Genomic DNA, 72089 nt, shown 5'->3' on the forward strand with positions numbered 1-72089 from the left:
CTGAGGTCTTCATAGGCAGGAATTATCATCATTATAAAGTACAGCACTTGGTGTAATATTTATGGCTGTCCATGACAAGACAAACATTTAAAAAATAAATGCATCCACACTTACTATGCAGCATTGTATCTCAGGCCTATGTACCTCAATGCAACTACGCAGAAATACCAAACACAACCCATGGATATGGCACTACTTCATGAAGAAATCAGCCATTTTTTTATATTCTAGTGACAGGTCAAGGACCTTAGGACAGAGGCGAATCTAGGTTTACCATCACCAGGGACAAAAATTCAGTTTGGCGCCCCTCATTTACACAGCTGAAGTGGTTTGAGTAGTCATCATGTTACTGGTCATGCAGTTTTCACACTTACAGTCACTTACAAGTAATTTGTCTCTATGCTCAGGATTGTCCCATGTCCTGGCGATGAACAGTGGGTAGGTGGGACTCGGGGTCGGTCCTGTCTCTGGATGGATTTGGAGCCACAGGGGGGACCCTTCTGAGGCTGGACCACTTTTCCCGGATCTCCTTCCGGATCTATCTGGCCCCAACCTGGCTCAGCTGCGGATGCGGCGGGTACCCCACTGCTGAGGCTGCCATCCCATGCTCCTGCTCGCGCACATGCACTTCCACCCCGATTTCTAAGAAAGACATGTGTGGATCAGTACGCAGGTGCTCCCGCAAAGCTTGCTTAAACAGCATATCCCTGAGGCCTGCTACAAGTTGGTCTCTCAAGATCACTTCAGGCGGTCCCACGCCCACATTTTCCCGCTTGGCGACTGCCACATGCACCTCTTGTAACGTGTTCATATACTGTGTCATGGATTCCCCCTCCCTCTGAACGAGGCTAAACAATGACATCTGCAATTCTCCAACATCAGTGGGATCCCTATGTATCACCTCCAGAATTTGCAACACCTTGGTGAAAGTGTTCCGTTCGTGCGTGCGGAGGCCTAAACATGAGGGAATCTCTAGCCTCCTCATCCAGGGCCATCACAGCAATCTCGCCTTGTATAGCAGGGGTCATAGGGTGCATTCTTAACATGCATTTTAACCTTTCAGTCCAGTGCCACAGCACTGAATTGCTCCCTGTAAATTTTAGGAAATTGCTGAGCATGGCCTCCAGTGGTAAGCTGGCCCTTGGAGCGCCCATGACCGCTTGGTCTGCTGCCTCTGTGCCCATGGACTGCATCCTGCTGACTACGCCAAATATAAGCAGGTTGCAGGATGCAGTGACACAATGGAGGCAGAGCAAGGGTTATCAGATTAACAGTTTAATTTGGAACAATAAAGAGAATCCTCATAGGGAGATAATAGTTAAATTGCAAGAGAAAATTATAATGTAACAGCAGTCCAGTTATCAACTTATCATGTCCTTAGGTTTCTCAGCCGCAGATGATCCTTTGGGGGTTGTAGTACCGGCAACGGCCGGCATCATGTCCTCAGATGGGGTCCCAAAACTAACATTCCAAATTCTGACGGCAACGGGCGGTCTCCGGTTTTGCCCATTGAGCCCCTAATCCATAAGCCTATGCAGCTAAAGTAAAGAGAGCTGCAGAGATCAGACGTGGGCTGACGCGCACTGTCCAGCAGACGGGACCACAACTTAATGTCCTGTAGCCGACTCATGCTTCCCTGCGCGAGCGCGGTCTTACTCTTAGCCGGGCACACAGCACTGTCCACCCTCACTGCCCCGCTGGTGTGTCCAGGAGATCACGGCCACAATAAGTTGCGGCGCTGCTGCTCTGGATATGGAGTGCGCTGCTCACCTTCCTGCACTCTCTCTGACGGCTTTGCATGCTTTCAGCTCTGCTTCCGGTGTAAACACGCCCCCTCTTCCCGGGTCATGGGACCTCCTTCCCCTGGGCAACATGGGATGCAGCCTCGACAATTCCGGACCCGGCCCAATACAGGTACCCGCAACGCGGCCTTCCTCCTTACACAAGTACCTACACACTGCATATTTCATCCACAGTACAACCCCCTGCACATTGTATGATGACCCCCACAGCTCCCCACAAACACAAAACACAGTATGATGACTGCCAGTCAGCCACACAGAGCATAATATCCCCACAGTACAAACCCCCCCACAGTATATGATGACCCCCATAATCCCCCTTACACAGAATAATGTCCCCAAACCACCCACACACAGCATAACATCCCCACAGTGCAAACTCCTGAGCACAAACCCCCTGTCCCCCTTACACAGTATGATGCCCCCCCAGGTACCTACACATAGCATAATACCCCCACAGTACAAATCCCCGAGTACAATCCTCCAGTTTGTCTTCCACAGTATGATGCCCTCCAGGTACCTACACACAGCATAATGCCCCCACAGTACAACCCCCCCAAACACTGTCTGATGACCCCCACAGTCCCCCACACACAGTATGTTGCAATCCACATACAGGAATTCTGGCCCTGCTAGTATATTTTTTGCCTTGTGCTTTCAGTGATATAGTAACATAGTAACATAGTAACATAGTAATTAAGGTTGAAGGGAGACTTTAAGTCCATCTAGTTCAACCCATATCCTATCCTAACTTGCCCTAACATGTTGATCCAGAGGAAGGCAAAAAAAACCCATGTGGCAACAGTAAGCTTCACATTGGGGAAAAAAATTCCTTCCCGACTCCACATACGGCAATCAGACTAGCTCCCTGGATCAACGCAATATTAAGGAGACTAGTGTATATACCCTGTAATATTATACTTTTCAAGAAAGGCATCCTGTCCCTTCTTAAATTTTAGTAGTGAATCACTCATTACAACATCATATGGCAGAGAGTTCCATAGTCTCACTGCTCTTACAGTAAAGAATCCGCGTCTGTGAGTATGCTTAAACCTTCTTTCTCCAGACGTAGAGGATGCCCCCTTGTCCCCGTCACAGGTCTAAGAGTAAAAAGATCATTAGAAAGGTCTTTGTATTGTCCCCACATATATTTATACATTGTAATAAGATCACCCCTAAGCCTTCGATTCTCCAAACTAAATAACCCCAAGTGTAATAACCTGTCTTGGTATTGCAGACCCCCTAGTTCCCTAATAACCTTGGTCGCTCTTCTCTGCACCCGCTCCAGTTCAGCTATGTCTTTCTTATACACCGGAGACCAGAACTGTACACAGTATTCTAAGTGTGGTCGCACTAGTGACTTATATAGAGGTAAAATTATGTTCTCCTCATGAGCATCTATGCCTCTTTTAATGCATCCCATTATTTTATTTGCCTTTGCAGCAGCTGCTTGACTTTGGCCACTAAATGTGAGTTTGTCGTCCACCCATACACCCAGGTCTTTTTCAGTGACTGTTTTGCCCAGTGTTTTACAATTAAGCACATAATTATACAACTTGTTCGTTCTACCCAAGTGCATGACCTTACATTTATCCCCATTAAAGCTCATTTGCCATTTATCAGCCCAAGCTTCTAGTTTACATAAATCCTCCTGTAATATAAAATTGTCCTCCTCTGTATTAATTACCCTGCAGAGTTTAGTGTCATCTGCAAATATTGAAATTCTACTCTCTATGCCCCCTACAAGGTCATTAATAAATATGTTAAAAAGAAGCGGGCCCAAAACTGACCCCTGTGGTACCCCACTGCTAACCGTGACCCAGTCCGAGTGTGCTCCATTAATAACCACCCTTTGTTTCCTATCCCTGAGCCAGCTCTTAACCCACCTACACATATTTTCCCCTATCCCCATTGTTCTCATTTTATGTATCAACCTTTTGTGTGGCGCCGTATCAAAAGCTTTTGAAAAGTCCATGTACACCACATCCACTGCATTCACTTGGTCCAGTCCGGAACTTACCTCTTCATAAAAGCTTATCAGATTAGTCTGACAGGAACGGTCTCTTGTAAACCCATGTTGATATTGGGTCATAAGGTTATTCTTCTCCAGATACTCCAGTATAGTATCTCTTAGAAAACCCTCCAGGATTTTACCCACAGTTGAGGTTAAACTTACAGGCCTATAATTTCCAAGTTCAGTTTTTGTCCCCTTTTTGAATATTGGCACCACATTTGCTATACGCCAGTCCTGTGGTACAGACCCTGTTATTATGGAATCTTTAAAGATTAAAAATAGTGGTCTATCAATGACTGTGCTTAATTCCTGCAGTACTCAGGGGTGTATCCCATCCAGGCCCGGGGAATATGGCCCCCTTCTGGGCTGTGCACCCTTATGCACCCACATGTCAAAGGAAGGATTAAACTAGAGCTAAGACGGATCCTATCTGCCTGGTTAGGAAAAGAGAGAAAGAGAGAGTAGAGTCACTAGAGGCAGAGTCCATCCATATTAAGGTACACCGTGTTGCTGATGGATGACTTACACACATCAAAAATCATTAACTACATATTTTATTTTGTGTGTAGCGAAGGGATTCATGTTATTAGGTAGGCATTAGGTAGCGTTCATTAGGTAGGCAATGGGGTTTGGTCTAGACGTGCAATTTTATTGCTTTCAGCACAAAGGTATAACAGCAAATAAACTTTTTATTTAGCAGGACACATACAGTATATGTTAGTGTAGGATTACCTGAACAGATTACAGTCTTTTCTCTCAAAGAAAACTTTATACACAGAAGAGGCACTATCCAACTAGCCTTGGTATCTGCTTCAGCCTGAGTTCCAGCTGCTTCCAACACTAAACATAAATGCCGAACTCTGTGCACAATTCACATTGACCACAATGCAGCTTCCACTCGATTCTCTGCAGCTCCAACACACAAACTGCTCAGCTTTCCTAGCTGACCAGTGCAGTCTCCATTCAGAGAGAGACTTGGGCATGTCTCTATCCCAGTTACAGCTCACATTTTGGCTAGTCACTCCACTTTGCTTATCATCCAGCAGACTGGCATGAGGTGAACCCATTTCCTGGTTCTTAGGCAAAGCTAGCCAGGTGCATCAAAATAAGACCTGCACTGCTAGGATTTTACCAGTCCTACAAGGTGTTGCTATAGCAGTAAGTGTAGAATTAGTTATCTTGCAGTGTGCTGATGCATTATGATAGTATATATGATTATATTCCTGTTTGATAATTTAGGTCAATTGTCATATTATGTTTCCACTTCCACCATCAGTTTATTTGTGATGATTTAAAATTGCAGCATAACAATGCTCACTCCATAATTAGTGTTCTTATTGGTTTCCTAAAAATGAAAATGTTTGATCGCACTGATCTGACAGGTGCCGGGCATAAATGTCGCTATTCTCTTGAATCTGACATTTTGCACTCCGGATATATGGCCACTTTTTACTTTTTGCACCTTGCATGAAAATCTGGGAGTGTGATCCTCAATAATACAAGAATATTCTCAACTCAACTCTTCTCGCTGGGTATCTTCTTGAGGATTGCACTCCGGTGGCTAACAAGACTAGATTTATATTCAGGGCACAAAAATTAAAAAGGGGGCTATATCTTAGTAATGGAAAGATGGCGGAACGAGCAAACAACCTCATATTCTGGGGAAGAGCAGCATTTAGACCTGGTAAAAAATAATACCCACTAATGAAAAGCTCAGGTCACCTTTAATATAGAATGACATCTGGTTCCATATCGCGCCCTGTATTATGGATGTGTATTATGTACAGGAACATGCTCGCGGGCATAATACATTATATGGTTACTGTGTATGGTAAAAGCAATAGGTTTGTTTGCAACATGCAGCGTTACTTGTACAGTATGTAATAATCTTACTGCTATGCTGAGGGTTAGTAGTACAGGAGTTTTGCAAGTTAATACAGGCGATGTTCCTATAACTTGTGTGTTTAATGAACTGTGTCTACGAGACAGAGCCCAAAGCAACATAACCGAGCACACGCACACACTTCCAGGAACCATTGCTCTGCGCTGTGTAACCCTTACATTCAGGGAAAAGCAGACATTAATGATAGACTGTGAAGAACAATAGCTTACACGTAGAGTTGGGCAGGAATTCATGTTCACCAACCTTGGCCCATTGTCCCAAAAAATGTGATTTGTGGTAAATACATTTGCTACAAATTTCTATACTACAAATCTTCTAACAACTTGGAAAATGTGTCCGTTAAGGCCCCGTTACACGCATCAATGTCCCAGCGATCCCACCAACGATCCGACGTGGATGGGATCGCTGGGACATAGTTAGCTGATCGCTGGTGAGCTGTCACATAGACAGACCCACCAGCGATCAGGACCAGCGAGCAAGCTGGTATCCAAGGTAAACAGCGGGTATCTAAGAGCTGCGTGGCTCTTAGATACCCTCTGTTTACCTTGGAAACCAGTGTGCACGCTGGTTTCCAAGGTAAACAGCGGGTAACTAAGAGCCGCTCGGCTCTTAGATAACCACTGTTTTCAATGGAAACCAGCTCCCAGCGACGCTGATCATTGGTCTCTCGCTGTCACACGCAGTGATGCGCGCTGGCCAGCGGGAGACCAACGATCAAAAAATGGCCCAGGACGTTCGTGCGCGATCAGCAATACCCGGAAGTGGGGTCGGTTGATGTTACATGTCACACACAGCGATATCCTGGACCTGGTGCAGCTGCATCAGCGGTATATCCTCCCCTGCAGTACTGCACCATTTTACATTTTGTATCAGTCTTATCTAACAACTTACTAGTTCACTTTGCTCAGCCAGTGGCCTATAACTCTTATCCTCCCTTTGTATACGCTCTCACTCCCGTCTGCGAAACCTCTCAGGTACTGCATTCATTTTAGGAAACTGGCTGCCCACCAGACTTGTTTCTAACATTTCCAATTGTAAGTGCGCTGTAAAAATACAGTTCTTCAATGGGGTCTATCTCAAACTAACTCTTCTTCTGCCATGACCGTAATCCGTAATGGATACACAAGACCTAACCTGGCCGTGGCTATCTTCTTACTCATATCGGTCCTCGCCAATTTACTATACAACTTATGAATGACAATTCCTATCCAACTACAGGTCATTGAGCTAAAGCAAATGTATTACTTTTTCCACTAGAACATACAATATAGCAATTTAAGCAATATAATAAACGGTTATAGGTAAAGCAAACACCCGTTCTATCCGTCCCACTTTAGTTGAAAAAAAAATATTTGAACTATAAAATGTTTTTCACACAGACAAGCAATTGTCAGTAGCAGCGACTTGTGTGTACATGACGACTGTAAATCAGAGAATAACACGTTATCATATAACAGACCTTAGTCATATCATATTGATGACTCATTTGTTTTGATAAATTCACATTTTACGTTTGCTCGTTCCCCAAATAGAAGCACTGCAGAAGATGTAGGTGTTATATAAAAAAGATTAATATTATTATTATTATTATTTTAATGCCATTAATACAATGATGATGTTTTCACACATCACATCGGTATTCATGAATATTGTTATCCACTGTGATGTCAGATGTTTTACCCAGACTGTTGCACTGATAGACGAAGAAGACAGCAGTGGAGACATCCGAATGCCCATCAGGACTGGACTGACACTAAAATTGAGCCTTCTCATTTGAAAGCACACAGGTCCATGGTCTAAGATGGGGGTCACTATTACAAATAGGACCTTTTTTACCAATGGAGGAAGTCAAAATTTACTGCACGACCGATAATACCACTTGTGAGGAAGCAGCTGGCAAAATCCTGGATGGTATATATGTATCACTGAGGTGCCTAGCCTCAGTGATGTGAAGGTTTCAGGTTTTTAATAGGCCACATTTTTTGTCTGGGTTTTAGGAACGACTGGAAGAGCTGGGCGGGACTGGTTGTTCCCATCTTACAATCCAGGAGGTATAGCTGTTGGGAAAGGGCGACTGAGCTATTCCACAATAATCTCTGTGGGAATAAGTGAAAAAACCTGTATGTGCTGGTCAGTCTTGGTCTGAGACTGACTAAGAAAACTGCACATTTATCCGAACTAGTGAGGTCGCACTACTGTATGGACTATTTTGTTTGTTTCTACCTTTATGGCTGAGAAAGGCTGTTAATTTTTTTATGCTGGAAGTTTATGAACTTTATTTTAACTTCCTGTTTGCATCAAGCTACCTTGTGCCTCTGTGTACCTCATTAACTGCTGCTAGAGTGAGTGTTCCCTTACATACTATACAAGGGTAAATAATACTGATATGCTATGACTACATAAATCACGACATAATGACAGAATAATGCTATAATACTGATCACTACCAAATGTGATTGTACCAATTATGCCATCACAACTGCAATATTAGAGACAAATAATAAGAACAAAACCATACCTTAACAGCATGTACAGCTGTGATAATACCACTATATTGGTCATTAACACATTTACTGCAAAACTACTAATGGTAAATAGCAATGTTACAGCCATGCAGACCATGTATGTGTATACTGTATAGATAATCCAGCGACTCACCCATGACGCTCTTGGAGATTGTCATTGTTCATTTTCCTTTTTCATTTCCATTCTGCCCAAAGAACCACAGCTATTTCTTAAATCTGTGACTCATCTCTGCAGAATGTATCACACAGAGAACTTTTATCAGGACCCTTGTTACATTCCTGCACCTCTTCACAGCCCCCTCTGTGCCTTTTCCAGTAATATCTCTCTTCCTTTGTGCTCCACACAGTAATACTACTACCTTTGTGGCCATACCACAAGAATGTGTATTATGACTTAGCTTTGCAGGACACCAAAGAGTATGTCAAGATAAAACCTAAGATCTTGCATGCTTGGGGGTGACAATGACTCTCAGGGCACAGCGGGTTCACCTTTGGGCATATCACCGGAACAAACCACCGCTCTTCTCAAATGTTTGACCTTTTGCACTTGGTCCAGAAGTGGCTGCAGCCAGAGTCCTCTACACCTGCACAGATGGTAGAACAGGTGGTGATGGACCGGTTTGTGCACTCCCTGCTGAGGCCCGTACCGACTAGGGTTGCCCAGGGTGATCCCCAGAATGCCGAGGAACTGGTCGGACTGGTTGAGAGATACCAGGGGATGGTTGTCCCAACAGGGTGTGGAGGCCCAAAAGTGGGGGTGGGGTGCCCAAGGTCCAAAGGGGCGGGGGAGGTGGTGCCCAAGGTCTCTACAGGTGATATTGTTTGCAGGAGGTGCCACGGCCCAGGCCATATAGCAGCCCGTTGTCCCCTGACCCCTGAGCAGATGGACTACAGCATAGAACACAGATGATCATATTACGCATATCCGGCCTGCAGTGTGACCTATCCACCCACCAAGGGGCCTCAAGTATGTCCCGTGAAGGTGAAAGGGAAGGAGGTAATGGCACTGCTAGACTCTGGGAGTCTAGCAACCCTTGTGAGGGCAACCCTTCTGCTTCAGCTGATCCCTGGGGAAAAGATCGGTGTGCGGTGCATTCATGGAGATGCTAAGTTCTACCTTATGGCCAGAGTGGACATTGAAATGGCTTACAGTACTGAGTTCCATGAGGTTGGCATCTTTCGGGACTTGTTGCACTCTATAATTATAGGCCGAGACTTTTGTTTATTTTAGGATCTGTGGGGGAAGGGTTCTGAGTTCGCTGGCGCAAATAGGGAACCAGTGAACCCTAATAAGGTATCATGACACTGAGAGACAGACAGGTTTCCCTTTTGTGTCCGTGTGGGGTATGAGGAGGAAGTGTCTCCTGTGTCTGACATTCCGGAGTTAGGGGTGACCAGTGAGAATTTTTGGACAGCCCAACATAGAGGCCCAACTTTGAACAAAGCCTTCAACAATGTCACTATCATCAATGGGGCTGCACAGGAGCCAGGTGCTGACACAAGGTTTCCCTATTTTATGATGAGTGGGGAGTTGTTGTACTGGGTCATGAAAATAAGGGAGGAGTTGGTGGAGCAGTTAATAGTGCCGGGTCCCTATAGACAGAAGGTGTTGGACACAGCCCGTTCACACATCTTGAGCGGATGTCTGGGAGTGGAAAAAATGCAAGAGCGGATTGTAAAGAGGTTCTTTTGGCCTGGGAGTCACCAGGAAATATTAAACTATTGCAGGTTCTGCCCCACATGTCAGTTAACCGCCCCACCTCTCACTTTTGGAGTCACCTCATGCCATTGCCTATTATTGAAGTGCCCTTCAAGAGAATTGCTATGGACTTGGTCGGTCCTCTGGTTAAATCAGCTAGTGGACATCAGTATATATTGGTCATCCTGGACTATGCCACAGGCTATCCTGAGGCAATTCCCCTGAGAAACTCCTCCACGAAGAGTATAGCCCGCGAATTGATCAATGTGTTTTCTTGGACAGGTTTACCGAAGGAGATCCTGACTGACCAGGGAACATCTTTTATGAGTAAGGTGATAAGGGAGTTATGCAAGGTCCTGCAAATCTCCCAGTTGAGGACTTCCATGTACCATCCTCAAATAGATGGCCTTGTCGAGAGATTTAATAAAACACTGACGAGCATGCAGCAGAAAGTCATAGAGAAAGACGGTAGAGACTGGGACTGCCTCATACCATATCTGCTGTTCTGCATCTGTGAAGTTCCACAGGCTCGCCCTTCAAACTTTTGTATGGCAGACATCTGCAAGGTCTCCTGGATATAGCCAAGGAGACCTGGGAAGCCGAAGTCACGCCCCACAAAAGAGTCAGTGAGCACATGGCGCAGATGCAGCAGAGGATTGTGAAGGTGATGCCCATCATGAAAGGGCACTTCCTCCACACACAAGAAGCTCAGGCCAGGTTCCACAACCGGTCAGCCAGAGTGAGGCAATTCAATAGACCGAGTTCTTGTGCTTATTCCTACAGTGGAGAGCAAATTCTTGATCAAATGGCAAGGGCCGTATGAGGTGGTGGAGAAGCTTGGTGATGTAAATTATAAGATTCATCAACCAGGAAGACAGAAACCATATCAGGTCTACCATGTCAACCTCATCAAGCCATGGAAAGACAGAGAGCCAGCTGAAACTCCATGTTTGCTGGGCAACCCAGAAGGCGAGGTTGGAGGCGTTGCTATAGCGGAAACGCTGTTGAAGGCCCAGAAACAGCAGTGCCAGGGGACTTGTTCTCAGAATTGCCGGATTGCATGAAGGTCGTAGAACACGAAGTTCTGACAAAGCCACATGTGCACGTAAACGTGAAACCTTATCGGATTCCGATGGCCTGTCGAGAAGTGATCTCCAAGGAGGTGGAGAGCATATTAAAACTCGGGGTCATTGAGGAGTCCAAGAGCAGTTGGTTGAGCCCGATTGTCCTGGTCCCAAAGCTTGATTGGGAATGGAGGTTCTGCAACGACTCTTGGAAGTTTAAAGAGATTTCAAAGTTCGACGCATATCCTATGCCACGCATCGATGAGCTAATCAAGAAACTTGGGCCCGCAAGGTACACAACCACCTTGGATCTGACAAAGGGATATTGGCAGATCCCCATGGCACTGGAAGCCAAGTAGAAGACTGCGATTTCTACACCGGACGGATGCTTCCAGTATGTCTGGATGCCGTTTGGACTGCAGGGGGCTTCGGCGACATTCCAGAGTGCTATGGATAGAATCCTTGCACACAATAAGCATTACGTTGCTGCATACCTGGACGATATTGTTATCTTTAGCCCGGACTGGGAGAGTCATCTAGAAAAGGTCCAAGCTGCGTTTTAAGCTCTAAGGAAGGTGGGGTTTTCAATAAACCCAAAGAAGTGTGCCTTGGGGAAAGAAAAAGCCAAGTACCTGGGTTATATAGTGGGCCGAGGCAAGATCAAACCCCAAATCAGTAAAGGGGAGGCAATTCAAACATGGCTGAGACCGCTGTCCAAGAAGCAAGTTAGAGCCTTCCTGGGAATCGTGAGATACTACAGGAGGTTCATCCCAAACTTCATCATGATGGCCGCGCCCCTGACTGACCTCCTTAAGGGGACGAAATCAGTAATGGTTCAATGGTCTGAAGAGGCAGAGACGGCCTTTCACAAAATCAAAGGGTCTCTATGTAAGCAACCGGTTCTGGTGGCCCCTGACTTTAGGAAAGAGATTATACTCCAAGCAGATACCTCAGATGTCGGTTTAGGAGCAGTCCTTTCCCAGAAGATACACGGGGAGGAGCACCCTGTTCACTACCTGAGTAGGAAGCTGTCCTCATGTGAGAGGAATTATTCAGTCATAGAGAAAGAGTGCTTGGCCATAAAGTGGGCTGTGGACACATTATGGTACTATCTGGTAGGAGGTAAATTTAGATTGGTATCTGACCATGCCCCACTCAGATGGATTAGGGAAGCAAGGGGTAAAAATGAATGATGAGTGAACATGCTCACCACTACTCCTCGTTACTCGCCCGAGTTTCACGGTACTCGGTGTACTTGGCAAGCACTGAGCATTTCCGGGATTACTCGGCGGGAACTCGGGTCTCCACCCAGCTTTTTTGGCGGACTTTACAGACCCAACCACGATGCAGGGATTGTCTTCCAGGCAAAGAAATGCCACACAGCATCATCGGGGTATGAGACTGGACGCCGCCCTGCTCGGTGCATTCAGCTCCGGATTGAGATAGTGTAGGGAGAGCTGCTGCTGAGATAGGGCCAGAATTGGGGAATTATTAGTGTGGGGTCTACCATCCTAAACTGCTCAAATCCAGCTAAACCAACAGTCCTTCTAAGGACTATAAGGACTAATTCTGGAGTATATAGGTTCCAGTGTTAGGTAGCCAGGGTAGTGTACATTGCTCTATACACATCAGTGCAAGGCCTGCTGGCACTGTATGTTTGTATCTAGATCATTGCATACATCAAGAGGGTCCATTCCCTTCCTGTGTTCTGGTGCTGCTGCTGCTGCTGTTACCTGAAGGATATATTAGCCGTATATAGCTAGCCCCAGGTGTAATTTGAATACAGGCCACACATTTTTTGGTGTGGTATCTCCATGCCAGCTCATATCTGTGTGTGCTCAAAGTTTGGCCAGTTTACGACGGTTTTCTTTTTTTGTTTTGGGTGTCACTGTACTTATATACAGCAGTATTTACCCCCCAAAAAAAGAAAGAAAAACACATATTTGTCATAGTGGTATCTTCATGCCAGCTCATATCTGTGTGCTCAAAGTTTGGCCAGGTTACAGCAGTTTTCTTTAGTCCTGGGTGTCACTATACTTAAATACAGCAGTATTTAGCCAAAAATAAAAAAAAATACAGGCCACACTTTTGTCGTAGTGGTATCTTCGTGCCAGCTCATATCTGTGTGTGCTCAAAGTTTGGCCAGTTTACGGCAGTTTTCTTTTTTTGTCCTGGCTGTCACTGTACTTACATACAGCAAAATTTAGCAAAAAAATAAAAAAAATACTGGCCACACATTTTTTTGAGTGGTATCTCCATGGCAGCTCATATCTGTGTGTGCTCGAAGTTTGGCCAGTTTAGGCCGATTTTCTTTTTTTGTCCTGGCCTGGGTGAAACTGTATTTATATATAGCACTATTTATCAAGAAAACAAAAAAAACAAATTTGTCGGAGGGGTATCTCCGTGTCAGCTCATATCTGTGCGTGCTCAAAGTTTGGCCAGTTTAGGCCGGTCTTCTTTTTCTGTCCTTGGTGAAACTGCACTTATATATACAGCATTATTTAGCAAGAAAAAAGAAACAAAAAAACACATTTGTCGTAGTGGTATCTCAATGGCAGCTCATATCTCTGTGTGCTCAAAGTTTGGCCAGTTTAGGCCGATTTTCTTTTTTTGTCCTGGGTGAAACTGCACTTATCTACAGCACTATGTTGCATTATGTTAAAAAACAGCCCACGTTTCACATTGGGGTTATATCTCTGACACGCCTCATACATCTGTGTGATTACAATTTGTGGATTTTAGGCCGGTATTCCAATGTTTTCCTGTCTGTTACTCCACTTATATACAGCACTATGTTGCATTTTTTTAAAGAAAAAGGGCACATTTAACGGTGGGGTATATCTCTGACACGCCTCATACATCTGTGTGCCAAAAATTGAGGCATTTTAGGCCTAAATTTCCCTTTTTTTGCCAGTCTGTCACTCTAGTTATATCCAGCACTCTTTTGCGTCTTTAAAAAAAATATATATATATATTTTACAGTGTGATATATCTGTGACACGCCTCATACATCCGTGTGATAAAAATTTGAGGATTTTAGGCTGGTATTCCAGTGTTTTCCTGTCTGTTACTCCAGTTATATACTGTGAAAAATGAGGATGAATGAACTCATGGAGATCAACATCCAACACTGTGGAGACACCATCACGTGTTTCTCAACGCAGTGATTCTAGAGCAATGACCCCATCCCTTATGGCCTACTGGCCAGTTTCCTACTCCACACTGATGAGGAGCAATATGCCGAAACAGCTGTCTGTGGATGGGTACCATGTTTTGGCATAGGTGGTTTCCTTCATTGGAGACTTCCCTTCCCGTGGTTGTTCCTTCCCGGGGAAAGACCTGGCTAGTCATTGCTTGCATTGAGAAACATGTGATGGTGTCTCAGCGGCTTGTGTTTTGCATATTTTTACATATTTTCCATAAGGGATGGGGGCATTGCTCTAGAATCACTACGTGAGAAACATGTGACAGTGTCTCCGCAGTGTTGGATGTTGATCTCCTTGAGTTCATTCATCCTCATTTTTCACAGTCTTCTACTAGGCATTGCTCCTACTGGCCAGTTTCCTACTCCACACTGATGAGGGGCAATATGCCGAAACAGCTGTCTGTGGATGGATACCATGTTTTGGCATAGGTGGTTTCCTTTATTGGAGATTGCCCTTCCCGTGGTTGTTCCTTCCCGGGGAAAGACCTGGCTAGTCATTGCTTGCGTTGAGAAACACGTGATGGTGTCTCCGCGGCTTGTGTTTTGCATGTTTTTGCATATTTCCCATAAGGGATGGGAGCAGTGCTCTAGAATCACTGCGTTGAGACACATGTGATGGTGTCTCCGCAGTGTTGGATGTTGATCTCCATGAGGTCACTCATCCTCATTTTCACAGTCTTTTACTAGGCATTGCTCCTACTAGCCAGTTTCCTACTCCACACTGATGAGGGGCAATACCCCGAAACAGCTGTATGTGGATGGATACCATGTTTTGGCATAGATGGTTTCCTTCATTGGAGACTGCCCTTCCCGTGGTTGTTCCTTCCCGGGGAAAGACCTGGCTAGTCATTGCTTGCGTTGAGAAACACGTGATGGTGTCTCCGCGGCTTGTGTTTTGCATGTTTTTGCATATTTCCCATAAGGGATGGGGGCATTGCTCTAGAATCACTGCGTTGAGAAACATGTGATGGTGTCTCCGCAGTGTTGGATGTTGATCTCCATGAGTTCATTCATCCTCATTTTTCACAGTGTTTAGACAGTGAACCTGGCCGGAAGCTGATGGAAATAAAAAGCAAAGCAGGAGTGAGTCGACAGCTGTGACCCTGTGAGCAGCAAGGGGGGCAGTGCACTATGCACCCGAAGCCCCAACGCTGCAGCGAAATGCAGCAGACAGACAGACTCGGTGACAAAGAGGCAGGGGGCCAGCTTAAGAGAAAGCAGGCAAGGCAGCAAAGATTTTGGTATGGACAAGCAGCGCATAGGAGGCTGAGTAGCATGCTCCGTTCTTAGAGCAGTGGCGCTGCAAAGGACTGTTCCCATTGTCTCACGCCACTAAAAGTAGTACTGCCATTTAGCAAGGCACCGTTTGCCCAGTAACAGCCAGAGAGCGAGGCACCGTGCGCTCCTTGTCCGTGAGTACAGTGCACGTGCGCAGTAGAGTCAGTTCATGCCACGTGTTTAGCGTGCATAACCAATAATTATTAGGCACAGAGGAATGAAGAGGATGTTGGTACAGTCAGCAAGGTACTCCCTCAGCATTTTCCCAAACTTTGCACTCCTTGTGAGAGTCCCCCTCGCCTCAGTGACAGGGCGATGGGAGGGTCTGAGAAAACTCTCTCCAAACTTTGCCAGGGTTTCACTGCCTTTGCTGCCTTGGAGTTGTGTCTCTCTCACCTGTACTCCTTGCTTGGCCAACAAACTGTGATCTCAGCTGCCAGCATTTTCAGATATTTTTAATAATTTCCGCTAGAAGGGCCCTCTGTTCCTCCAACATAGTACACCTGTCTGCCTCTGTAATAAGAGATCTAAAGTTCTCCTGTAGCATGGGTCTAGAAGTGTCACCAGTCAGTATTGCCCGTCACCCAAAATTTTGAGAACGCGAGGGTGACGGAAAAGGCAGCGTAACATTAACTCAGTCATGCATGCAAGACTGCTAACAGTCAATTCTTCTGTGTCCTCACCAAGAGGACGACTGACCTTGCTCTACTCCTCATTGTCCTCAGGCCTCTAACACTTAGAACTAACCTCAGTATTATTATTAATACAAAAATATTCAGGCTCATACTGTGTACAATGTAGCGGTGAAAATCACCTAATAACTACATATAACTCCATATCCAATGACATACTAGACTAGAGAAACAAAGGAGTTTAGAAAAAATTACAAATATTTTATTAACACCATACAATTATATACAAAAGACAATTATGATAAAAAGATGTGTTTATGATAGACACCAGAAATTTGGCACACAGCAAAAAAGATTTATATAGTATACATTTTCCATTTGATATCTCCTTAAGGTGAAAAAGCTTCCTACTATATCAGCCCAAGTTATACCCAATGTAAATAACATGTCTATAAGGACTCTCTTATCATAAGTCTGTCCACATTATAAAGACTGCTTATAAGGCTGCACCCACTAGAACCCACACAGCCCATCCATAAGTAACCCACTCATAGTGTAAACAGTGGGGACGGGAATGAGTGGGGAGCAGGAGGAAAGACTATGTTCTCCCCATGTGCTGTGATGCCACACCGAGCACACCCTGACGTGCGTTTCGCTGATGTCAGCCTCGCTTTCTCAAGGATTGAGATGTTAATTATGGTGTCATTGACGCTCACCCTCTTGGTGGATTCCTCAAAGTTTTGGAGGATGTTACATATGTCAGACATCCATGCCCACTCATCAGATGTTATGTGTGAAGACAGAACTGAATACCGAAAACCTTGTTGAGGCTCGTAGACTAGTCAATAACTGCCCTCTTCTGCTAACAAATCCTTTCAAACATCTGCTATGTAGAGTTCCAAGGCCTGGGGGCTTCACACACCATTCGGTGAGCCAGAAGCTGCAAGCGCTGCTGAATCACGGAAAGGGCGGATGAAGCTGTAGCTGACTTTCTAAAATGGGCATTTCCAGCTTTGTACTTTTCCAAACAGATTTGCCAGCTCTGTGTCACTTTTCACAAAACATTGACCAATTCGGTTAAGCGCATGAGCCAGGCATGGCAAGTATGTGAGCTCGCATCGCAACAGAGCAGCCACCAGGTTCCAGCCACTGTCACACACAACCATGCCTGGCTGTGGATTCAGCGGTCTCAGCCACCGATCTGTCTGCTCTTTCAGAGCTATCCACAACTCGACAGCATTGTGGGGTTTGTCACAGAAGCATATTGGCTTCTGCAAAGCCTGTTCCTGCTTTGATTAGGCAGTGCTGCAGTGATTCCAGCTTGTGACTGATGTGCTACCTTTTGCAGCTGAAGGTTGAAGAGGAGGCGAAGGAGGAGGAGGAGGTGCAGGAGCAGTACACTGTGGGGGCAACCCAGATTGACGTAAGGCACAAAATACTCATTGTTTGGGAGGACGGGCACAATAGCAAGGTCGGAGTGGGTCCCTGCTTCCACTATGTTAGCCCAGTGTACCCTCAGTGAGGTGTACCATCCCTGACCACAAGCATTGTCCATGTGTTTGTGGTTAGATGGAATTTCCAAGTTACAGCATTGTAGAGGGCCCGAGTAATGTTGTGGGACATGTGCCTGTGTAATGCCAGGATGGCGCACAGGGATAAATATTCCCGCATGTTCGTGGCCTCGGGGTGATCCTTGACTCTGCCCTCTCTTTCAAGCTACATATCCAAGCCCTTGCCTCCTCCTGTCCATTACAACTCAAAAATATTTCCTGGATCTGTACATTACAAGAAACTTAAAAAATGTTTGTGCACGACCTCTTGATCTCCCGCCTTGAGTATTGCAACCTTATACTCTGTAGCCTCCCCTCTAGCACTGTTGCACCACTCAAATCTATCCAAAACACTGATGCCAGAGTAATCCAACTGTCCCTCCGTTAGTCCCCAGCCTCTCCTCTCTGCTATGCCCTTCACTGCCTTCCTATTGCCCATAGGCTACAGTTCAAACCCCTAAATATGACATTCAAAACCTTCCCCAACCTGTCTCCTCCATACATCTGTGACATGGTCTCCCAATGCAATGTCCGACTGGGTCATGACTTTTTGTACGCAAACCCAGTGTGCCGTCAGCAAGATGCACCGTCCCTGCCCACAAGCACTTGTCCACGTGTCCGTGGTTAGGTGCACTTTCCCTGTACCAGCATTGTTGATGGCCCGGGTAATGTTGTGGGACACCTGCTTGCTTTTCTAATGTCGTGAGGGCAGACAGGGAGAAATAGTGCCGCGTGGGGAACGAGTACCTTGTTTCGGTCACCATCAGGTTGCAGAAAACGTCCATTTCCCACGAGCCTAAACTGCAACATTTCGAGCACAAGCAGATGACAAATTTGAGAATTTAGTACTGTCGCCTTTAGGGCGTTGGCTGCGTCTTTCCGCTTACGGTCCAATGACATGGGTATGGACAACTGAAGGCTGTGCTGGGACAAGGACGTGGACGTGCTTGATGATGGTGCAATTTGACTGTGGTCAACGACAGGTGCAGGGCAGGAGGCATCTTCGCATGCACCGAGGACAGGGGATTGGCTTGCACGCACAACAGCGGAAGAAGCAGTGGTATCAAGACACTGTTCATGGAGCCTGGTGTTCAACCAACAAAGTCTGTTGCTTTGCTGCCATGTGCCTGATCATGTTGGTGGTGGTAAGGCTAGTAGTTTTACTACCCCTGCTGATGCGGCCGTGGCCGGTGGTGCAAATGTCCTTTTTGGGGTTATTGGCAGAGTCTTTAAAAAACAAGAAGACTGGTAGGGGAACATTCATTGTCTCCCTCTACCACACCACCTCCTCACCTCGACACCTGTCTTTTGTTGTTCCCCAAGGCTCTGTTCTAGGACCCCTACTCTTCTCCATCTACACCTTCGGCCTGGGCCAGCTGATGCAATGGTACGGTTTGCAATATCATTACTACACCGATGACACGCAGATGTTCCTATCTGCACCTGACATCACCTCCTTACTGACCAAAATCACCAGTCTTTCCGCCTAATCATCCTTCTTTTCTGCTCGCTTTCAAAAAGTGGACATGGACAAATCACAATACATCATCTGTCAAGTATCTCACGCTGAGGACATCAGAGAGCTGTGTATGCCTCATTCGGTACCACTTTAGTAAGAGGTAAACTTTGCCCTAGAGAAAATGATTTTCCAGACATTCACTGCCTTTTTGGAACATTTTGTGCAGCTGTGATCTTCATCTTCTTTGTGTGGATGTGGAAACTTTCTATGTTGTCATCAATACCATCATTGTCCATATATTGTAAAGAGGAAATCAGGTTTTTCAAAGGGTCATGGTTATTTACGCTTTGTGGCATTCCTTTAACAGTGTTGGTTACACTCGGACAATTAATTTTAGACTGTGACATTTGTATATTATTGGTAATATGTGTGGGTGCAGATGAAGAAGCTTGTTGCACGGGTGTGTTTATAGTTACGTATGGTGCACTCCTCTTTAAACTTAGTTTTTCACGAGCATCCATCAGTTTGTTTTGTTTTCCTCCTACTCTGATCTGTTTTCTATAATTCTGCATCTAACAAATGTTGCACTTTGCCCTTTATACAGACACGTGCATGTTTGGCAACATCTTTTGGATGGGCATTTCTTTAGGCGAGTCTCACACGCGCATCTGGTACACCGATCTTATGACGGGCATGAGAACGATTCTGATAATTGATGGTGGATGAGCGACAAATCATTGTTGGCTGTATCCCGGATCTCATACCTCCCGCAGCCACTGCTGTTATTATTAATGTACTTTCCCATTCCTGTCATCACCATGGCACTTTTCCAGATCACTTCATTCAACGATTTGTCCAACATATTTTTACTAAAGGTTAGATTTCAGAAAGGCAGATTTTAAGGGATTCAGAAAGAGAATTGGAGGGATCCAATGGCTGGATATCCTTAAAAACAAAAATATCCAGGAAGGATGGGAAATCTTGAAAAATTAAATTCTCAAAGCACAATTGTTAACAATTCCAAAAAGAGGGAAGAATAGGAAGCATTTAAGGAAGCCAGAATGGATGAACACAGAGCTTAAGAACATGCTAAAAAGGAAGAAAAAAATGTTTATAAAATGGAAAGAGGGAGGCATATCTAAAGAAGAATATAATGCTGTCTGCAGAACCTGCAGGGCACAAATCAGATTATCTAAAGCTGACAATGAATTGAGGCTTGCAAGAGATGTCAAAAGCAATAATAAAGGATTTTGGGGATTTGTCAAAAGTAAAAGAAAAGTCAAAGAAGCTATAGGATTTTTACAGGATGAAAATGATGAAATGGTAAGACAGGATGTTGAGAAGGCCGAACTTTTAAATTCCTATTTTGCATCTGTTTTCTCTCAGAAAGGAAATGTAACATCAACTGTTCTTCACTGTCCTATTAAGGGAATAGAAGAATCCAGGATATCTATAAACAGAAAGATAGTGAGGAAACACTTAGCTAACCTAAATGAATTCAAGTCTCCAGGTCCAGATGATTTACACCCCAGAGTACTGAAGGAGATAGCAGAAGAAATTTTTGAACCCCTCTCCATAATCTTTGAAAATTCTTGGAGAACAGGAGAAGTCCCAGAAGACTGGAGAAGAGCAAATGTTCCTATCTTCAAAAAGGGGAAGAAGGTGGACCCAGGCAACTATAGGCCGGTGAGCCTGACTTCTATACCAGGAAAGATCTTTGAACAAATTATTAAACAACATGTATGTCAGTACCTGGATAAGAATGAAGTGATTAAACAGAGTCAGCATGGGTTTGTAACTAATAAGTCATGTCAGACTAACTTAATTTCCTTCTATGACGGAATCAAGGAAATGCTGTAGATATAGTATATCTTGACTTCAGCAAAGCATTTGACAAAGTATCTCATACAATCCTTATTGAAAAAATGACTAAGTATGGAATGGACAAGGCAACACTTAGGTGGATTCATAACTGGCTTAGTGATCGGACCCAAAGAGTGGTCGTAAATGGCTGCACATCCAGTTGGATGAATGTCTCAAGTGGGGTACCACAGGGCTCTGTCCTGAGCCCTGTATTGTTCAACATCTTTATCAACGATTTAGATGAAGGAATTGAGGGTAAACTGATTAAATTTGCTGATGACACAAAGCTAGGAGGGATAGCTAATACTAGAGAAGAGAGAGAGAGGATTCAAAAAGATATAAATAAACTGGAGAAGTGGGCAGCAACTAACAGAATGGTTTTTAACAGGGAAAAATGCAAAGTACTACATCTGGTCAATAAAAATGAAAAAAGCATATACAGAATGGGAGGAATAGGCCTAAGCAACAGCACATGTGAAAAAGACTTGGGTATACTAATAGATCACAGACTGAATATGAGTCAACAGTGTGATGCAGCAGCAAAAAAGGCAAATGCAATTCTAGGATGTATTAACAGAAGCATACAGTCTAGATCACGTGAAGTCATTATTTCCCTCTACTCCTCTTTGGTCAGACCTCATCTGGAATATTGTATCCAGTTTTGGGCACCACATTTTAAAAAAGACATCAACAAACTGGAGCAAGTTCAGAAAAGAGCAACCAGAATGGTGACCGGTCTGCAAACCCTGTCTTATGAGGAAAGGTTGCAGGATTTGGGATTGTTTAGTTTGCAAAAGAGAAGACTGAAAGGAGACTTAATAGCTGTCTACAAATATCTAAAGGGCTGTCACATTGTAGAAGGATCAACTTTATTCTCATTTGCACAAGGAAAGACTAGAGGCAATGGGATGAAACTGAATGGGAGGAGACACAGATTAGATATTAGAATAAACTTTTTGACAGTTAGAGTGATCAATGAGTGGAACAGGCTGCCACGAGAAGTGGTGAGTTCTCCTTCAATGGAAGTCTTCAAACAGAGGCTGGACAGACATCTGACTGGGATGATTTAGCGAATCCTGTTTTGAGCAGGGGGTTGGACCAGATGGCCCAGGAGGTCCCTTCCAACTCTACGATTCTATGATTCTATGATAAAAACTTGCACCTTCCCAGCAGCAACTGTGTATCAAACCACGTTTTGCAAGGTGTTTATGATTCCCCACCCACAAAAACTGCCACACTATGTTGATATCTACCCCACAGGGGAAAATTTTTGCCAGCCAACACACTTAGTGTATGGGCATTACAAGTAAAGGAGACCTGCTCCTTTAAATTGGGCATAATTTTTAATCAGGCCTTCCTCCATGTCTCATCATCCACCACCACTAGATCTACAGGGTTAACGTATTCCGTGCTGCTACAGCCAGTGTTAAAATCCTGACAAGGGTGGGTGTTTTTGCTGGGCATTAAATACTTGTTATGGAAAAGGTTGAGGTGTACCCCACAGTGGAAAATGTTTGCCAGCCAACACACTTAGTGTATGGGCATTACAAGTCTAGGAGACCCGCTCCTTTAAATTGGGCATAGTTTTTAATCAGGCCTTCCTCCACGTCTTTCCATCCGCTGCCACTAGATCACCAGCGTTAACGTGTTCCTTGCTTCTACAGCCATTGTCAAAATCCTAACAAGGGTGGGTGTTTTTGCTGTGCATTAAATACTTGTTATGGAAAAGGTTGAGGTGTAATCCACAGGGAAAAATGTTTGCCAGCCAACACACTTAGGGTATGGGCATTACAAGTCTAGGAGACCTGCTCCTTTTTAATGGGACATTTTTTGTTAAGAGGCCCTCCTTTATGTTTCTTCCAAGGGGTTATTGGAGTTATAGGGGTGCATATGACTTGGTAGCAGGGCAGGCCTTGCAGTCTATGCATAAGTAAACAGAATGGGAGTACAAAATGAATAATGTGAAGTGGATTTTCCTGTGCCCATCCAGTACCTGGGTTCTAAGGCATATTGGGGTGCATATGACTTGGTAGCAGGGCAGGCCTTGCATTCAATGCAACATTTTTTATGGAAGCCCTCCTGGACATCTCGTGTAAGGGGTATTGGGGTGCGTCTTAATTCTTGGCAGCCCATCTACTCACTGCATAGGCTATAACAGTTTAGGAGACCCACTGTTTAATAATGGCCATTTAAGCTGATTAATGCTGCCTGATGCCCCTGTAAAAATAGGCTCTGTGACATTAAGAGTCCCTCCTTCATAAATTAAACAAGATATGTCTGCTTATGTGTCACACACCACATGGCCATCTAGAGTTGATAAATGTTACAATGACATTTCCCAGTGAATGCATTTGTTTGGTTAAAAGCAATGTTAAAGTTGAAAAACGCTTCAAAAACGCTGCATCTGAACATAGCCCAAGTGGGGGAGGAACATTTTGGTCTGGGGTTAATTATTTTGCCTTATATACAAGTCATTAACCTGGAAAGGATGTACCTTAACATATTTCCCAGCAAAATCCATGTTGCTTTCGTTTTGGTATGTTTTTTGGTGCACCGGTAAAAGTGGCATGAAATGCAGACAACATAGTTTAAAGCTGTGAATTAGGAGTCAGGAATGCTTCCAGGGGCGATCCCCATGATGTCCCCGTGTCATTTGAGCAGTGTTTCCATCATTTTCAAACATTTTTAGACCTTAAAAGGACCCCCGGGGGATTGCCTCTAAAAATGCTCGGGTCTCCCATAGACTTACTTTGGGTTCGTTTTTCTATCTGAGTACTCAAGTATTCAAATTTGCTCGACCCGAGCAACGAGCACCCGAGCATTTTAGTGCTCGCCCATCAATTGTAAAAATGCTAGGGTCACCCGCTGGTTCTTAGCCCTGCAAGACTTCAACTTCCATGTGGAACATAGAGCAGGGAAGCAACATGGTAATGCCGATGCCCTCTCAAGAATCGCTTGTCTGGTAGTAGAAAGTGCCAAACCCCATGGCTTTAAGCAGAGGGGGAGGTATGTAAGGAGGCTAATGGCTGCATAGTCGATGGGAAGTATGTGTCACAGAGATGGCTGCTCTCTGTGATGTAACCCGGAGTATGTTCTTTAGTGCACGTAAGCACTAAGAGGTTAGTTTGGTGCACCTGGGTCTGGGTTGCTATGCTGGGTAGATATGAGATGGGAGGGTCTGGCTACCAACATACCTCTGAGTGTGGTTACAGCCTATATAATGGAGGCTGTTGTTTGGCACATATGGCTCCTGACCGAGCCTGAGTGTAGGACATTACCACAGCCTGTGTGCCCACAGGCCATCTATGGACATTTATTCTTTGTTTTTGCCTGATCTAAAGGCTGTTTACCTTTTGTTTGTGCTTCTGGATTTATGAAGCAATAAACCCACATGAACTTGCCTTCTGTTTTCCTCCTGTCGCACCCGAGTGAGTAGAACCCCTACACTATATAGAAATAGTGTCCTCTGTGCCTCCTTATTATTATAAGGCCCCCTATACCTCCTTATACAGTAACTAATAATTATAAAGTTCTCCTCTGCCTCCTTCTAATAATAACCTCCCCGTATGTGGCTATATAGAAATAGTGCCCCCTGTGCCTCCTTATTATTATAGGGTCCCCTATACCTCGTTATACAGTAACTTATAATTCTACTGTGCCCTCTGGCTCCTAATAATAACCTCCCCGTATGTCGCTATATAGAAATAGTGCCCCCTGTGCCTCATTATTATTATAAGGCCCCTTTGTGCCTCCTTATACAGTAACTTATAATTATAATGTCCCCCTCTGCTTCCTTCTATAAATAACCTCCCTGTATGTTACTATATAGAAATAGTGTCCCCTGTGGCACCTTACTATTATAAGGCCCGCCTCTACCTCCTTATACAGTATCTCATAATTATAATGTCCCCTCTGCCTCCTTCTATAAATAACCTCCCCGTATGTCACTATATAGAAATAGTGCCCCTCTGCCCCCTTATTATTATAAGGCCCCCTATGCCTCCTTATACAGTAACTTGTAATTATAATGTGCCCCTCTTCCTCCTTCTCTGCCCCTTTAATTAAACCCGAAAGTTTCCACTTCAAGTGCATCTCAGTTTTTTCATGTTGCATCAAAAATAGCAAAATAATGTGCTGTAAAGCTAAAATCACGAAGATTCGGTCACTGTCCAAATATTTCTGGACCTAACTGTATGTATATACAGCTATGGTATAAATTGAGACCACTGCACAGTTTTATAAAACCTGACTTCTCTATATATCTGATAGCCATTCCATTCCAGTGTCAGTTAAATTCCAACCAGAGTACACCTCATTCTACTTAATGTACTTCTGATTAGGTGATCACCTGAACCAAATCTTATTTAACAAAGGAAAGTATAAAAAACCCTGCTGTGGTGTTCACAATCCTCTTGCAATAGGACAAGCTGGATGGCAAAATAAGTGCTAGTAATATCCCAGAAGTAATAGGAAAGAAAAAATTACTTTTAACCATGCCAAAGGAGTTGAAAAGAAAGGTCTTGAGTGAGGAAAAGAAGTGCTCAATTCTGGCTTTACTAGCAGAGGGACACAGTGAGCATCATGTTGCCTCCATCCTTAAAATTTCTAAGACGGCAGACCATTACAACAAGGTCAAGCAGCAGACATTGGGGCAACAAAGCTACAGACCGGCAGAGGATAAAAACGACTCTCCACTGACCGGGATGACCATCATTTTATTCGAATGTCACTCAGAAACCGCAGGATGATATCAAGTGACCTACAAAAAGAATGGCAAATGGCAGCTGGGGTGAAGTGCACAGTAAGAACAGTTGGTAACAGGCTCCTAGGGGCAGGGCTCAAGTCATGTAAAACTAGAAAAAAGCCTTTCATCAATGAGAAGCAAAGGAGAGCCAGGCTGAAGTTTGCCAAAGACCAAAAGGATTGGACCATAGAGGACTGGAGCAAGGTAATCTTCACCGATGAGTCTAATTTTCATCTTTGCCCAACACCTGGTTGTCTAATGGTTAGACGGAGACCTGGAGAGGCGTTCAAGCCACAGTGTCTTGCACCCACTGTGAAATTTGGTGGAGGATCGGTGATGATCTGGGGATGCTTCAGCAAGGCTGAAATTGGGCCGGTTAATCTTTGCAAAGGACGTATGAATCAAGCCGCATACAAGGTTATCCTGGAAAAAACAGTTGATTCCTTCTGCTGAGGCAATGTTCCCCAACTCTGAGGACTGGTTTTTCCAGCAGGACAATGCGCCATGCCACACAGCTAGGTTAATCAATGTGTGGATGAAGGATCACCACAGTAAATCCCCAAATCCCTGTCATGGGCAGACCAATCGCCAGACCTGAACCCCATTGAAAACCTCTGGAATGTAATCAAGAAGATGATGGATAATCACAAGCCATCAAACAAAGAACTGCTTACATTTTTGCCCCAGAAGCAGTGTGAGAGACTGGTGGAAAGCATGCCAAGACGCATGAAAGCTGTGATTAAAAATCATGGTTATTCCACAAAATATTGATTTCTGAACTCTTTCTGAGTTAAAACATTAGTATTGTTTCTAAATGATTATGAACTTGTTTTCTTAGCATTATTTGAGGTCTGCAAGCACTGCATTTTTTTGTTACTTTGACCATTTCTCATTTTCTGAAAATAAATACAAAATTTAGTGCTTGGAAATTTGAATACATGTTGTCAGTAGTTTATAGAATAAAAGAGCAATTTACATTTTATTCAAAAATATACCTATAAAGAGAAAAATCAAACATAATGAAAATTTTGCAGTGGTCTCTGAATTTTTGTCGGAGCTGTATATATCGTATATGCAAGAGGGAGAGTGGCTTTTTATTTTGGTGTACATATATATATATACACTCACTGGCCACTTTATTAGGTACACCTGTCCAACTGTGTGTTAAGACTTAATTTCTAATCAGCCAATCACATGGCGGCAACTCAGTGCATTTAGGCATGTAGACATGGTCAAGACAATCTCCTGCAGTTCAAACCGAGCATCAGTATGGGGAAGAAAGGTGATTTGAGTGCCTTTGAACGTGGCATGATTGTTGGTGCCAGAAGGGCTGGTCTGAGAATTTCAGAAACTGCTGATCTACTGGGATTTTCACGCACAACCATCTCTAGGGTTTACAGAGAATGGTCCGAAAAAGAAAAAAAATCCAGTGAGCGGCAGTTCTGTGGCCGGAAATGCCATGTTGATGCCAGAGGTCAGAGGAGAATGGGCAGACTGGTTCGAGCTGATAGAAAGGCAACAGTGACTCAAATTGCCACCCGTTACAACCAAGGTAGGCAGAAGAGCATCTCTGAACGCACAGTGCGTCGAACTTTGAGGAAGATGGGCTACAGCAGCAGAAGACCACACTGGGTACCACTCCTCTCAGCTAAGAACAGGAAACTGAGGCTACAATTTGCACAAGCTCATCGAAATTGGACAGTAGAAGATTGGAAAAACGTTGCCTGGTCTGATGAGTCTCGATTTCTGCTGCGACATTCGGATGGTAGGGTCAGAATTTGGCGTAAACAACATGAAAGCATGGATCCATCCTGCCTTGTATCAACGGTTCAGGCTGGTGGTGGTGGTGTCATGGTGTGGGGAATTTTTTCTGGGCACTCTTTGGGCCCCTTGGTACCAATTGAGCATCGTTGCAACGCCACAGCCTACCTGAGTATTGTTGCTGACCATGTCCATCCCTTTATGACCACAATGTACCCAACATCTGATGGCTACTTTCAGCAGGATAATGCGCCATGTCATAAAGCTCGAATCATCTCAGATTGATTTCTTGAACATGACAATGAGTTTACTGTACTCAAATGGCCTCCTCAGTCACCAGATCTCAATCCAATAGAGCATCTTTGGGATGTGGTGGAACGGGAGATTCGCATCAGGGATGTGCAGCCGACAAATCTGCGCCAACTGTGTGATGCCATCATGTCAATATGGTCCAAAATCTCTGAGGAATGCTTCCAGCACCTTGTTGAATCTCTGCCACGAAGAATTGAGGCAGTTCTGAAGGCAAAAGGGGGTCCAACCCCTTACTAGCATGGTGTACCTAATAAAGTGGCCAGTGAGTGTATATATATATATATATATGCAGGTGCATCTCACAAATACACAAAGTGAAAATCATATTATATAGAGTCATTACAGACAGAGTGATCTATTTCATGTGTTTATTTCTGTTAATGTTGATGATTATGGCTTACAGCCAATGAAAACCCAAATGTCATTATCTCAGTAAATTACAATACTTTATAACACCAGCTTGAAAAAATGATTTTAACATCTGAAATGTTGGCCTACTGAAATGTATATTCAGTAAATGCACTCAATACTTGGTCGGGCCTCCTTTTACATCATTGTGGTGTGGCATGGAGGCGATCAGTCTGTGGAACTGCTGAGGTGTTATGGAAGCCCAAGTTCCTTTGATAGCAGTCTTCAGCTCATCTGCATTGTTGGGTCAGGTGTCTCATCTTCCTCTTGACAATACCCTCTATGGGGTTAAGGTCAGGCGAGATTGCTGGCCAATCAAGCACAGTGATACTGTTGTTTGTAAACCAGGTGTTGGTACTTTTGACAGTGTGGACAGGTGCCAAGTCCTGCTGGAGAATGAAATTTCCATCTCAAATGAGCTTATTGGCAGAGGGAATCACGAAGTGCTCTAAATATTTCCTGGTAGACGGCTGCGCTGACTTTGGTCTTGATAAAACACAGTGGACCTGCACCAGCAGATGACATGACATGATTTTAAAATAATTTTTGGGGGGTTTTCACTGGCTGTAAGTCATAATCTTCAACATTAACAGAATTAAACACGTGAAATAGATCACTCTGTTTTTAATGACTATATACAATATATGAGTTTCACTTTTTTGTATTGAAGAACTGAAATAAATTAACTTTTTGATGATACTCTAATTTTGTGAGATGCACCTGTATATATACATATATATAATTTGGAAGTATTCCTCTTCTAGCACCAGAATATGTATTATGTAATAATAATCTTTCCAAGGATCTGATGCTGCCTTTCTGCACTGCGAATATATTCTAAACTTGTATTCTGGCCAAACATTTGAGCTTTTATTACTCACAGGAAAAAAATTACTGCAATCTTGAATTCTTTCCAAAAATCCTTTTCCAGGATTTGGATGATTTTTCCTTTCTTATGTTTAAATAGTAATGAAAGACACCATGCAGTATACAGGCCAGCACTACATGAATTTTGCTTAAAGTCAAAAATAGTTTTTATTCATGTCTCTTTTGTGTGACTTTACTATGCAAAAACTAACAAATAAAGTAGAGCTCTCTAACACTATAGCATTAAAATATGAAATATATGAAATATGAATTGCATTACTGCTCTAGATAAAATGGAGAATACTTAGCCCATAAATTGGCCAATTCATAGGTAGGTTTCCAGCAACAAGAATCGCCTTATCGTGGCTGCTGGGTACACATCTAGTGTGATTCCTGTCCTAAAGTAGATCCTATCTAGGGTAGATAGGATCCTGTAGCTAGCTACACATGAATTGGCCAATTTATGTGCTAAGCATTGACAATTTTTGCTATTTTCTAGAGCATGGAGATGGCTACTCTTAGTTTGCACCTTCACAGCTGGTTTCTGTTTGGAAGTGATGGTCAGTCTTTTGTTATTTATTGTGCAAAAAGTCACGCATATTGTAAAATGCCACAATAATTGCACTAAAAAAATTCTGGTTTACATAATTCACTCCAGAGGAGACTGAATGAGCCAAAATCACACCTGAGCAATGTTGCAACTAGTTTCTCCATGCAGGAGGCATTTTGAAGCTTTATCAAAACAAACACTTTTGTATGAAGTATTAAATAAATTTTAGTAAGCGTGTTCAATACTTTTTCCCTGCGTCATTTCTCGTTGTTACACATAATTTATGGATGTCTATGGATGATTCTTTGCCTGTGTGGATTGGATGAGTTGTTGCTGACATCTGGTGAGAATTTCATGTCAATAGTACCTTTAGAAATATATTTACTTAGAAAATTGCTGAAGTGTTCAATACTGATTTCACCTGCTGTAAATGATTGGCCATTATGAAGCACCAAGTGCCTGTACTTGATTCAAACAGTCATTCTGTTTGAACCAAAATAAGAAAGAAAGAAGAATTAGGCACAAATGAAAATCAGGCGAGAAGCACCAAAATTTAGACAAAAAAAGGCACAAGTGCAAATATGATTTGGCTACTTAGTCTTTCAAAAATAAACAGAAATATGCTTAAAGGGAATCTATCAGCAGGTTTTGCTATATAATCTGAGAACAGCATACTATAGGACAAGAAAGCATGATTCCAGGGATGTGTCACTTACTGGGCTGCTTGGTGCAGTTTTCTTTGAATATCTGTTTTTGTCTGACGTGGATATAGCAGTGGTCATAATGCTAAGCTGTGTATAACCCCACCCAAAGCTTCCTATGTGTACTGTGAATTGTCAGGAAGTTACCAATCAGTGGTGAGGTGGGGTTACACAGATTAGCTTCACTAGTCTGCATGTGAGATGTAGTCCTCTAGTGACAATCTCCTGCTAATAAAACACAGATTGTGTTGAAACTACAACACACATCCCAGTAGGTGATACATCGCTGGAATCAGCCTCTCGTACCCTATATTACTCTGCTCTCAAATTAAGTAGCAAAAACCTGCAATTAAGGTCCAACCCTCTTAGGGCTGCTCTTGATTCTTGGTTACTATGTATATTATATATACAGTATGCTCATATACTATATGGAGAAAAGTATTAGAACACACCTTACTAACATTTAAAATCCAGTCCGTTGGCATGCTGTCTGCCCTTACAAATATCTGTGATAGAATGGCTCACTATATAGAGTTCACTGAATTCAAGCATAGATTCCAACAAATCAGAATATTAACATCTTCGCTCCTACATATTATTATTATTATTATTATTATTATTATTATTTATTATTATAGCGCCATTTATTCCATGGCGCTTTACATGTGAGGAGGGGTATACATAAAAACAAGTACAATAATCTTAAACAATACAAGTCATAACTGGTACAGGAGGAGAGAGGACCCTGCCCGCGAGGGCTCACAATCTTCAAGGGATGGGTGATAATACAGTAGGCGAGGGTAGAGCTGGTCGTGCAGCGGTTTGGTCGATCGGTGGTTACTGCAGGTTATAGGCTTGTCGGAAGAGGTGGGTCTTCAGGCTCTTTTTGAAGGTTTCGATGGTAGGTGAGAGTCGGATATGTTGTGGTAGAGAGTTCCAGAGTAGGGGTGATGCGCGAGAGAAATCTTGTATGCGATTGTGGGAAGAGGAGATAAGAGGGGAGTAGAGAAGGAGATCTTGTGAGGATCGGAGGTTGCGTGCAGGAAAGTACCGGGAGACGAGGTCACAGATGTATGGAGGAGACAAGTTGTGGATGGCTTTGTATGTCATGGTTAGGGTTTTGTAATGGAGTCTCTGGGCAATTGGGAGCCAGTGAAGGGATTGACAGAGGGGAGAAGCTGGGGAATAGCGGGGGGACAGGTGGATTAGTCGGGCAGCAGAGTTTAGAATAGATTGGAGGGGTGCGAGAGTGTTTGAGGGGAGGCCACAGAGCATGAGGTTGCAGTAGTCAAGGCGAGAGATGATGAGGGCATGGACTAGGGTTTTTGCAGATTCTTGGGTGAGGAATGAACGGATGCGTGAAATATTTTTGAGTTGAAGTCGGCAGGAAGTGGAAAGGGTTTGGATATGTGGTTTGAAGGAGAGATCAGCGTCAAGGATTACTCCGAGGCAGCGAGCTTGTGGGACTGGGGAGAGTGGGCAGTCATTTACTGTAATTGATAGGTTCGTAAGGGGGGTCACGTGAGATGGGGGAAAGATGATGAATTCTGTTTTGTCCATGTTGAGTTTCAGATATCTAGTGGAGAAGAAGGATGAAATAGTGGACAGACATTGAGGGATTCTGGTTAGTAGGGAGGTGATATCAGGTCCAGAGATGTAGATCTGTGTGTCATCAGCATAAAGATGATACTGAAAGCCATGAGATTCTATGAGCTGTCCCAGGCCAAAGGTGTAAATAGAGAACAGCAGGGGCCCAAGGACTGAACCTTGTGGGACTCCGACAGATAGGGGGCGAGGTGAGGAGGTGGTGTGTGAGTGGGAGACGCTGAATGTCCGGTCTGTTAGGTATGATGAGATCCAGGAGAGGGCCAAGTCTGTGATGCCGAGGGATGAGAGGGTCTGTAATAATAGGGAATGGTCCACTGTGTCAAAGGCAGCCGACAGGTCCAGGAGGAGGAGGACAGAGTAGTGTCGCTTGCTCTTGGCAGTTAAGAGGTCATTGGTGACCTTAGTAAGGGCAGTTTCAGTGGAGTGGTGTGACCGGAAGCCAGATTGTATGCGGTCGAAGAGGGAGCAAGAAGAGAGATGGGAGGACAGTTCAAGGTAGACGTGTTGTTCCAGTAGCTTGGAGGCATATGGGAGAAGTGATATAGGGCGATAGCTAGATACAGAGGATGGGTCAAGAGAGGGCTTTTTGAGGATAGGTGTGATGGAGGCATGTTTAAAGCTTGAGGGGAAAACACCAGTTGTTAGCGATAGGTTGAAGAGATGGGTTAGGGTTGGGATGAAGACTGTGGTGAGGTTTGGGATGAAGTGGGATGGGATCGGGTCGAGTGCATAGGTGGTGAGATGTGATCTTGAGAGTAGAGTGGAGAGTCGATCTTCTGTAATGGTGGAGAAGTTGGTTTTGAAGGTGGAGGGCTGGGAAATCGGGAGGAAGGGCTCTGGGGGTTGTTGACCAAAACTGTCCCTGATGTTATCAATTTTCTGCTTGAAAAATGAGGCAAAGTCTTCAGCTGAGATGAGTGGGGAGGGAGGAGGTGCTGGGGGGCGGAGGAGAGAATTGAAGGTGTTGAATAACTGTTTAGGGTTGTGAGACAGGGAGGATATGAGAGATGAGAAGTAGGTTTGTTTAGCTGTGGCGAGTGTGGTCTTGAAAGTAGTGAGGGACTGTTTGAATGCGATGAAGTGCTCGTTGGAGTGGGATCTTTTCCATCTGCGCTCAGCAGCCCTGGAAGCTCGCCTCAGCTCTTTGGTCAGGCTGGTGTGCCAGGGCTGTCTGTTGATTTTGCGAGTTTTGGTATGTGTAAGTGGGGCAGCGGATTCCAAAGCTACAGCTATTGTGGTGTTATATAGAGCGGCAGTGTCATCCGCATTGTGTAAGGAACTTATATCTGTAAGAGGGAGGAGGGATTCAGAGAATGAGTGTAGGTCAAGGTGTTTAAGATTCCTGCGAGGGTGTGAAAGTTTGTGGGGTGGGGATTGTAGACATGGAGTGAAGAGGGAAGAGAATGTGAGCAGGTTGTGGTCAGAGAGAGGAAGAGGTGAGTTAGAGAGGTTAGATAGGGAGCAGAGGCGGGTGAAGATGAGGTCCAGTGTGTGGCCATCTTTGTGGGTGGCTGTAGAAGACCATTGAGTGAGGCCGAAGGAGGAAGTGAGAGATAGAAGTTTAGTGGCAGCTGAGAGGGAAGTGTCAATGGGGATGTTGAAGTCGCCCATGATGATAGTAGGGATGTCCGCGGAAAGGAAATGAAGTAACCAGGTGGTGAAGTGGTCAAAGAAGGTGGTGGCTGGCCCTGGGGGGCGGTAGATGACAGCCAGTTGGAGGTTGGAGGGGGAGTAGATGCGCACAGAGTGCACCTCAAAGGAAGGGAGGGTAACAGAGGGTGGCAGTGGGATTGGGGTGAAGGAGCAGGTATCTGACAGGAGAAAACCAACTCCTCCACCATGTTTGCTGCTGGGGCGGGGGGTGTGAGAAAGGTGGAAGCCGCCATACGAAAGTGCAGCAGGAGAGGCTGTGTCAGAAGGGGTGAGCCAGGTTTCGGTGATGGCGAGGAAGGAGAGTTTGGTAGTAACAAAAAGATCATGGATGTAGGAAAGCTTGTTGCAGACAGAGCGAGCGTTCCACAGAGCTCCTGTTAGTGGGACTGGGGAAGCGGGGGCTGGGTGAATGGGTATAAGGTTGGAGAGGTTACGGAAGGTTGTGATAGAGTGTGGATGGGAGGTAGAAATGACTGTGGGAATGTGGTGAGGAGGACCAGGATTTGGAGAGATATCACCAGCAGTGAGAAGGAGCAGAGAAAGTGTTAGCAGGTGGGAGCAGGAGAGGGCATGAGGGGGCTGTCTGTGTTTGGAGACAGAGGATTGTATGTTAAGGAACAGTTTTAAGGCGGAGGTGAGGTGGATGGGGAGGATTGAAGAAGAGATGAACAGTTCCTTACTAGGAGTAGGGATTAGGGGAATTAGCAGAAAGTGAAGGATTATTGGGGTGAAAGTGAAAACAAACAGAAACATTGTTTACAGTTACCTTCAGTTCCCTTCTGGTTCAATTCTGGTTTTAATTCTTAAATTAATCTTCACACTTCTAGCACACACTTATAGCAATCACAATGCAGACTGAAGTCTATGCAGACTTGTGCTCTGCAATATATGTACAACTAAGTGCAGTCAGGTGTGAAGCAGAGAGGAGTGGTCTCTGCTCATTTTGGTCAGACAATTAAGAGTGGACCAGATGTATATGATCAAGCCAGAGTAAACAAGGTCATAAATAACACTGGGGTAAGCTGGGGTTAGCTGAAAGGCATACCATGTGAATGCTAGGTGCAGAGGCAAGTCTATGTGCAAAGCTGGGTGACGCACTGTGTGTCCTTCATAGACAGACAGCAGGAGAGCAGGAGAGCTGGGTGGATGGACATACCATGTGAATGCTAGGTGCAGAGGCAAGTCTATGTGCAAAGCTGGGTGATGCACTGTGTGTCCTTCATAGACAGACAGCAGGAGAGCAGGAGAGCTGGGTGGATGGACATACCTGTCGGAAGAATAGAGATGCTTGTTAGAGTGCGATGGTGGCAGGTAGCAGGGCACAGTCTGTATACATCCTTCTGGTTTTAATTCTTAAATTAATCTTCACACTTCTAGCACACACTTATAGCAATCACAATGCAGACATATTCCACTATCAACTATGAGTTTTCATATTAAAGGGTGAAAGGGGAATAAGAACTACAATTCATCAATGAAGTAGCAGACCAGATAGGGCTACAGAGTATTGTCTACAAGTGCATAAAATTCACCAATGTTCTGCAGACTCAATAATTGTGGCGCTCCAAACTTCCTCTGACATTAATATCAGCAAGAAAACTGTGAGCCAGGAAATTCATTAGCTTCATTAGGTTCATTAGTTTAGCAGCGCATGCAAGCCTTTTATAGCAAGCACAATGCCAAGCATGGAATGCAGTAGTGGTGTTTGGAGCAGTGGAAACATGTTCTGTGGAATGACGAATGGCGCTTCTTTTTCTGGCGTCAGATGGACGAGTCTGAGTTTGGCGCATTCCAGGAGAATGTAACTTGTTGGACTGCATGGTGACAGCTGTACAGTTTGGTGGAGAAGGGATAATACTATGGAGTTGGAAATCTTAGTGCTTCAGCATACAAGGCATGGTTGGTTAGTTTGGTGTGTGAGAAGTTGACTAGCTGTAGAGAGCTCCGACATCAAACCCATCCAACACTTGTGGGATAAATAACAGACCCTAACATCACTGACCTCACAAATATTCTTCAGAATGAATTGGTAAAAACTTTCCACAGACACACTGCAGGGTCTTTTATGAAGCCTACTGAAAAGAGTAGGAGCTATAAAGCTGAGAGAGCCATACTCCTTATTAATGCCTATTAATGCTGTGTGCTTAGGATCATTGTATTGTTGAAAGGTGAACCTTCAGCCAAGTCTTAGGTCCAGAGCACACTGGAAGAGGTTTTCATCCAGGATATCTCTGTACTTGGCTGCATTCATGTTTCCTTCAGTCCAGTCCCTGCAGCTGAAAAACACCCCCATAGCATGATGCTGCCACCACCATGTTTCACTGTTGGGAATATATTGGGCAGGTGATGAGCAGTGCCTGGTTTCCTCTACACATACCGCTTAGAATTATCGCCAAAACGTTCTATCTTCGTCTCATCAGACCAGAGAATCTTATTTCTCATAGTCTGGGAGTCCTTCTTGTGTTTTTTTTAGCAAACTCTATGCGGGCTTTCATATGTCTGGCACTGAGGACAGACTTCCGTCGAGCCACTCTACCATAAAGGCCCGACTGGTGGAGGGCTGCAGTGATAGTTGACTTTTTGGAACTTTCGCCTATCTCCCTACTGCATGTATGGAGCTCCGCCACAATGATCTAGGGGTTCTTTACCTCTCTCACCAAGGCTCTTCTCCCACGATTGCTTAGTTTGACTGGACGGCCAGGTCTAGGAAGACCTCTAGTGGTTTCAAACTTCTTCCATTTAGGGATTATGGAGACTATTGTGCTCTTAGGAACCTTGAGTACTGCAGAAATTCTTTTGTAACCTTGGCCATATGTGTGCCTTGCCACAATTCTGTCTCTGAGCTCCTAGGCCAATTCCTTTGACCTCATGATTCTCATTTGACCTGACATGCACTGTGAGCTGTGAGGTCTTATACAGACAGGTTTGTGTGCCTTTACAAATCAAGTCCTATCAGTTTAATTAAACACAGCTGGACTCCAATGAAGGAGTAGAACCATCTCAAAGAGGATCACAAGGAAATGGACAGCATGTGACTTAAATATGAGTGTGAGCAAAGGGTCTGAATACTTATGACCATGTGATATTTCAGTTTTTCTTTTTTAGTAAATTTGCAAAAATTTCTAAATTTCTGTTTTTTTTCACTCAAGACAGGGTGCAGTGTACATTAATTAAAAAAAAAATGAACTTTTTTTGAATTTACCAAATGGTTGCATTGAAGCAAAGAGTGAAAAATTTTAAGGGGGCTGAATACTTTCCTTACCCACTGTACATTACTAAATAGCATGAAAAATCATTGAAAATCAACTTGTTAAAAATAATGTAATAAAACACTATGTATTTTATCATACTGTGTATGTACTTGTAGGAATTGGCCAGAATGGTAGTCTTGGCCGAGGACACCAGGGCCTTGGTGTCCTGGCCTCCTCCCACAGAAAAATTATCAGCTTCTGCCGGTGTACCTGTTTGGGGTTCTAGTTCACCATCAGGGATTCCACTGCAGTGTTGCACAGCTCCTTTAGACTCAATTTCAGTGCAAAGGGTGGAAAGAACGGACACAGATACTGGTTCAATGCCAACCAAACGATTTTACTTTTCTCCTTAACGGTCCCGGACACATCAGTACCATTACAGTCCAGACAGCATTCCTCCTGCACTTTCCCTTTCCTGCTTCCTTTGTCCTCACGCACATCACGGGGTAGTAGCGCCCTAGACAGTACCGCAGCTTCACTTCTGTAGGACCTCAAGACATAGGGGAACCAGTTCATCTGTTTCGCCCAGGACTTACAACCTTCAGCCCTATTTAAGATCTGCAGCATTGTGAATATTCTGAGCCCTGCAGGACTCTTGGACCTGAAATTCTTTTCTCCCGTCCTAGCTGTACAGGAGCCGTACTTCTTTGGTGTTCCTCTTCTATCCAGCACCCGTCTGTCTGTCTCTTTCTTCACTTTCTGAACGTTGCGTAGCTGCTATGTCGTCCTGGGTCTAGAGCCCTTGTGGACATTTCGGGCGTGCTCGTCCTTCTGACCTATTCCTATATCTTACATTCACTTATCCCATAGCAGCTCCTCCTACAATTAACCATCTATGAACTTCCTACAAGGTCCACTAGTATGCCCCCATCTAGTGGCCCACAACAGAACTACATTTACCCATACCTGTGAACTATATCCTAAAGTCCTAAAGTGCCCTCCTAATGTCCCCAAAAGGATGCACTAAAAACTGTCCCTAATCTGTACATACAGTAAATATGCAGAACATTATACAACACAATATACAGTATTGCAAATGTTACAGCATGGTAACAAATATATAATGTGGCAGTACCAATAAGACAAGCAATGGTAATACACTATAAGTGTAGCAGTACCAAAGAATAATTACATATGTACATTATTTCAACATATTTACATTAGGACATCTTAAAGGGGGTGACATTAAAGGGCATCTCCCTTCAATCCCCTTCATTCCTTGATTTCAGTCGTCCCCGATCAAACGAAGCCACTCTATTACACATACATTTTTTTTTCAGAAAAAAACAAGTTGAAGCTATAAAATAATGCACCTCAGTCCGTGCTCAAAGGGTACAAACCTGGCTCACAGTCTTCCAGGTTAAGTTCACTGATATATATATTTTTATATAATACGTATTAACAACATACGTCCTGTTTTTCAGGAGCCGGTCCGTCGCATCCGTAGCCGAATCCCGCTGTCGGTGGCTACCAGTGTACAGACTCTGCAGCCGCAGAGTTGTGGGTCATCCAGGGAAGAGATGCAGCGCGGGACGTAGATGGTGGTGGGGCAGCCTGCTCCGGCTGTGGGAAAAGCCCCATGTCATCCTCACATAAGAGTGTTACCGCAAAGGCGTAGTACCCCCGCAGACAGTCCTCTTTAAAAAAGGACACTTCATCGCCCTCCTCCAGGGTCCTGACAAATTTTATGGAGGCCGCATTCACATAGACCTTCACATTGGTTCCGTCTTCCCTTATGAAGCCGTACCTCCGCTCAATGTCCACGTATGCCAGCCAACTTTAAGTACGCTGACCTGCCAGTTCCCTTCCTCCCTGCAGCAGCTCGGCCCACACCTCCTTTTCCCGTTGCTTTTACTTTTGTATGACGTCTTCCACCAAGGCAGCCTTCCTGGGAGTGGGGAAGGGCTCCTCCGATGTAAGGGTGAAGTGAGGAGAGCCCAGGCCTGCAGTTGCGGAGGGTACTGCGGAGGCCGCTGGGTTGGAGAGTGCGGCCGCACCCCACTCGGCGACAGTGGCTGAGTAAGGGAGCCCAGTGGTACCACATATGGGATTTAGTTTTAATATGCTTATTTTTATTGAGGAAAAGGGAATTGATTTGACTCTTTTTTTCTTTTTTCATATTTTTTAAAACTTTATTTTTTTCTTACTTTTTACTTTATTTGTTAGTTCACTTAAGGAACTTGAACCTGCCTTGATGGGAGGCATTATTACATGTTATGAATCAGGATGAAGGACAGTATTACAGGAAGGAAGCATTATTACAGGATTGGGGTCATCACATGGCCAGGATGGAAGACGTTATTACAAGAAAGGGAACAATATTACAGGATGGCGGCCAGGATGGGGGATACTATTTCAGGATAGTGGTAGGGTGAGAGACATTATTACAGGACAGGGCATTATTACTGAATAGGGGCAAGGTTGTCGGACATTATTGCAGGATGGGAATATTATTACACGATGGGGGACACTATTTCAGGATAGGGGTAGGGTGAGGGACATTATTACAGGATAGGAACACTATTACATAATAGAAAGCAAGGTTGTGGGACATTATTACAGGATGGGAAAATTATTACAGGATGGGGACACTATTTCAGGATAGGGGTAGGGTGAGAGACATTATCACAGGATAGGGCATTATTGCTGAATAGAGTGCAAGGTTGTCGGACATTATTACAGGATGGGAATATTATTACAGGATGGGGGACAATATTTCAGGATAGGGGTAGGGTGAGAGACATTATTACAGGATAGGGCATTATTGCTGAATAAGGTGCAAGGTTGTCGGACATTATTACAGGATGGGAATATTATTACAGGATGGGAGACAATATTTCAGGATAGGGGTAGGGTGAGAGACATTATTACAGGATAGGGCATTATTGCTGAATAGGGGGCAAGGTTGTCGGACATTATTACAGGATAGGCACTGTTACGCTGTGGACGCAGGTGACGAGAGTGGACCCACTGGGCCGTGGCGCCGAGCCCTCCCCGAGCGAGCGCACCAAGTGGACCGACCCCTATACAGGGACCGTTAGGGAACAGACTCGGGAAGTTCTAGCGCCACGGCAGCCAGGACCAGGGGTGGGCTCAGGAGGGTGAACAGATGATGAGGAACAGAGGAAGGTCCAGAGAGGAACCAGGATGACCAGGGTCCAGAGGCTGAGGAAGAAGGAGAAGGACGGAGGATGGCGGGGGTCCAGGAAGAGGCGAACTGAAAAGGGAAGGACACACAGGGGTTAGCAGGAGGCACGGACCGGAGAGTCAGAGGAACACTGGGGACACAGGCGGAAGACACAGGGACTAGCAGGAGGCACAAGACACAAGTAGTAAACTAGTGCGCAGCTTGCAAGGGACTAGCAGCAGGGAGCGCGGCCTAGACAACCGAGAGGCAACTCAATAGTCAGGCGCCTCCACTAAGGGAGGGCGGCCTGAAATACCTGGTGGTGGCCTCTGATAGGTCGGGAGGCCGGTCCGGGTCAGGTCACGCCAGACAGGTGGCTGCCGGCAGAGGCGTGCGGCTTATCCCTCCAGCGCGTGCGCAGAGGCACAGTGCGCGCGGCCGAGGGAAGTGGAGGAGAGCGTCGGGACGCCGGCCGCCGGAAAGCGAGGGGAGCGGAGGCGCGCGTGCAGGACGCGTCAGAGGAGAGAGTCGGGGCAGAAGCAGGAGCGGTGAGTATGGCAGCGGGGGCGGCGAAACGGGGAGCGGTGCTAACAGTACCCCCTCTCTTACACTCCCCTCCACTGCGTCTGGCTAAAAACCTCTTAAGAATGCGTGGGGCATTGATATTCTCCTGCGGCTCCCAAGATCTCTCCTCGGGACCAAAACCTTTCCAGTCGACCAAAAAAAGGTTTTACCTCTAACTTTTTTCGAGGCCAGAATGTCTTTTACCTCGAAGACGTCATCAGACGTGACAGGAAGAGGAGAAAGGTTCGGGGCCGGGTGAAACCGATTCAGGACAACCGGTTTAAGGAGAGAGACGTGGAAGGAGTTGGGAACCCGAAGCGACGCAGGCAACTCCAGTTTGTAAGATACGTTGTTAAGACGTTTGAGAATCTTAAAAGGCCCAATGAAGCGCGGTCCCAGCTTGTAGGAAGGGAGCTTTAGCCTAATGTACTTGGCCGACAACCAAACTTGTTGACCTGGGAGGTAGGTTGGAGCATCCAAGCGTCTTTTGTCAGCGTGCCTCTTCATGCGCTCCCCAGACCTCCGGAGGGCCTCCTTAGTTTCGGACCAGATCCTAGAGAACTCTTGGGTCAGGGAATCGGCTGCAGGCACACCGGAGGAACCGGACAAAGGTAGAGGGACACCAGGGTGCATGCCAAAGACCACGAAAAATGGAGACTTGGCTGATGACTCGCTGGGATGGTTATTGTAGGAGAATTCTGCCCAGGGAAGTAGATGGACCCAGTTATCCTGATGAGCGTTAGAGAACTGCCGTAAGTAGGACGCTAGTACCTGATTAACGCGTTCAACCTGACCATTGGACTGGGGATGGTACGCGGATGAAAAGTCCAGTCTTATCTCTAGAAGTTTACACAAGGCCCTCCAAAACCGAGAGGTGAACTGTACACCTCGATCGGAAACAATATGCTGTGGAAAGCCGTGGAGGCGGAAGATGTGCTGGATAAAAATCTTCCCCAACTCTGGAGCGGAGGGCAGCGCAGGTAGAGGAACAAAATGGGCCATCTTGGAGAAGCGGTCGACCGCTACCAGGATAGTCGTAGATCCGGAAGATTTAGGCAGATCCGTGATGAAATCCAAACCTATATGTTGCCATGGAACCGAAGGAATCGGGAGAGGAAGCAGAAGGCCGGCGGGTGGTCGCCTAGGAATCTTGACCTTGGCGCAAGAGGGACAGGAGGCCGTGAAGTCTGTCACATCCTGGCGGAGTGAGGGCCACCAGTAAAAACGAGCGATGAGCTCAAATGTCTTCTTGACTCCGACATGTCCGGAAATTTTAGAGGAATGTCCCCAATGCAGTACCTTTTTTCTTTCAGAGTCAGGGACGTAGGTCTTGCCGGGGGGAGGAGTAATCAGTCTCACCAGGGCCACAGTGATGATCTTAGCGGGATCGATAATGTGAGTTGGTTCCTCCATCAGATCAGGGGACTGCAGAGACCGGGACAATGCGTCCGCCTTGATGTTCTTTGGCCCGGGAAGGAAACGCAATTCAAAATCGAACCGACCAAAGAAGAGGGACCATCTGGCCTGCCGAGGGTTAAGTCTCTGGGCTGACTGGAGATATGCAAGGTTCTTGTGGTCGGTAAAGATGGTAAACGGATGGACCGACCCTTCAAGAAGGTAACGCCACTCCTCCAGCGCCAACTTTATGGCCAACAGCTCGCGATCCCCGATGGCGTAGTTACACTCAGCCGGCGAGAAGGCCTTTGAAAAGAACCCGCAGGTAATCAGTTGGCCGGACGGGGACCTCTGTGAGAGCACTGCACCTGCTCCGGTGGAAGAGGCGTCTACCTCCAGGATGAATGGCTTATTAGCCTCGGGTCGGTGTAGAACAGGTGCAGTCGCGAAGGCTTGCTTCAGGCAGGAAAAGGCCTCTTCAGCCTCCGGAGGCCAGGACGAGGAGTTGACGCTCTTGCGAGTGAGACTGGAGATGGGTTTGATGATGGACGAAAAATGTGGCACAAATTGACGGTAATAGTTGGCGAAGCCGAGGAACCTTTGAATCGCCTTGACCCCCACAGGGCGAGGCCATCGAAGAATAGCCGACAGTTTCTCAGGATCCATCTCCAGCCCAGAATCTGAAACGATGTAGCCCAAGAAAGGCAAGGAAGACTGCTCAAAAAGACACTTCTCAAGCTTCGCGTAGAGGCGATTCTCCCGCAGACGTTGTAAGACCAGACGAACACTCCTCCTATGGGACGCCAGATCCGGGGAATAAATAAGGATGTCGTCCAGATACACCACCACGCAGGAGTGTAACAAGTCTCGGAAGATATCATTGACAAACTCCTGAAAGACCGCGGGAGCGTTGCAGAGACCGAAGGGCATAACCAGGTATTCGTAATGCCCGTCCCGGGTGTTAAAGGCGGTCTTCCATTCGTCACCAGGGCGAATGCGGATGAGGTTGTAAGCCCCGCGTAGATCCAACTTCGAGAAGATGCGGGCTCCCCGCAACCGGTCAAAGAGTTCAGGAATGAGAGGCAACGGATACTTGTTCTTCACAGTAATGTCGTTCAGGCCCCGGAAATCAATACAAGGACGGAGAGAACCGTCTTTCTTCTTTACAAAGAAAAACCCGGCTCCGGCCGGGGAGGAAGATTTCCGTATGAACCCTCGAGCTAAATTCTCACGAATATACTCGGACATGGCCGTAGTCTCTGCAGGGGACAAGGGATAAATTCGCCCTCGGGGCGGAGTGGTCCCGGGTCGCAGATCAATAGGGCAGTCATACGGGCGATGCGGGGGAAGAACCTCTGCCTCCTTCTTATCAAATACGTCAGAGAATGCCCAGTATGCGGCTGGTAGAGCCTCGGGACCCGAGGAGGCTGGTGGGGGGTTGGCCGGGCGGACAGACCCCAGACACTTCTCTTGGCAGGGATGCCCCCAGCGGAGGACCTCACCGGAACGCCAATCCAAGACAGGTTCATGTGTCCTAAGCCACGGAAGACCTAGCAGCACAGCATGGGAAAGGTTGGGAAGGATGTAGAAAGCGATCCGTTCCTGGTGCAAGGCCCCAATTTGCAGACACACCTCCTCTGTTACCAGGAACACAGATTCTCGTAGGGGTCTACCATCTACTGAGGCGATGACACGTGGAGTCTTCAGGGAGATCACGGGAATCTGATACTTCTTCACCTCCTTCAACCTAATGAAGTTCCCTGCCGCGCCCGAGTCCACATAGGCCACCTCCGAACCACGTCTCTGACCCAAAACCAACTGAACTGAAAGGGTAAGGGGGTGAGAGGAGTGAGACACACCTAGATCGGCCTCTCTTACCTGCCCTAGGTGAAGGAGTTTCCCGGTCTCTCAGGACAGGAGCGTAGGAAGTGAGACGCGCTGCCGCAATACAGGCACAGACCCTCCATCAGTCTCTCCTTACGGCGCTGTTCTGCCAACTTGACCCGATCCACCTGCATTGGCTCAGGCGCCGGACTGGAGGATGCCCCAGGCGGACGTGGGCTGGACGGCCTGTGAAAAGAAACAGATGGTCTAAGCGGTCTCCTATCCCTAGCAGTCTCCCTAGCGCGTTCCTGGAACCGAAGGTCGATGCGTGTGGCCAACGAAATTAAATCCTCCAAGGAGGTTGGGGTGTCTCGCCCTGCCAGCTCATCTTTAATTTTGCCAGAGAGACCACGCCAGAAGGCCCCAACCAAAGCCTCGTTATTCCACCCCACCTCAGAGGCCAAGGTACGGAACCGGATGGCGTATTGTCCGACCGTAAGAGTGCCCTGGGTGAGGCAAAAAAGAGACTCCGTGGCGGAAGCCAACCGTCCGGGCTCGTCAAAGACCCTACGGAAAGTGTCAGTGAAGGTCTGGAGACTGGAGACCACGGGATCGTCCCGCTCCCACAGGGGATTTACCCAGGAGAGTGCCTCTCCCTCCAAATGGGAGACAATGAAGGCAACCTTGGCCCGATCGGTGGGGTACTGTTGGGGCAGGAGTTCGAAGTGCAACCTGCACTGATTCAAGAAGCCTCTGCACAACTTGGGGTCGCCGCCATACCGAGGCGGTCTACCAAGCCTGGGAGGCGGAGAGGGTCCGGGATCAGAACTGCGGGACGAATCGCGTCCGGCGGCCGATTGAAGGGAAAGCAGCCGATCGTCGACCGAAGCCATGTACGAAAGAATATGGGATTGGGTGTCCCGTTGTTGAACCAGCTCCTGCTGGAGGCTGGCCAGTTGGGAGGCGTTACCAGGGTCAGCGGCTGGCAAGGCCGACAAGCGGGAATCCATGGTCTTCATAAAAGACATAATACGGGTCTGGTTCTCCCTAAGGAAAACCAACTCCTTTTGGGTAGCGGCCCCGGCGGGGTCCATGGCCTGACTATACTGTTACGCTGTGGACGCAGGTGACGAGAGTGGACCCACTGGGCCGTGGCGCCGAGCCCTCCCCGAGCGAGCGCACCAAGTGGACCGACCCCTATACAGGGACCGTTAGGGAACAGACTCGGGAAGTTCTAGCGCCACGGCAGCCAGGACCAGGGGTCGGCTCAGGAGGGTGAACAGATGATGAGGAACAGAGGAAGGTCCGGAGAGGAACCAGGATGACCAGGGTCCAGAGGCTGAGGAAGAAGGAGAAGGACGGAGGATGGCGGGGGTCCAGGAAGAGGCGAACTGAAAAGGGAAGGACACACAGGGGTTAGCAGGAGGCACGGACCGGAGAGTCAGAGGAACACTGGGGACACAGGCGGAAGACACAGGGACTAGCAGGAGGCACAAGACACAAGGAGTAAACTAGTGCGCAGCTTGCAAGGGACTAGCAGCAGGGAGCGCGGCCTAGACAACCAAGCGGCAACTCAATAGTCAGGCGCCTCCACTAAGGGAGGGCGGCCTGAAATACCTGGTGGTGGCCTCTGATAGGTCGGGAGGCCGGTCCGGGTCAGGTCACGCCAGGTGGCTGCCGGCAGAGGCGTGCGGCTTATCCCTCCGGCGCGTGCGCAGTGGCACAGTGCGCGCGGCCGAGGGAAGTGGAGGAGAGCGTCCGGACGCCGGACGCCGGAAAGCGAGGGGAGCGGAGGCGCGCGTGCAGGACGCGTCAGAGGAGAGAGTCGGGGCAGAAGCAGGAGCGGTGAGTATGGCAGCGGGGGCGGCGAAACGGGGAGCGGTGCTAACAGGCACATTATTACAGAAAAGGGGGAAGGTTGTGGGGCATTACTACTATATGGGACCAATTTGGAGCAATATTACTTTATGGGTGACATTATTATTGGTGGGGCATTATGACTGTCTGGGGTCAATTTGGGGATTGATTACTGTATGGGGATCAGAAGAGGGGACATTGTTACTCTACAATGGGGGACATTAATAATATTCCTTATTGTGACCCACACATTATTAATTATTTATTCATGGAGCCACAATTTGGGATGCTACATCTGCATTGAGGCATCGAAGGTGGACGCCGTTGCTTTATTGGGGCAGAAATGGTGTACGTTACTACTGTATTGCTGCCGCTGGGGAGGAGGCATTACTGTTGTACTGTTATATTTGAGAACAAAGCACATTTCTATTGAATGGGGTCACAAAGAGGAATGTTAGACTTGCATGGGGGCCACCAAAGGAGACAGTGATGGCAGTAGTGCTGTAAGTTACCGATGAGGCCACTGAATGGAACGAAGGGACTTTGAAGACATTTTTGCTTTTTAGAGCAGTAGTCAATGTATATTCTTTCAAAGTAGTTGATATAGCCCTTTACACCAGTAATGAGACCTGGCACACATATAAGGGGCACAGTAGCCCCGGTAAGAAGTCTGGGAAGTTCCCTAGATATCCCTTGTAGGACACTGGGACTGACGACAGTTCCACCACTCTGACACTGGACTTGTGCACTAGATTTAGCATCCATATCCTGCAGGCTTTATCTGTCTTATATGCCAGACACGGCCCCGTACACAGCGGCTCCATAGACCCTGCCTTACACCGGGCCCTGGACGTCTGTATGGAGGCTTCTGTGTTCCTCACTTCCTGACAGACTGATCTACACCGGGGTGAGCCAGCCAAAAAAGCTGCACAAACAAACCTGTTCAAAGGCTCAGCTGAGCGCTCGTCTGACTGCATGAAATAATGAAATAATGTTTACAATGGCGGATTTCAGCCCTGATGGCTTCCGCTACCGACATCTGAACTTCATATACAGAGGGCTACTGTTGTGTGAGCGTTGTGGTGATTGTGGAGTGTGATCACGTAAGGCGTCCATCCATCATGTGTGACTGCAGCTGTGTCCTGCGGGAACCGACAGGTGAAGGGTTATAGGAGACAGATATGATTACTTATAGGGACCTGTTACCTTGGACGTGACGTCCGATCTGTGGACAGGAAGTTATGGACGGTGGGTGCAGACGACAGCGTTATTGGTGTAAGCGCGTTCCGACACAACATCAGATCACACTCGGACCAACGTCAGCCTATGAAGCCCTGCACATATACAACGCTTTCCTCTGACAGAGTCTATCCAAGGAAAAAAATTGCAGCATGTCTGAGATTCATCCAATATCCTGATCGCACTCGTCCAAGCAAGTCAGTGAGTGTGTTGAAACCATCGGATGCACTCAGATGACATCTGACTGCAGTCTGATTTCCGTGGACTCACAGAATGGAGAAAATAGGGAAATTCTGCACTCCGTTTACTCCTCACAGTGTGCTCCGATCACACTATGCCGATACTCTGATCAAGCCTGGATCAGAGTGCGATCAGAGTGTCAGTAGCATACGGTAATCACCCTGATTCTCTTGGATGAGAGAATATGACCCGCCCTGGAGGCAGTAGGGTACTCGGTGCCGGGCCCGTTGATTTCAATGGGGGATGTCACAGTGGCAGTGACCCGGTCTGTGGCCTCAGGCAGTCAATGTAAAAGGGGTAGAGTGATGAGGATAAAGTTATTGAGATGACTCGTGATGCCACCTGTGGTTTCTGGTCACTTTGACCAGCGCTGCAGGGTAGCTTCTCTAGGACAGATGGTGTGGTGCAGCAATGATGTTGGAGCTCCCCACAGGTAGAGCTGTAGTCCCAGGGCAGTAGTAATAGGTGTTGAGGGAGAGGGTGCAGTGTTTGGCACAGAGATGTAGCAGTGCTGAAGGGGTTGCAGGAAGAAGGCAATGACACAACAGGGTGCAGTTTCCTTTACCTTTACTTTGTAAGTGCAGTCCAGGATCCAGATTACAAGTGGAACAGGAATTAATCAGACTGGAAGCAACTCAGGAATCTCTCTATACAGATGGGTTGTGTAGTCTCCTTCCTAGCGCTTATTTGAGGTACTTGCAGCACTGAGTAACACTGAAGTTCCCCTTTCTTGCTCTGTTTAGAACGCCCCTCGTATGGCAGGCAGCCATCGCCTTCTATCTCTTCTGGCTCACACACGTTACTGCTGTGCCTCCGAGTCTTAGTTGGGAACAGAGCATTTACAGCCTTCTGTTCCTCCGGTTTCTGCTGCAGGACCATCAGCATCCATACAACTTCGGATACCGGACTCCGAACCATGTGCTTGAAGCCAGAAGAGGGCCTAAATTCTGCTCAATCCTCCAGCCCCTCTTTTCCACATCCACACACTTTGCCCTCCTCACAGAACTGCTTTAACTTCCCCTTCCCGACCCCCAGAGAGCAGCTCCTCCCCCAGGTTGGTTCAGAGCTCCCCCTGCTGGCCTGGAGTGAGAACTGTGCTGTGTGTTGTATTTAACTGATAGAGAGACCCTTCGTTGCTTCCAAGCCTTGCATCACACTCCCTAGGAGGAAGGTAATGCCACTGTGGCGACCATACTCCTGAGGGCACCACATTTGCACGGCCGTCTGCATCGGCCCTAACAGTCGGAGTCTTAAATGAGGCCTCGTCACTAGTGTAAACATTTATTGTAACTATGGATAGTGATATAAAATTAAAATAAATGTCACATAATGACCTGATTAGAGTTGAGAAAATTTTTCAAAATTTAGTTCTGATTACGATTGTCGGCGAATATGGTTTTTGCATTAGTAGCCGAACGTCATTAGAGTCAATGGGAGTAGAAATAAACGAATATGTTCGGAACCGATCATCAAACATAAATTTGGCATTAGTAGGGTACCAATATGGCACGAATATGGCAAATTCATATTCGGAGACCGATTCCGAACATTTTCGCTCAACTCTAGACCTGATCTTATCACTGACATTGTCGGATTATACAATCTCTCTGTAAAAAGTAAAGTGATTGGCAAGTGTAAGGAGAGAAGAGTGCAGCTCCGCATAGTCTGACATAACAGCGCTGCATCAGGTCATTATTCAAGGTCCATTGCTGAGAAGCAGTTCACCTTTATTAGTTTGGTGCCATGAAGGAGAACGTTTTGTATTAATGATGGTCTTGGGCAGAACTCCAGATGATGCCCAGCATGGTTTGCAGGATTAATCTGTCCCCATGTGCAAACTGTGTATAAAGACAATGCAGAACAAATGGCCTGACGCTAATGAGCCCTACACTGGCCAGACTGGGCAACCGGGACTGTGCCACTGCCATCCGTCCACTGCTGGGATTCTTTCATCTAAGTTAGAACAAGGCGGACCGTCTAATTATGAGGGACTGCCCACAGCTAAAGAGGATTATAAGGTGATACCTTCTAGCGGCAAAATAAATCACCTAATCTTTAAGTCATATTGTACTAATAAGCAAATAAGAAGAGATATAAATAGAATATGTCAGGAATCTGGGCCTAAACCGCAAATAAATCCTGGCACCCTTGAAATTCTTCCAGAAAATGAAATATTTCTAATAGAAATTTATTGCAATGCCACATGTTTTTATACACATGTCTATTTCCATTGTGTGCATTCGAACAATACAAAAAAAAAACAGAAAAAAGGGCAAATTGGACAAAATAGGCTGGACTTGTTCTCACCTTTCCAAAATTATGGGTAAACATCTTTATTTCAAGCATGTGATGCTTTTTCACACTCTGCTGGGAACCTTCCTAATATGATACTTCTCCTGGGCTAGTATCCTACAATTATATTATATATATATTATATTACCTTTATGCATTATTTGCAGTATATTTTTTACTTTTTAGTTCAGGATATTTGTGTTTTTTGTTTTCTCTGGTTACTGGTCATGTGTTAATATACACTTACATTGTGCATACACATTAACTTACTTTCTCAGTTCAAATTTGTTTTTTATTCATTTCATTGTGCATTCAGTGCATATAAGGGTGTGACCGCCCTCTTTCTGAGCTGGGAAAGCCATCCAGTCTGGCCTAAGCTGTTACTAGTGGTTCAGCCGCTCGATCCTTATTCACATTCACGCCACTTGGCAAGTGAAAAGGTTTTAAATACTAGAGTAGGGACTGTCCCACAAGGGTTGCCGTGACGTGGCACGATGGCTTGTACATTCTTTTGATCAAAATTATGTTTACTAAATACCCTTATTATTATTACTACCTTTATGCATTATTTGCAGTACATGTTTTACTTTTTAGTTCAGGATATTTGTGTTTTTTGCTTTCTGTTTTCTCTGGTTAATGGTCATGTGTTAATATGCACTTACATTGTGCATACACATTAATTTACTTTCTCAGTTCAGACTCCAGTTTTTTATTCACTGCATTGTGCATTCAGTGCATATAAGGGCGTGACCGCCCTCTTTCTGAGCTGGGAAAGCCATCCAGTCTGGCCTAAGCTGTTACTAGTGGTTCAGTCGCTCGATCCTTATTCACATTCACGCCACTTGGCAAGTGAAAAGGTTTTAAATACTAGAGTTAGGACTGTCCCACAAGGGTTGCCTTGACGTGGTGGGATGGCTTGTACATTATTTTTATCAAAATTATGTTTACTAAATACCCTTATTATTATTATTACCTTTATGCATTATTTGCAGTATATTTTTTACTTTTTAGTTCAGGATATTTGTGTTTTTTGTTTTCTCTGGTTAATGGTCATGTGTTAATATGCACTTACATTGTGCATACACATTCACTTACTTTTCTCAGTTCAGATTTGTTTTTTATTTTTTTTTAATTATATGGGTAGGTAAGACCAAGGAAAAGCTTGATGCTAGCTACCCATATAATTATGAGCTATAAGCCAGGAGAGTTATCACATAATTTTAGTGTGAGGTGGCAGGCGTGGTAGTCATGGCGAGGTGCTGTCACATTCCCACATCCTGGCACCCCACGAAGGAAATACAAAGTCCTATCTGCTGTGTGTGATAGATATCAAATAGAACACTCTCATTAGATTCCATGGTTCCTCCAGATCCACGGTTCACACAAATAACTCCAGACTCCATGTCCATACTTAACAGTTCGACTTTACATGACAACAGTTTCTTGATACAGATGCAGCACAGTTCACACACTTTGTCATTCCTTAAGCTTTCCTTGCCTTCTCTGACAAATTCCTTCCTGAAGACACTTATATCCCTCTCTAGTCCGACAATCTCTGTCTCTCCTGGCAATCTCTCCCTTTTCCGACAATCTCTGTCCCAGAAATCTCAACCCCGCAGATACTCCTTTCTCTTCTGCAGTTTTTGTGCCCCTAGGTCCACCAACTTCCTCCAATTTCCCTTGTCTGGTTTCATTTGGAAAAGGTAAAAGGTACGCCCAGCTCTGCCTAATCCCGGCCGTAGGCCCCAGATACTCCTTGGAATGGTTACTTAATTACATGGTGACCACTTGCACGCTGCTCAGCCTGGGGTCCTTTATTGCCTCAGCAAACTTCACCCCCATGGCTATCCATGTGTCCTCTCTCACTGCTGCATCACTACTGAGCAGTAAACAGGAACTCTCACTCTCCCATTATTGTCCTATGCTACTGCTACCCTTCTATTCTACCTTCTTCCCTAATCATATACAAAATACATGTAAAGTACATACACATTAGAATAACAGTAAATGAATACATTAACCGTCATAAACTCTATGGAACCGCACATATTTAATGTGAACAGTGCTCAAAAAGGAGAAGGCATATGACGGCCTCTGTCACCCCCTTACATGAGGTTCCCAGCAAAGAAGGTCGCCTTGTCGTTGGCTGTTGGGCACATATGAATTGGCCAATCTATGTGTTAAGTATCTTCATTTTGCCTTTTTTCTAGAGCAGCAATGCAATTCCAATTTCATATACTCCACGCTTACATACTATAGCGTCACAGAGTGCAGCTTTAATTTGTTACCCACATTTATAATAATAATCTTTATTTTTATATAGCGCTAACAAATTCTGCAGCGCTTTACAGTTTGCACACATTAGCATCACTGTCCCTGAAGGGCTCACAATCTAAATTCCCTATCAGTATGTCTTTGGAATGTGGGAGGAAACCAGAGTACCGTGACATCTCCCATTGAAGCTCATCGGGCCCGGTACCGAGTACCCCACAGCCCTGGGTGTGAGGGCGTCCCATTGTTGTAATTATGCATCTCATTTTTAATATTCTGTTTATCTGTATTCATCCTTCTCCACACAGTATGGATGATTTATGGATTTACCAACATATTGCAATTTTCAAAGACATTGTGACAGATAAGCAACAAGAGATTTGCCAAAGATTAAAAATTGATTCAAATCAAATATATCTTTATTAGCAAAGGAACAAAAACTGATGCAACCATGTAAAATCCTCGGCATGACATTGACCTGTAGACACCACACATTTCAAATAACCCTTTAAATATGAAAATAATATTAAATAAATATGGGAACAAATTAATAGATTTCATATGAGATATTTTCCCACTTATTTTAATACATCCTGGTACCAAATAGTTTTAAGGACTTATTTCTTCTATAGGTAATACCCAGTTTTTTAAGAGTAATTATTCTTTATGGGAATCTGTCACCAGGTTTTTGCTATTGATTAGAGAGATGTGTCACTTACTGGGCTGCTTGCTGCAGTTTTGATAAAATCTCTGCTTTGTCTTCAGCCAAAATCATCCTCATGTCAAGCGAACACATCCTGGTAACGTCCCAGTAAGGCCTCCACCTACTCCACCTGCTGCGGTGTAAACTCTGTCAACTCTGCCCGGGCTTGTTCTAAGATGTGATGCTCCTTTCTCTGTGATTGGGGTTCAAACACAGGGGCTGTCTCCACAGCTACTGAGCATGGATCTTCCCCTTTTACCTTTAATTGGATGGCCTGTGATGAGGGTATCAACTCCTCTGGCATGCCTACAATTTGTCTGATTTTGCTTCTGGGGATAACCGTCAGAGTGTCTTCCCTTAAGTTCACACACCGCACAGGTAACTTTTCCATCTCGCACGGTAGTTAACGACCTGGCTACTAAGAGCCCTGATGGTAGGTTTTCCACAGTAGCTGGTTCTAGTTGTACTTTGATCCCCTCCAGCGAGATGCAAGCTCGGACCGGTAAAGACAGCACATTTTGACCCGGAGGCAAGTCTAGTTTGGTTGTAGCCGCAATGATCACTTTACCCAATACCTTTCTTTCACAGGAGACCTCTTGTGCCTGGGCCATACAGATCAATTGCTGAAACACTCTCCTTTGTGGCGTTCATGGGCTCCATTGTTTCAGGAACGCGTTCGGAGACTCATTAATAAGAAGACTTCCAAACCCTTTAAGTACATTCATTCCTATTGTGACAGTATATCCTTGTACAGGGTCGCCCGCAGTTAACACCACTCCCTTGTGGCCCAGGTCTTTACCGCAGACCTTGATCTGCATCCATGCCACCCTTGCGACAGGGATAGGCAGTTGATTGGCGGCAGTCAACTTGATCACCGGCCCCCGCTCAGGCCTTATGGCTTCTGGGAAGTGTCTTTTAAAGTATGTTTCAGGCATCGTGGTTACTTGGGAGCCCGTGTCTACCAGGTAGCGTACGGCCAGTCCATCAATTTTGGCCCATACTATTGGACTCACTGACACTAAATTGGTGGGACTATTGGTGATCCTTTCAGGGTGTTCTGGCTCCGGGCGGCGACCCCAGCCTCTTAGTTTAACGGGAGATGCTGTAGTGGCCGCCAATTTTGCGGGCAGGCCCGGACCATATGTCCTAATTCTCCACAGAGGTAACATGTTGGGGGCTCTTCCCAATGAGATCTTCTTTCACCCCATCGTGGTTCTGAGAGGATTTTGTTTCCGGGGGTATGTAACGAGGTCACCTTCCTTTTTTAGTTTTCATCAGATCGTCCCTCATGGATTGGATCTCTTTCCGTAAATCTTCCACCCATCCTGGTTTAGCATCTGCTTTCACGGCTGCCTCCCCACTCCGGACCTTCGCCGCCGGGACTGTCACCCTCTGCTCCTGTTCACGCGCACGCGCCTCACATCCCACCTCTGCAAAGGTCATATATGGGTTCACGCGCAAACATTCTCGCAGGGCCTGCTTAAGCAACGCATTTCTCATCCCGGTTACTAATTGGTCTCGTAACACCACATCAGTCGGACCTACTCCCAAGCCGTCTTTTCTGACTATGGCAGTATGAATTTTTTGCAGCGCATTAATATACTGGGTCACCGTCTCCCCCTCTCAGGAACCATAGGATGCATTCTCATCATTCCCTTTATACACTCAGTCCAGCTCCATAACATGGTGTTATTCCCATTAAACTTCGGAAGGTAATTTAACATTGCCCCCAGAGTGATACTGGATCTATTGCCCTCCCCAGATGCTTGGTCTGCCATGTCCGTATGTGTTGACTGCATCCTGTCAACTACGCCAAGTGTGAGGAGACTGCAGGCATGTAGGATGCAGTAACGGACTGTACACAGACCAAGGGTGAAAGGGGTTTATTTATACAGTAGAAACTCCACGCAGGGAGAAAACAGAGGGATAATATTCCCCAATACAGCAAAAGGCTAATAGGGATAACTTAAGGAACAAGTAAAGCTGACAATACAATAAAATATAACTTATCACTAAGGCACCAGTCATGGTTGAACTTCTGTCTGTGACCGGTGCTGCCTAGATTGCGTCACAGTGGGGGTCTGTAACAATCCTGAGGTAAATGATGTATTATCTTTTGACGTTGGCAATGTCCTCCCGTGGTCCTGATGATGGAGGTGAATCCTCGGGATCCTGATGCGGGTCTTGGGTCCAGCAGATGAGGTGATGAAGAGGGATGCGTCCTTATCCTCAGCGGTGAGTGTCCCAACACTACGGAGATTTGCAGCACTGCCCAAACACAGTTTACAATGGGCAGCCCGGTTCTCTGTGCCGAATCGACACACGCCTAAGTCCCATTCACAGACTTTGTCTCTCACTGTCTCTATTGTCAGCTGGGGTGGCTTTGGCAGCATTGTCGGCTGTGTCAGCGATCTCAGAGAGGGCAGTGAAGTCGGCTGGGACAGCAGTGTCTGAGCAGTACTCAGTCAAAGCGCTCTGCCATCCCAGGCTCTGCTCTGCCCAGACGCCTCTCAGCTGATTTTACCTCACAAGCATCCCGTGCACCCAAAGTTCCAGCCCAAACTGTCTGGTCACTCGCACGCTGCAGCTCTATCCGCTTGGCCACGCCCCCTTTTCTCAAACACAAAGTAGGTCTGGAGTCTCAAGCTTACTACCTCGCAATATAGGTGACAGCCCCAACGGTTCTGGACCCTTCAAGGAGGAGACATGCCTAGTTACTTCCTTCCCCTTACTTTAGCATACAGAACAGTCCCAGCAAATCCCCAAGACGGCGCAAATTACAGAGCCCCACCCTTCCAGGATTAGAGCAGCTGCACTTCGGGACTACCACTTCAAAGAGGGATTAAACAAACAATTTCTCATCTGAGAGAAAAAGATGCAAGAAAGGAGGGCAAAGAAATTCTCAGTAACACTGTATATAGATGGCAGAAGACACAATCCATCTACCGCTCTTCAGTTTCGTCTTTCTCACCAATGGATGACAACTCTGACACAAATAAACAACGTTCATATCCATTTACAAGGGGTAAACACAAGGGTCATGGCCACAATAAAAGTAACTCATCGAGTGAACAGACTATTGGACCAGCACCAGGAACCTCTACACTGAAGGTGATTAAAATATCAAAAATTTCCCTGACTGATGCACAAAGGGATGTCCTGGGTCTCGGTCTTACTTTTTCTCCCTCTTCCTCATTCGATGTCTTTACAGCCATAAAAGATTTACACCTCTTCAAGTGAAAACTTATGCTCAAAAAACTTCATGACAAAACTGTGGTGGACGACTACTGGACATCCAAGGAATGTGAGGCCATTAGGGATTTGGAGGAATTGAGGGATGAAAAAAATAAATTATCTGTAAAAAGTAAATTTTCTTGATCATATGAAAATGTATTATTCTCCATTTCTATAGATTCTACAGCCTGAATGATGATTAATATTAGACATAAATGAGTTAAAACCTAGCATAAATAAAAAAAAATGAAGGTAAAGATAATTGGCCTAACTCATCATTAAATGGAAAGAATCTCGTAAGTAAGAGGATCGGACAGAACACCTGACGTCTGAATGAAGCCATACAGTGGGGTCCTACCATGTGACATTCATTGAACTCTTTATAACGAGCCAGTATTTCACAGCGTTAGTGAAGACACATGGCGAGGAAATGGATTTTATACACCAGCTTCAATGGGAATGATTGAAAAACATGAATTTAATGAGTCGTGTCCCCATGCTCTTGCTCATACAGGATATATATATTTTTGTCCAGAAAGGATATTCCAGATTACGTGAAGTCACTGGTTGATATTTCTTCTGTAGGCTTACGTCCAGTGTTTTTCTAACATCTCAGATAAACATGTCAACCTTGATTTAAGAATATTTGCCAAAGATAAGTTCAAAACCAGCACTGACCTCAACAAGTGCTATTGATTGTATGTCTCTCTTCATACTGTGCTGCCATTATCTCATGCCAGTAAAAATGGTCTCTGCTCTGAATCTGGGATGGACACACCAGCAAACATTTCCAAGGTCAGGGGAAAACGTCAAGGGACCTGGTTAATGTTTGACCCCCCCTTCCCTAAAGTGTTTCACTTGGCCAGTTACTAACTACAAGTGACTTATTGAATCACTGCATCCTTTATACCTCGCGAGTTTTTCTTAGAAGGGTTCGACTTAGAATGTTTGGGTGGTAACGTCATGTTATTATTACTTGTATGGGATTTTCTTGGTTATTTTCAAGTGCAACGTAAAAATAGAAATAAGACATATCACTGAGCTATGTTAGATCACACAAGCTTATGCTCCAGAGAACATACAATGGCTTAAAATTACAGAAGGTGCTCAGTTATCTTCCCCACTCAGGGGATCGTGAGGATGAAGATTTTGCTACTTATTTATTTTTATTCTTAAAAGGCTCAAACTGGCTATAAAAGAAAAATTTATATATATTTGTCTATGTACACTGCATTCCAAATTATTGTACAAATGCTATTTTTCTGTGATGTTCCTAAATGGCCAATGCAGATGAGTCGAATAATGTTAAAATAATCGACCATTAGAAGATAAATCACATTTTATTGGACAAACGTCCCAATGAGAACAGGATTTTTATCAAAATGTAAAAAACACTCAGAATGCATCAAATTCTTCTATGCAGCAGAATTTCCCAACATTTTTTAGGTTATCAAGCAATGAAAACGGTCATTTGTTCACTTTGCAGCATTAAGAGGTCACATTTACTGAAATCACAAGCATCTACCGGCCAAGTTATGCACTGCATTGATGTGAACAAACTCCCACCCTCAGAGATCTTTTGCTTAGGATTCTCCAAAGGTTCTGAATAGGGCTGAGGTCAGGGCCACACCATGAGTTCCCTCCTTTTGTGCCCATAGCAGCCATTGACTTGGGTTTTCTTTGCAGAGTGTGATGGGACATTGTAAACATGAAGACATTTTTCATACGGACTTCGCGGTTCTTCTTTTTGTACAATGGAGGAAAGTGGTCAATAAGAGACTCGTTTCCAAGGTTGTTTTCACACCTTCTGGTACCATAAAGGGTTTAACAGCTCTCCCCATGATTCCAGCCCAAAACATAACTCCACAACCTCCTTGCTGACATTGCTGCCTTGTTGGGACATGGTGGCCATCTACCAACCATTAACTAATCCATCCTTCTCGACCATCCAGGGTTGCACGACAGTCATCAGTAAATGAGACTGTTTCACAATTAGTCTTCATGTATGCCTAGCCTTCTGCAATTGTTTCTGCTTGTGAGAGCTGTAAGGTTTATGCAGAACTGTAGCCTCCCTAGGATACTACACCTTGAAGTCCCCGACGCTCAAGAGGCTCCAGCAGCCTTGAATTCCTGTTTGCTGCTTTGTAATGGGATTTTAGCAGTTGCTCACTTAGGTTACGGTCACACTATCAGTATTGGGTATTTTACCTCAGTATTTGAAAGCCAAAACCAGGGGAGGAACAATCAGAGAATAAGTATAATAGAAACACATCACCACTTCTACATTTATTACCCACTCCTGGTTTTGGCTTACAAATATTGATGTGAAATACTGACAAAATACAACAGGCAACTAATAATCACTGGGGTCTGAGATTGATGTCAGGGATCCATAGACCCTAAGACACATACTGTCCATGAGGTTATAGGAAAAACAAAAAATTACATCTTTATTACACTTACTGTAAATCCAATTTGCACAGTAACTTGGTACTCGGTGTTTTTACATATCTACAGTGCTGTTCAAATTAATTGGGACAAAGCATTTTTTAAGTAAAATTGTAAGTTGGTTACCAGTCAGTGATTCAAACCAGTTTTAACTGCTTTGAACAGGTGTGAGTGCCTGTTCAAAGCAGTTAAAACTGGTTTGAATCACTGACTGGTAACCAACTTGCGATTTTACTTAAAAAATGCTTTGTCCCAATTAATTTGAACAGCACTGTATATAGATATACTGTTTATATAGAGACAGATATAAATATATGTATATATTTTCAGAGACTAATCACAAAATTTGTTACCAGAAGTATATTAATACAATGGTAAAACAAGTTACTTCATAATTAGAGTTGAGCGACTTTTGTTTTTTTAGGGTCGCGTTTCATTTCGTGAAACCCGACTTTTCCAAAAGTCGGGTCGAGCAAGATCGTCCGATTATAGGGAAAAGTCGGGGTCGTCCCGAAACACGAAACCCAATGTAAGTCAATGGGGAATAAAAGTCGGCAGTGAGAGGAGGACAGGAAACACACCTACAGTGCCCATTTGAATGCCAAAAGCATCAATTCTTCTTACTTAAGCTTGTCAACCTTAATTAACTTCATAATATAAGTTACGCACTGAAAAATGGGGGTTATTTGGCTAAAGTTGTGGGGGGGGGGAGGGCTGGCTGCAGGTTTTCATGTGCCCTGGGCGAAAGAGCGCCCCTTTAACACATACCACAACTCATCATGCTCCGATACGGCAGATAAATAGCGGTATAGTACAATGAAAAATACCTCACTTTTTACATCTCATGACGAGGCCCATCTATTTCTCCATACAGAATCATTGGTCCCATATAATGTTTGAAACAGTATATGATGAGCTCCACATAATGCTACAGTATATGTTGGTCCCCATGGATGAAGCTCCACTGTCTTATGGGCCCAAATAATGCTCCAAACATAATGGGCCCCATTTCTAATGCTCTAGTGTATAATGGGCCCTGTAAATGCTGCTCCAGTGTCTGATGTCCACCTTTGGAATGTTCCAGTGTATGGTGGGCCCCATCTATCATTCTCCAGAGTATAGTGCTCCCCAAAAATTGCTGTCCCAACATTGAAAACAATCAAATAAGTCTCCTCGCTAGGGAATCCCTGTACTTGTCTGGACAGGTGCTGTAGCTTGCTTAACAGCTCGCCAGCCGTTCTCACGCCCAGTATGGATTGCACGTGATTGCACAAAGGTTAGAAAGGGTACCGTATCCCTGGATAACATGTATGGATAGCGTACACATTCAAAATATATGTCTATACAGCATGAGGCAGGCTCAGACGGTGTTAGGCCCAGTATGGATTGCACGTCATTGCACAAAGGTTAGAAAGGGTACCGTATCCCCGGATAACATGTATGGATAGCGTACACATTCAAAATATATGTCTATACAGCATGAGGCAGGCTCAGACGGTGTTAGGCCCAGTATGGATTGCACGTGATTGCACAAAGGTTAGAAAGGGTACCGTATCCCTGGATAACATGTATGGATAGCGTACACATTCAAAATATATGTCTATACAGCATGAGGCAGGCTCAGACGGTGTTAGGCCCAGTATGGATTGCACGTCATTGCACAAAGGTTAGAAAGGGTACCGTATCCCTGGATAACATGTATGGATAGCGTACACATTCAAAATATATGTCTATACAGCATGAGGCAGGCTCAGACGGTGTTAGGCCCAGTATGGATTGCACGTGATTGCACAAAGGTTAGAAAGGGTACCGTATCCCTGGATAACATGTATGGATAGCGTACACATTCAAAATATATGTCTATACAGCATGAGGCAGGCTCAGACGGTGTTAGGCCCAGTATGGATTGCACGTCATTGCACAAAGGTTAGAAAGGGTACCGTATCCCTGGATAACATGTATGGATAGCGTACACATTCAAAATATATGTCTATACAGCATGAGGCAGGCTCAGACGGTGTTAGGCCCAGTATGGATTGCACGTGATTGCACAAAGGTTAGAAAGGGTACCGTATCCCCGGATAACATGTATGGATAGCGTACACATTCAAAATATATGTCTATACAGCATGAGGCAGGCTCAGACGGTGTTAGGCCCAGTATGGATTGCACGTCATTGCACAAAGGTTAGAAAGGGTACCGCATCCCTGGATAACATGTATGGAAAGCGTACACATTCAAAATATATGTCTATACAGCATGAGGCAGGCTCAGACGGTGTTAGGCCCAGTATGGATTGCACGTGATTGCACAAAGGTTAGAAAGGGTACCGTATCCCTGGATAACATGTATGGATAGCGTACACATTCAAAATATATGTCTATACAGCATGAGGCAGGCTCAGACGGTGTTAGGCCCAGTATGGATTGCACGTCATTGCACAAAGGTTAGAAAGGGTACCGTATCCCTGGATAACATGTATGGATAGCGTACACATTCAAAATATATGTCTATACAGTATGAGGCAGGCTCAGACGGTGTTAGGCCCAGTATGGATTGCACGTGATTGCACAAAGGTTAGAAAGGGTACCGTATCCCTGGATAACATGTATGGATAGCGTACACATTCAAAATATATGTCTCAGGAGGCAGACTCAGACGGTGTCAGGCACAGTATGGATTTGACGGCCCAGATTACACAGCGGAGGAGCAGGGAGAGGTAAAGATTGCAAATGCTGGGGCCCTGCCCAAGCAAGGGGGGCCCACTCGTGGGCGTCGGTACTGGCACTGGGCCCCTCATAGTACAGCGGTGTGTCTGACGGCGGGTGTGCACCACCACCGTCAGAGACACTTGATTGCACTATGAGGGACCCTGTGCCAGTGCCCGCGCCCAAGAGTCGGCCTACCCACCTGTCCAGGGCAACGGCACTCGCACGGTGTCGTGCGCTAGGTGGTTACCCCGGCCATGGGGGGGGAGGCAGCACAGTTAGGGAGTTTTAGAAAGTGGCATATGTTGATGTTGGACATTCAGCTGATGCAAAAGGCGAAATAGGTGAAGTACCAGGAAGAGGTGGACCAAAGCAAGCCATTTTTCTGTCACCCTATGTGTCATCAGGGGAAGGTGGGACAAAATCCTTGGAAACCCATGCGTGGTTCATTTTAATGAAGGTTAGATCATCCACATTTTGGGTTGACAGACGGGTCCTTTTTTCTGTCAGGATTGATCCAGCTGCACTGAAGACTCTTTCCGATAGCACACTTGCAGCTGGGCAAGCGAGCTCCTGTAAGGCATATTGGGCCAATTCAGGCCAGGTGTCCAGTTTAGCGGCCCAATAGTCAAAGGGGAATGACCTGTGTGGGAGAACATCGATATGGGAGGAAAAGTAGTTTGTAACCATAGTTGACAACTGCTGTCTCCTGTCACTTTCCATCGATGCAGTATTACCAGTTGTGTGAGCGGTATTTGAAAAATCAGTCCACAACATTGTCATGAAACCCCTGTCTCCAACGCCACTTCTGCTGTGTGCACCACGAACACCTCTGCCAAGCTGCCCCCGGCCCGTACGGCTCGTGTGAGAACCATCACCGCTGCTGTGTGCTGGGAATGTCTCAAGCAACCGATTTACCAGAGTTGCTTGTTTATTAGCCAATATTAGGTCAAGGTTCTCCTGTGGCATGATGTTTTGTAATTTGCCTTTATAGCGTGGATCCAGGATGCTGGCCAACCAGTAGTCGTCATCGTTCATCATTTTGGCAATGCGGGGGTCCCTTTTTAGGATCCGCAAGGCATAATCTGACATGTGGGCCAATGTTCCCGGTGTCAATGATGCACTGCGAGTGCTGGGTGGAGGAGCACTTTCTGGCAAATCCACATCCCTCCAGTCACGCACAAACCCTGTACCAGACCTTGCCACGCCAACATTTTCACTTGCCCCACGAGATGCATCCTCCTCCCCTAAGTAATCATCCCCATCATCCTCCTCCTCCTCCTCCTCTTCTTCCTCCATCTCGTCCAGTAGAGGTCCCTGAGCAGACAATGGCTGAATGTCATCAAGGATTCCCTCCTCCTCTTCCTCCTCATCAACATTGGCTGCAGACGCCTGCTCCTTAAGGTGCGTCAAAGTTTGCATGAGCAGACGCATAAGTGGGATGCTCATGCTTAGGATGGCGTCGTCTGCGCTTACCAGCCGTGTGCATTCCTCAAAACACTGAAGGACTTTACAAAGGTCTTTCAGCTTCGACCACTGCACGCCTGTCAACTCCATGTCTGCTCTCAAAGTGCCTGGCCGTGTATCCTCCCACAAATGCATTATGGCCTGCCTCTGCTCGCACAGCCGCTCCACCATGTGCAGGGTGGAGTTCCACCTTGTTGCAATGTCGATAATGAGGCGGTGGTTGGGAAGGTGGAGCAATCGCTGCAGCTTCTGCATACGAACGGAGTGTACAGGCGACCGGCGGATGTGCGCGCACAGTCTTCGCACCTTCTGGAGCAGGGCTGTTAACTCCGGATAATTTTTGAGGAAGCACTGCACCACCAGGTTCAAGGTGTGAGCCAAGCAAGGTATGTGGCTGAGTTTTGAAAGGGCTATGGCTGCCACAAAATTACGGCCGTTATCACTAACTACCTTGCCTGCCTCAAGATGTACACTGCCCAGCCATGACTCAGTTTGTCGCTTCAAGTACTCGGCCAGCACCTCGGCGGTGTGTCTGTCGCCCAAACACATCATCTGCAACACAGCCTGCTGACGCTTTCCACTAGCTGCTCGATAGGGGGACACATCGTGTGCAACAGTGGCAGCTGCAGATGGAGTGCTCGTACGACTGCGCTCTGTGGACGAGCTTTCGCTTCTGGAGGAGGAGGAGGAGGAGGGTCGAACGCCTACAGCCAACTGTTTCCTATACCGTGGGCTAGGCAGCACTGTCCCACCACCGCTGTCCCCTGTGGACCCTGCATCCACCACATTAACCCAGTGCGCAGTGATGGACACGTAACGGCCCTGGCCATGCCGACTGGACCATGCATCAGTTGTGAGGTGCACCTTTCCGCTCACTGACTGCTTGAGTGCATGGACAATGCGGTCTTTCACATGATGGTGGAGGGCTGGGATGGCTTTGCGAGAGAAGAAGTGGCGACTGGGTAGGTCATAGCGTGGTACTGCATAGGCCATGAGTTCGCGGAAAGCTGTGCTTTCCACCAACCGAAAGGGCATCATCTCAAACGAGATTAGTTTGGCAATGTGGGAGTTCAAACCCAGTGTACGCGGATGAGAGACTGAGTACTTTCTTGACCTACTCATAGTGTCTGGGAGGGTGAGCTGGACTTGAGAGCTGCATATGGTGGAAGTAGCGGTGGACAGGGCGGACTGAGAGAGGGTTGATGATGGTGATGGAGTTGGTGTTCTTTCTGATGGCCTAGAATCAGTCTTTCGTTGATATAACAGTGGGATTCCCTGACTGCTGTGGCCTTGCAACGACACCTCAACATTTGCTGCTGTGCTAACCGGTGGGCTTACAGTGGGGGAAACAATGTAGCGTTGCTGACTACCTTCGTTGTGATCAGTTGCACATGTGGCACTTGAGGTTTGGTGTTGTGTCCACGCTTGCAAGTGCATGCTGGTTAAATGTCTAAGCATGCAACTGGTATTCAAATTTTTCAGATTTTTCCCTCGGCTAAAGGTCTTTGCGCACTTCTTACAGATAACCTTGGCCTGATCATGAGGATTTTGTTCAAAAAAGTGCCACACTGCACTCTTCCTACTTTGGCAGACATTTTGCGGCCTAGCACGCTGTGATCTTTTGACCCTCTGGACAACCTGTCCAGCAACTCTTTTGATGTTTGGAACCTGTCTTTGGAGTGCTCCGGGCCTGCCAGATAACAGCTGTTGCGATGTCGATGTCTGCTGTGGATGCTCCTCATCTGAGCTATTGGAAGCAGCACCCTCTTCCCCCAATGGATGCCAATCTGGGTCAACAACTGGGTCATCCATCACCTCCTCTTCTATGTCATGTGCACCTTTCTCTGTGTCACCGTGTATGGTGGTATAGTGTGCGGGAAGGGGCACCTGAGTCTCATCAGGGTCAAAATTTGGCTCTGTACACTGCGAGGACAATGTAGTGCTCTGAGTGAATGTACCAGCAGAATCATCCATCAGCGGCTGTGCATCAGTGCACTCCATGTCAGATTCATCTTGGCCTGGGTAATTCACCATTTGACTTGATAATCCAGGCATGGTATGTGAAAACAGCTCCATGGAGTAATCAGTAGTATGGCCTGCGTCATCCTTCAATCTTGGTTGGGGTGAAGGACACAAGGAAAGGTGTGGTTCATGAACATGAGCCTCCAATGACGACTCAGTGCTTTTACTTTTTACAACTGAAGAAGAGGAGGCGATAGAGCTGGAGGCTGAGTCAGCAATGTAAGACAAAACTTTTTCCTGATGCTCTGCCTTTAAAAGCGGTTTGCCAACTCCTAGAAAACTAAGCGTTCGAGGCCTTATGTAGCCAGACGATGACGCAGGGTCAGCACCTCCTGCATTCGGTCCTATTTTGCTCTTGCCACTACCATCAGATCCACCACCAACACCATCATTACCAGCTGCCAACCCCCGCCCAATTCCACGGCCTCTTCCACCAGCCTTCCTCATTTTTGGTAGAAATGTAGACAAAATCCAACAAACTATATAGTAATGTAAAACAAGGTACAAGGTGTCTATAGGACAGGGGAGATTTAGAATTTCTGCACACACTTGTGGACAGTGGACACTTTTGGATTGTGTGAGGCCCACTGATATCTGAGCGCTATGTGATACGCTCAATGGCACAGCTGCCTGTGACCAAAGTGACGAGAGGATAATGGAGATTTTGAATCTCTGCGTACACTTTTGGACACTGGACACTTGTGGATTGTGTGAGGCCCACTGATATCTGAGCGCTATGTGACACGCTCGATGGCACAGCTGCCTGTGACCAAAGTGACGAGAGGATAATGGAGATTTTGAATCTCTGCGTACACTTTTGGACACTGGACACTTGTGGATTGTGTGAGGCCCACTGATATCTGAGCGCTATGTGACACGCTCGATGGCACAGCTGCCTGTGACCAAAGTGACGAGAGGATAATGGAGATTTTGAATCTCTGCGTACACTTTTGGACACTGGACACTTGTGGATTGTGTGAGGCCCACTGATATCTGAGCGCTATGTGACACGCTCGATGGCACAGCTGCCTGTGACCAAAGTGACGAGAGGATAATGGAGATTTTGAATCTCTGCGTACACTTTTGGACACTGGACACTTGTGGATTGTGTGAGGCCCACTGATATCTGAGCGCTATGTGACACGCTCGATGGCACAGCTGCCTGTGACCAAAGTGACGAGAGGATAATGGAGATTTTGAATCTCTGCGTACACTTTTGGACACTGGACACTTGTGGATGGTGTGAGGCCCACTGATATCTGAGCGCTATGTGACACGCTCGATGGCACAGCTGCCTGTGACCAAAGTGACGAGAGGATAATGGAGATTTTGAATCTCTGCGCACACTTTTGGACACTGGACACTTGTGGATTGTGTGAGGCCCACTGATATCTGAGCGCTATGTGACACGCTCGATGGCACAGCTGCCTGTGACCAAAGTGACGAGAGGATAATGGAGATTTTGAATCTCTGCGTACACTTTTGGACACTGGACACTTGTGGATTGTGTGAGGCCCACTGATATCTGAGCGCTATGTGACACGCTCGATGGCACAGCTGCCTGTGACCAAAGTGACGAGAGGATAATGGAGATTTTGAATCTCTGCGTACACTTTTGGACACTGGACACTTGTGGATTGTGTGAGGCCCACTGATATCTGAGCGCTATGTGACACGCTCGATGGCACAGCTGCCTGTGACCAAAGTGACGAGAGGATAATGGAGATTTTGAATCTCTGCGTACACTTTTGGACACTGGACACTTGTGGATTGCGTGAGGCCCACTGATATCTGAGCGCTATGTGACACGCTCGATGGCACAGCTGCCAGTGACCAAAGTGACGAGAGGATAATGGAGATTTTGAATCTCTGCGTACACTTTTGGACACTGGACACTTGTGGATTGTGTGAGGCCCACTGATATCTGAGCGATATGTGACACGCTCGATGGCACAGCTGCCTGTGACCAAAGTGACGAGAGGATAATGTAGATTTTGAATCTCTGCGTACACTTTTGGACACTGGACACTTGTGGATTGTGTGAGGCCCACTGATATCTGAGCGCTATGTGACACGCTCGATGGCACAGCTGCCTGTGACCAAAGTGACGAGAGGATAATGGAGATTTTGAATCTCTGCGTACACTTTTGGACACTGGACACTTGTGGATTGTGTGAGGCCCACTGATATCTGAGCGCTATGTGACACGCTCGATGGCACAGCTGCCAGTGACCAAAGTGACGAGAGGATAATGGAGATTTTGAATCTCTGCGTACACTTTTGGACACTGGACACTTGTGGATTGTGTGAGGCCCACTGATATCTGAGCGATATGTGACATGCTCGATGGCACAGCTGCCTGTGACCAAAGTGACGAGAGGATAATGTAGATTTTGAATCTCTGTGTACACTTTTGGACACTGGACACTTGTGGATTGTGTGAGGCCCACTGATATCTGAGCGCTATGTGACACGCTCGATGGCACAGCTGCCTGTGACCAAAGTGACGAGAGGATAATGGAGATTTTGAATCTCTGTGTACACTTTTGGACACTGGACACTTGTGGATTGTGTGAGGCCCACTGATATCTGAGCGCTATGTGACACGCTCGATGGCACAGCTGCCTGTGACCAAAGTGACGAGAGGATAATGGAGATTTTGAATCTCTGCGTACACTTTTGGACACTGGACACTTGTGGATTGTGTGAGGCCCACTGATATCTGAGCGCTATGTGACACGCTCGATGGCACAGCTGCCTGTGACCAAAGTGACGAGAGGATAATGGAGATTTTGAATCTCTGCGTACACTTTTGGACACTGGACACTTGTGGATTGTGTGAGGCCCACTGATATCTGAGCGCTATGTGACACGCTCGATGGCACAGCTGCCTGTGACCAAAGTGACGAGAGGATAATGGAGATTTTGAATCTCTGCGTACACTTTTGGACACTGGACACTTGTGGATTGTGTGAGGCCCACTGATATCTGAGCGCTATGTGACACGCTCGATGGCACAGCTGCCTGTGACCAAAGTGACGAGAGGATAATGGAGATTTTGAATCTCTGCGTACACTTTTGGACACTGGACACTTGTGGATTGTGTGAGGCCCACTGATATCTGAGCGCTATGTGACACGCTTGATGGCACAGCTGCCTGTGACCAAAGTGACGAGAGGATAATGGAGATTTTGAATCTCTGCGTACACTTTTGGACACTGGACACTTGTGGATTGTGTGAGGCCCACTGATATCTGAGCGCTATGTGACACGCTCGATGGCACAGCTGCCTGTGACCAAAGTGACGAGAGGATAATGGAGATTTTGAATCTCTGCGTACACTTTTTGACACTGGACACTTGTGGATTGTGTGAGGCCCACTGATATCTGAGCGCTATGTGACACGCTCGATGGCACAGCTGCCTGTGACCAAAGTGACGAGAGGATAATGGAGATTTTGAATCTCTGCGTACACTTTTGGACACTGGACACTTGTGGATTGTGTGAGGCCCACTGATATCTGAGCGCTATGTGACACGCTCGATGGCACAGCTGCCTGTGACCAAAGTGACGAGAGGATAATGGAGATTTTGAATCTCTGCGCACACTTTTGGACACTGGACACTTGTGGATTGTGTGAGGCCCACTGATATCTGAGCGCTATGTGACACGCTCGATGGCACAGCTGCCTGTGACCAAAGTGACGAGAGGATAATGTAGATTTTGAATCTCTGCGTACACTTTTGGACTCTGGACACTTGTGGATTGTGTGAGGCCCACTGATATCTGAGTGCTATGTGACACGCTCGATGGCACAGCTGCCTGTGACCAAAGTGACGAGAGGATAATGGAGATTTTGAATCTCTGCGTACACTTTTGGACACTGGACACTTGTGGATTGTGTGAGGCCCACTGATATCTGAGCGCTATGTGACACGTTCGATGGCACAGCTGCCTGTGACCAAAGTGACGGGAGGATAAGGGAGATTGGATTGCTTTTAAAAAAGCAGTTTGCGGAGCAGTGGGTAAACAGCAATGCCAGCGTGTCAGGAAACCTTAAAAGGCAGCTCAACAACCAACACCACTGATACACCACAATATAGCCTCCCCTTGCACTGCACACACAGTGACTTGTGTGTTGTGCAGGCCAAATCGCTAGCAGCAGAAGCAGTTTTTTTGTCTTCTTCCCTGCCTAACGCTCTCCCTACAGAATCAGCAGCAACCTCTCCCTATACTAAGATCGGCAGAAGTAAGATGGCGGTCGGCGTGCACGCCCTTTTATACCCCCTGTGACGCCCACCAAAGCAAGCCAATCACTTGCATGCCCTTCTGAAAGATGGTGGTGACCCGTGCCTAGGTCATCACGTTGCCCACAGTGTCCGTGGATCCTGATTGGCTGAAAAAGAGCGCAAAACAAACTTTTGAAACGCGACTTTGGCGCGTAAGTCGCCGACCTCGTGGCCGACCTCATCCTAGGGTCGGGTTTCGTTTCATGAAACCCGACTTTGCCAAAAGTCGGCGACTTTTGAATTTTTTCGACCCGTTTCGCTCAACTCTATTCATAATTAAAAAGTAATGTTTTATTGATACAAAAATAAAACAATTTGCAATGTACAAAAAGAAAGGTGCTAGATCATGAAACGAGGGACATAATCTCAAGGACTACCACGTAGGCACAATTTATATTAAATGGTATAGCCCAACTTGATGTAATATATAATAAACTACAATAAAACATATATCCTTAAGAAAGTTTAAAAAAAAATGCACAGTGCAAATGTGCAAACAATTCTATAGGTAGGTATGTGGTAATGACCTGAAAGTATGGCACAATAGAGCGGTACACCGTAGAAAAACAAAAACAAAAGGCAGAGCGTAGGTTTCAGCAATAAGTGGCTGAGCCTATGTAAAGGAGAGAGGTTCGTTGGATGCAGTGAAGAGTCGGAGGCAGAGAAGGGGTTAACAGGATTTACTGAAAAGGGAATTAAACAAGTAATATTCCACTCAGGGAGGCAAGACTAGTAACGGCAACAATGAGAATTGCACACAAACAAAATGCTCAAGAGGAAGATATACAAAATCAAGGTAATTTATCGCTTGCAGTTCTTGCAGGGGAAAGGCTGGAATATCTCTCGACGGCATCCCGAATCGTGGACAATGTCTCTGGCTCTGTTATGGAGGAATGAGAAGCACTGTCTTCCGACGGTGCTGATGTATCCGGTCTCGCTTGGCTCAAGTGTGCTGGAATGTAGAAACAGTCCTTTTTGTAGATTCCTCAGGGATGGCGCTGAACATGATCCGTGAGCACGCTCACAGACTGCGGCAGCTTGCGGTCCTCTGGAGTAGTCTCTAAGAACAGAGAAAGTCAGCTTATCTGCAACTGCAGGTGGGAAAGAACCATCCAGAAAGGCAGGGTCAGAAGATAGCTCAGTCGTGACACAGTTAATTTTGGAGTAAGTACGCTGGGGGATAAATGGCGTGGAGTCAGCAGTCGGAGCAGCGGGGAGGGAGTCAAACTTCTCCTGTCATTTTCCAGCCAAGTCTGACCCGTTCCCGTGCTCAGTCCCTTTTATATTCCCTGCGCCCTCTGCTGTCCAGCGTGAAGGTCCCCCCCTCCCAGAAGAACCCTCCCCCGCCAACAGTGGTGACAGTCCCGATAGTTCCGGCCTCAAAGGACACCGGAAACCGCTGACTCTGTCTCGGCTCATCTTCTTACACCTATGCTAGCAGAGGTTTTAATAAGGAACATGCCACGTTAGCAAAACACGGGGTTAACAGACAATATCTTCTGAACTAAGTAAATCTGCCAGTGGTATAAGTGTGAACTGCTAGCAAAACAGGTACAAACAGTGAAATAAAGTTAGGGCACATATTACTGGTGGTGTGCACGTATATATCTCAGGCGTCCCTCTGCACCAACGTGCTTTTCGCACTGCTTCTTCAATGGGATTGAAGTCTTGATCTCCATCCCATTGAAAATCTTTGGGGGGAGCTGAAATCTGCCATTGCAAAAAAGAAACCTTCAAACATTTAAGAGCTTGAACAAGCTGCAAAGGAAAAGTGGGAGAAAATACCAGCTGAGATGTGCAAGAAGCTTATAGATGGCTTCAAGAATTGTTTGGAGTCTGTCATCAATGCCAAAGGATGGGAAACCAAGTATTAATTAGGGACGTTTATTGCTGCACATGCTGTTTATTCTGTTTCTTCTTTGAAATTGCAACATGTAAGCTGAAAAACAATGTTTTATTGTTGGAATACTTTGGACCACTAATTATAAAATCATGAGAATTTAACTTTGGTACATTTACATTTATTTCTGAAGATATTGTACAGTCTATGAGAGAAATGAAGGGGTGCCAATAATGGTGAGCAGCACTGTAGAAGCCACCTTTTTTCAACTTCATCTTTTTTACAGATAGTGTTATGGTTGCATCAAGAATTTGTTGACATTGATCGTTGACTCCATTCTTCTCTCTACCTGTGCAATATTCCCCATGCCATTGCCTGCAAGACAACCCCAAAGCTTGATCCATTGTTTCTTTTGCTGGGCTACCAAAAATGGCTGCCTGCCAGCAAATGGCTCTGCCTTAAAAACCCCTCTCCTCCCCATTAGCTCTCTTCTCTGATGTCATCTAATACATCCCTCCTACAATTTAATCTCATCTCCACCAAAAAAATCCTTCTGCTCAGTACATTCCCGCCTTAAACACCGTCATGTCAGCGTTCCTTTAAAGCCAGGGGCCCAGAATGGCTTCTCTTATCTGGATGAACTAATAAAGTATGATGATATTTGTTAAAGGGGGTGCGTTACACAGCAGAAATAACTAAAATTACAGTTATCAAAGGTGTAACTTTCCCAGCACCTCTATTCAGGTTCGATATTAACTATTAACGCCAAACTCGACTATTAACCCCTTCACCCCCAAGGGTGGTTTGCACGTTCATGACCGGGCCAATTTTTACAATTCTGACCACTGTACCTTTATGAGGTCATAACTCTGGAACGCTTCCATGGATCCCGGTGATTCTGACATTGTTTTCTCATGACATATTGTACTTGATGTTAGTGGTAAAATTTCATTCAAATAACTTGCGTTTATTTGTGAGAAAAACGGAAATTTGGCAAAAATTTTGAAAATTTCGCAATTTTCCATCTTTGAATTTTTATGCCCTTAAATCACAGATATACGGCACACAAAAAACTTGATAACTAACATTTCCCACATGTTTACTTTACATCAGCACAATTTTGGAACCACATTTTTTTTTTGTTAGGAAGTTATAAGGGTTAAAAGTTGACCAGCGATTTCTCATTTTTACAACACCATTTTATTTTTAGGACCACATCACATTTGAAGCCACTTTGAGGGGTCTATATGATACAAAATACCCAAAAGTGACACCATTCTAAAAACTGCACCCCTTAAGGTGCTCAAAACCACATTCAAGAAGTTTATTAACCCTTTAGGTGCGTCACAGGAATTTTTTTGAATATTTAAAAAAAAATGAACATCTAACTTTTTTTCACAAAAAAAATACTTCAGGTTCAATTTTTTTTATTTTACCAAGGGTAACAGGAGAAATTGGACTGCAAAAGTTATTGTGCAATTTGTCCTGAGTACACTGATACCTGATATGTGGGGGGGAACGACTGTTTCGGCGCATGGCAGAGCTCAGAAGGGAAGGAGCGTCGTTTGACTTTTTCAATGCAAAATTGGCTGGAATTCAGATCGGACGCCATGTCACATTTGGAGAGTCCCTGATGTACCTAAACAGTGGAAACCCCCTACAAGTGACCCCATTTTGGAAACTAGACCCCCCCAAGGAACTTATCTAGATATGTGGTGAG

The sequence above is a fragment of the Dendrobates tinctorius genome, unplaced genomic scaffold (genome assembly GCF_039654945.1).
Source record: "Dendrobates tinctorius isolate UK_male_01 unplaced genomic scaffold, ASM3965494v1 ptg000258l, whole genome shotgun sequence".
Classification (NCBI taxonomy): Eukaryota; Metazoa; Chordata; class Amphibia; order Anura; family Dendrobatidae; genus Dendrobates; species Dendrobates tinctorius.